Consider the following 72,089-nt stretch of genomic DNA (forward strand, 5'->3'; position numbering starts at 1 on the left):
AATGTTTTTAGTGCACCATTGTCCTAAAACTTGCATATTATTCATGCACCATTCAATCCTAGTTTACTTGTATCATTTGAGCATAAAGTTTTGTACTAGGAATTTGTGAAATTATTTGTATATCTTTGAGAGGAAGAATCTAAGTGTGAGGTATCACTTGAGGGGTATTTCAAGAGTGGGGTATCTCTTGAGAAGTGTAAAGGGTGCTTGGATCCAAAAGTCCAAAAGGGTGGATTGGAGCCATAATCCAATTATATTGCTTGAAGGCTTGGTTTCGAAGCCTTGAATTAGTGGAACCTCAAGCTTGGGATTGAAGTTAGAGGAGAGTGGATATAGGCCAGGTTGCATCGAACCCCTATAAAAATCTTGTGTTTGCATTCTCTCTTCCATATTCCTTTTACTTTATATGCAATTTCCTTTACATTGTCTTATTATATACTTGCATATATTTATCTCTTACATTCAAATAGTTTAAATTTGTTAAAAAGAGACCATCACCCTATTCACCCTCCCCCCCCCCCCTTTCTTATAGGGTGATTACCATAGGTTTGGATTAGCCTAATTTTTCTAACAACAAGGATTTAGCCAAGTGCATGATGACTCCTAGAAGAGTCCTCTACCCTTTTAGGTTTGGATTTTTCTTTTCTCGGGATAGGTGTCCTTGGACTTCTAAGAAGAGAAATTCCATTAAGGTTACTTTGCCTCTATAATGGGTAGCCTTATGTATGCAATGTTATGTGTTAGACTGTATATTTGCTTTATTATAGGCACGTCGCGTAGATATCAATTAAATCTAGGTCTAGAATATTGGATAACTATAAAGAATATACTCAAGTATCTTAAGAGAATGAAGGATTTGGTGTTTGTGTTCCAAAGTGTTGAGTTAGTACTTAGAAGGAACATTTAACTCATAAGATACTTTAGAGGTGTGACATGATAGTTAAAAAGATACCTTTTATAGAGAACCTGATAGATCCTTTCACCAAGACATTGATAGGAGTCAGATATATATATATATCCGGTATGTTTTGGTAGCATTATGCTTTGAGGGCTAGTGGAGGATTGTTAGGATAGAGCCTTAAAAGTATGATTTGATGTAATAGATTTGGAATTCATTATTTATTTAATGATATTCTAGTTTCACTTTTATCTATTCTTATTTCATGCATTATACTTTATTAACCTTCTTGTCTAGGATATTTTACATTGTATATCACTTGGGTGCATTAGGAGTTAAATGGAAGATCAAAGTCATAGGTTCCTTACAAGTAGATGATTTGTTCATAGCCGGTTTGTGGACTTAAGCAATCCATCTAAGACTATAGTGCAGCACTACCTAATTAGAGGGATGTTTGGTCTTGGCCATTGGGATGGAGTTTTCATAGTGACTTATATGGTTACACGTTGGACAAGACCTACAATGAGTCATGACGTAAGGCTATTGGATAGTCATGACTTCCCCAAGATGCTATACTATTTTGTGTCTCAACCTTGAGGGAATATTGAGGTTGTGTAGAAGTTAGCAGTGACTTTGACCTATGAGTGAGATCCTAAAGTGATCATATGTTTCCCTATGGATTAGTTCACAACTAATGGAAATCGATATCAATAGGTATTCTCAAGAGAAGCACCATGATATCATGGACTTTGAGATAGTATGTCCCTTTGGGTGATCCTAAGGATATGTAATCATGAAATCTATGGGCCTGTAGTAATTCTTTTAATGGAATTTGACATATGCTCTTAATGAGTTAAAGTATGTCATTTGATCACATAATAAGAGGATTTATTACTCAAAGATTGTAAAAGGAGTCTTGAAAAGCTAATAATAGTTTTCATGTTGTTAAACTACAAATGACCAATTCATGGAGAAACTGTATATAGTGGATAACAGGTCACAAGCTCGAGCATTTAGTAGCTTATGTTAGGAACCCTAGAGTACTTTGTTCTCATGTCCTATATCTCATAGCGTGCATGCAACTATCCTTAAGGCTCTTTAGATCTAATGCAATGGAAAATAATGGCTTCAAAAACCATTATAAAATCAAAATCAAGAGAAAAAGTGATCACACCTGGATCTGGATGTTCCCATATCAATTCCTTCCGGTGAAGAACATGCCTAGAAAAACTAGAGGATCTCTTCTCATGCTACTATCGATTACTACTCAAAAAGAGCATATTTTAGATAATAATTCTCATGAGTTTCACATATGTTGAGTGGTAATTATGCCTAAAACACTCAATTAACATATTGTTACCCTTGCAAGAGTTATTAACATGTTTTATGAAGTTTTGGAGTCATTTCAAGGTATAAATTTGATAAATTGGTGACAAAAGAGATGGATCAAATTGAAGAGAACAAATAATGTTGATGATGATCCAAATGCATAATGAAAGAAGTAATGTAATTGGTTTGAACCAGGATTTGAGCTGATTTGGAGGTAGTTGAAGTGGAAAAAGAAGAAGAAAATGGAATAAATGACAAAAGACAGCTTAAAAATTTAATATTTCCATTTCGCATGACTATGCAAAATGGATCAGGAGGTGGATTTGTGTTGCAAGCCAAGGAGAATTTCAAAGCTAATTTTGCATGATCATGTGAAAATTTCGCACAGTCATGCAAAATGCTCCAAGAAAATGTAAATTGTTGTTGCTGCATTTTTTATTTCACGCAATCATGTGAAATGACCATTTTATTACTAAACTCCAGATTGCTTGATGACAAAGCTTCCAGAAGACCTCTTAGATGATGTCAAATGTCCACTTGACCTTGGCATATAAATAGAAACTTGATTTTCTCATGAGTTTTTTTTTACATTTCTAATTATAGAATTTTCCATATTTTTTCTTTTACTAGAATTCTCTATTTTCCTTCATTTTCACTCATTTTCTCACTAGCCAAACATGCCTTGTGAGACCAACTCTCTAAGCATGAGTGGCTAAATCTTGTTTTTCTCGAAGGAATGAGGATCTAAAGGTAAGATCTATGGTGAATTAGAGAAATGAACTTGAATTACAAAGGTAATTTGATCCAATTGATTGATTAATTGAATTTTGGGGATTTTTCTCTTCAAATTGTCTTGAATGACTACTACAATGCAAACTAGGTAGATTCATTAAATTTTGAAGCTAGATTTGATGAGATTGAATAGTTGCATTGAGTGAATCATTGGAAGATAATTTAAGATGAATTGAATATATGATTTGAATTGATCTCTTGGATTAAATGACCTAATTTGAAGAAAAATTAGAACTAGACCTAAAGCTAAATCAAAAATCGATTTAGATGAAAATTTAGGTTTTCAATTTAACCTGGTGGAAATTAGATCTCAACATCTATTCACCATAGAATTTGTTTTCTAGAAAATTCTAACTCCGAGAATTTCATTTCCTATTAGTTTTCTTTTATTTCACATTTCTTTTGTTATTCTCAATTAGAAACCATTGTTAAATTGATTTTTCACTTTGAATTTTCAAATCAATTTCCCTTGATCACAATCATTTCTTTTCTTCTCATTCAAGCCTTAATTACCAAGAATAATCCATCCTAGTGGATGACACCTAAAAACCACTACACTACAATAGTTTGTACTAAAACCATTTTTTGATTGGGTACAAGCTACTCGAGAATAGTGAATTAGGTTATAAATTTTGTTTTGACCCAATAAATGATGAAAAATCAAGTTATCAAAAATGGCGCCGTTGTCGGGGATGGTGCCAAGGTGATTGAGGCAAAAAATTTTGGTGAGGATTAGCCCTTGTGATCCACATCACAAGATTGGTGAAGTTCTCTTTACCGATTCTCCATTTTTCTTTTTTCTTTTTTTAAATTCCATTTTTATCTTTTATTTCTCTTTTTTCTTCTTCTTGATTTGTTTGGTTTTTCTTGGCTTGTTTTGTAGGCTCTCCATTTGCATGTTGCATTGAGAATAAAATTTGAGGGAGAGATTGCAAAGGACTTACATTGCTAATCATCTTTGGTTTGCGATCCAATTGTTAAGGAAATGGAGAATCAAGAGGAAGACCAACAAAGTCATCATATACCAAACAAGGATAATTCTCACATGTCTAGATCAATGAGAGAATATATGCATCCTCAAAGTATAGGTGTAGGATCATGTATAGTTCTTCCTAATAAGCCTATTGTGATAAAAACTCACTTGGTACCACTTCTACCTTAATTTCATGGAATGGAGAATGAGAATCCTTATACTCATGTAAAGGATTTTGAAGAAATATGTCATACTTTTCAAGAAGGGATTGGATCCATAGAGCTTATGAGATTGAAGCTTTTTCCATTCACATTGAATGATAAGGCTAAGTTATGGTTCAACTCATTAAGGTCCCAAAGCATAAGGTCATGGTTGGAACTACAAACAACCTTCTTGAAAAAAAATTTCCCACACATCGCACAAGTGGCTTGAAAAGGCAAATTATCAACTTTGTGGCATTAGACAATGAAAAATTTTATGCTTGTTAGGAAAGATATATGGAAGTAGTCAATGCTTGTCCTCATCATGGTTTTCACACATGGATGTTGGTGAGTTACTTTTATAAGGGCATGTCGTCAACTATGAAGCAATTGCTAGAAACCATGTGTGGAGGTGAATTTATGAGCAAAAATCCCGATGAAGCCTTTGAATTTTTGAATTATGTGCCTGAAATATCAAGGTCATGGGATGAGCCACATGAAATGGATTTACACAACTCCAAGTCTCAAAGCAATTCAAATGGAGGAATGTATATGTTGAATGAAAATTTTGATCTACAAGCTAAAATTATAGCTTTGGAAAGAAGGCTACAGGAACTTGAAGCTAAGGGATTTCATGAGGTGAATGCAATATAGGATAATCCAATTTACATGGAGCAATGTTCTAGTTGTCAATCTATAGAACATCAAGTGAGTGATTGTCCTACAATACCAGCTATAGGGGAAAGACTTATTGAGAATCATTCGAACATGTCATGGAATTATGGACAAGAGCAATTTTCTTCAAGCCAATACTCACAAAGCCAACAATTCATGGAAGACTCTTCACAACAAATTTCTTTGGTTGAGCAAGCTATTATAAACTTGATTAAAATTTTGGGAGATTTTATCGGTGATAAAAAGAATATCAATACCCAAGTAAACCAAAGGATAGATCATGTGGAGATATCTTTCAACCAAAAATTTGATAACTTGCAAACCAATCTCACACAAAAGATTGATAATATGAATCTTGCTATTTCTAAACTCACAAGCATGCATACGGTGCAAGAAAAAGGAAAATTCTCTTCACAACCCCAACAAAATCCAAGTGGAGTCCATGAAATTGGAGAGACAAGTGAAAGTTCCACTAAGGAGGATGAAGTCAAAGCAACCATTACCTTAAGAGCTAGTAAGCAGGTTGATCAACCTATTCCAAAACCCCAAAAAAAAAAAGAATGAAGATGATGACAAGAGTAAAAGAACAAAAGCTGAAAGTTTTGAAAAAGAAAAGAAGGAGGAGAAGAGTGAAACTAAAATGAACAAGGATATGCTCTTAGCTCCACATTTTCCCATGGCTCTTCAATATAAGAAAGTGGTAAATAATGCTCCAAAATTTTTTGAAGTTTTGAAGCAAGTAAAAGTCAATATACCACTCCTTGACATGATAAGACAAGTTTCAACCTATGCCAAGTTTTTTAAAGATTTGTGTACCATAAAGAGAGGGATGCTTTTGAAAAGAAATCTTTCTTGACTAAACAAGTTAGTGCAATCATCCAATGTAAGACTCCAATCAAGTATAAGGATCCACTATGTCCTACTATCTCGGTGAATATTGGCAACACTTTTCTAAAGATATCATTTTTAGACTTAGGAACAAGCGTGAATCTTCTTCCCTATTCAGTATATATGCAATTGGGGCTTGGAGAACTAAAGTCTACTTCCATCACACTTTCATTGGTGAATAGATCAGTTAAATTTCCAAGAGGAATTATTGAAGATGTGTTGATTCAAATCGATAAATTCTATTATCCAGTTGATTTTGTGGTGCTTGTTACTGAGCAAGGAACTAATGGACTCAACCATGTTCCTATTATACTTGGATGACCTTTTCTTGCCACGGAAAATGCATTGATTAATTGTCTAAGTGGGTTCATGCAACTTACCTTTGGTAACATGACAATTGAGCTGAGTATTTTTCATTCATGTAAGAAGCATGGTGCCAAAGAGGAGGGGGAACTTATGGAGGCTTATTTGATTGAATTTCCTATGGAAGAGCTAGTGAAAGAAAAAGTTGAAGATAATTTTTGAAAACTTGGTGAAGCAATTTCCAATGAATGGATTGAAGTTTTGAAGATCAATGAAGAAATTCAACCTTTGAAGTTAATGAAATGGTCTTTAGGCTTGAAGAAAGTGAAAACCATGAAGCATGGTATGCACAATAATTCAAAGACCATGAAAAAGAAGCTCAATGAATGGCATGACCAACTTATTCAAAAGAATAAGTTCAAAGAAGGTTATTTCAAGCCACATATTTTTCTGGGAAAGCTTAAGTACCAAGGAGTTGGTCCATTCATTTTTTTCAAGCCATATCCAAATCGAGTATTGATGCAAAGGTTAATGGGCTTAGTCATGTCAATGGCTAGCTAGCCCAATGGTTTCTCATTTCTCTACTTTCCTTTGAAATTTGATTTTTTTTTATTGTACTTTTAGTTTCCATTAAATAAATCCATCTCAACTCTTTGATTTTTGTTTTCAAGGACTTTCTAGATGGATGGAATGCATGAAGTAAGGAAAAAGGAGTTTTAATGGCCCATTGCCTATTTGTACGTTCATGCAAAAATAGGGGAATTCATGCCAAAAACAAGGAAGTTTTCATAGTTTTGAAAATGTAAAAAAATGAGTATCTGTCTTATTTCGCATGACTGTGCGAAACTGATGTGGATGACTACAATGGTTTTAAGCCTTTGGACTAAGTCGCATCATCATGCGAATTTTTGCATGACCATGCAAAAATTCTATTGAATGTTACAATAAGATAGAGCTCTCTTAACCAATTCACATGTACATATGAATTTTCACATGATTGTGCTAAATTCTTTTAAAAGAAAAGAGTAGTTGCAACACACTTCACCTTCTTGTCTAGTTTGCACACTTGTGTGAAATTTTAACAACTCCATGTGAATCATTGATTTATCATTGAAATTATGTCTTCTTTGGACATTGTCATCATCTATACCTTGATTTTACTCCACACATTATGTCTCTAACATAGTTTTTTTGGTTTTTAATAGATTTGTTTTCATATTTTCTTCTCTTATGTTATTCATATCCAACAATTCTCATGTGCAATCTTATTTTTATTTTAGTTATTAAAGCTGAATTCATGAGAGATTAAGGTATCTTCCCTTCATTTCTTTGTATATTTTCATTACACATTGAGGACAATGTACAAGTTAGGTTAGGAGGAAGGTTAAAAATGAAGAGAAGGAAACATGTTGTTAGTTTTGTTAGTTTTTCTAGAATTTTTTTTTTCATAAATCACATTTGTGACTTATTTGATGATTTTTTTTTTTTTTTTTTGAGATGACTATAGCATTTGTGATTGATGAATGAGCAAATCTAACTTGAAAAAAAAAATGATTTAGAATACTAGCTTATTTGCTTGATCTTAGAAGATTTGTTATGTGAATTAAAGTTGATTTGACTTTAAAGTCTTCATTTTCCAAAGGGTTATTTATATTTGAGTCTTGACTCATACTGTGCACTTTAAACCCCGGGCATAAGATGAAAAACTAGTCTAACCTTAAGACTTGTTCTTAATTGTCTTGTAAAATTGATTACTCTTAAATTGAGTTGAGACACCTTAAAAAAGGCCAATGTGCCCAATTTGGAAAAAAAAAATGAAAAAAAAAAAGTTTAATGAATAAAAAGGTTGAGTTACACTTATTTTGAAACCCGAGCAAGGTCTGAGGAGTATATGGCCCAAAGGTCTTTGAAGCCCGGTGCCCTAAGCCATTTTGGTTGGGAGCCATCAACCTCAATGCTCTTTACATGGGTGGATAAGTGGAGTATGAGCTGAATTATAGGTGTTAAGGTATTAGATATTAATTTGAGAAGTTTGGGGTGAAGTCTGATGAGTTAATGGCTGGTTAAATAGTCCTATAAACTTGGTGCCCTATGCCTTATGGTTGGGAGTCATCAATGAATCCCCGCTACATAGACCATATACTTAGAGATACCTTTAGCATTGCACTCCTACAATAAGTCTTTTGAAAAAATAAAAATAATAAAATAAAGTTAGGTGCGTTCTTGACCTATGAGAGAGTGATTTTTGTTGTTTGAGATAAATTGAGCTAGGTTGAGGGAGGATTAGTTTTGAGTACTATATTCAGGGGCTAGCTTAATTACACTCTAAGACTTGTTTGGAAAGATTGTTTGGGGAATGAAGATGGATATTCTTTTGATACCTTGATTTGCATGATATTCTTTCTATTAAAGATAGTAAATAAGTTGGGATTTTGTTGATACCCATGGATAGTAGGGTATGTCTGTTTATCAACCATTTATGCTACGGAAATTTCAAAGACTTTTTTTTTTCAAATGATTTGCTTATGTGACTTATGATTTCTTTTGTTTGGTATTGTTTTTCTTTCCTTTTGTCATACCATTGCTAAGAGACTAGCAATGTGTTGGTTGGAGGGAATGATTACTACTCAAAAAGAGCATATTTTAGATAATAATTCTCACGAGTTTCACATCTTTTGAGTAGTAATTATGCCTAAAACACTCAATTAATATGTTATTGCCCTTGCAAGAGTTACTAACAGGTTTTATGAAGTTTTGGAGTCATTTCAAGATATAAATTTGATGATTTGGTGAGTAAAGAAATTGATCAAATTGAAGAGAACAAATAATATTGATGATGATCCAAATGCATAATGAAAGAAGTAATGCAATTGGTTTGGATAGGGATTTGAGCTGATTTGGAGGTAGTTGAAGTGGAAAAAGAATAAGGAAATGAAAGAAATGACAAAAGAAAGCTTAAAAATTTAATATTTCCATTTCGCATGACTATGTGAAATGGACCAGAAAGTGGATTTGTGCTGTAAGCCAATGAGATTTTCAAAGCTGATTTCGCATAATCATATGAAAATTTTGCACAATCATGCAAAAATTTCGCACAGTCATGCAAAACGCTCCAAGAAAATATAAATTGTTGCTATTGCAATTTTTATTTCACTCAATCATGCGAAAAAAATTGAGCTCTTGCGAAATGGTCATTTTATTATTAAACTCCAGATTGCTTGATGAAAAAGCTTCCAGAAAACCTTTTAGATGATGTCAAGTGTCCACTTGACCTTGGCTTATAAATAGAAACTTGATTTTCTCATGAAAAAGGTTCTTTTTTTAACATTTGTAATTGTAGAATTTTCCAGATTTTCTCTCTCAATAGAATTCTCTATTTTCCTTCATTTTCTCTCATTTTTCTCACTAGCCAAACATGCCTTGTGAGACCAAATCTCCAAGAATGAGTGGCTAAATCTCATTTCTCTCGAAGAAATGAGGATCTAGAGGCAAGATCTATGGTGAATTAGAGAAATGAACTTAAATTACAAAGGTAATTTGATCCAATTGATTGATTAATTGAATTTTGGGGATTTTTCTTTTCAAATTATCTTAGATGACTACTATAATGCAAACTAGGTAGATTCAATAAATTCTTAAAGCTAGATTTGATGAGATTGAATAGTTGCATTGTGTGAATCATTGGAAGATAATTTAAGATGAATTGAATATATGATTTGAATTGATTTCTTGGATTAAATGACATAATTTGAAGAGAAATTAGAATTAGACTTAAAGCTAAATCAAAAATCGGTTTAGATGAAAATTTAGGTTTTCAATCTAACCTGATGAAAATTAGATCTCAACATTTACTCATCATGGAATTTGTTTTCTAGAAAATTCTAACTCTAAGAATTTCATTTCCTATTAATTTTCTTATATTTCACATTTCTTTGTTCTTCTCAACTAGAAACCATTGTTAAATTGATTTTTCACCGTGAATTTTCAAATCTATTTCACTTTATCACAATCATTTCTTCTCCTCTCATTCAAGCCTTAATTACCGAGAACAATCCATCCTAGTGGACAACACCTAAAAATCACTATACTATAGTAGTTTGTATTAAAAACATTTTTTGATCAGGTACAAGCTACTCTAGAATAGTGAATTAGGTTATAAATTTTGTTTTGACCCAATAAAAGACGAAAAATCAATCGATCAACTACCCATGTGTGCATCCCATATGATTCCTGTGTACATGGCCAGTGCACATTGCGTGCAATTCTTGTACATGTGGCCTGTGTGGTTCTCGTGCATGCGACCTGTGTGATTCCAATGCACTTTTTGTACACCTAAGATCTTCTGCCCGATGACTTTTCCTTATGTCTAGGCACTAAGACAGTGGATATCTTAAAGGTGGTGGCTAGGGTTTTCTCTCTGGACTGAAAATGAAGAATGATAAGACCTTTAAACCCTAACCCCTAAAGGGGTATTTGTAGGCTTCCTATTAGGCTTAATTGACTTAAGCCCACCATAGGTTTGGATCACTTAATCTACCTTAAAAAGGTTTCTAATTGATTAATTAACCATACAAGGCCCTAATTAATCAATTAGCCCAGTCCAAAGATACCACTCACTTATCCCTACGCAACCTTGCTTAATTACCAAAATGCCCTTACGCACAAAAGTGAACTAAAACCCTATCCAACCCTCATAAACCATATCATAAAGGAATATGAGCTCAAAGTGGGGACCATTGGGACCCATAGGAATACTAGCTCCCTCAAGATCAAATTCTGAAATTGACTCAACAGTCTACTACAGAGAGTCAACTACACTCCAAAACCCTATGTATATTACAATGAAACACCAAGTGCTTGGGTCTGTGATATACTATCCATTGTATGCAATCTATTTATGAACTAGTATCCATAATCTAATAAGGTAGTGTTATCACCTATCAAGATTACCTCTCAAATCCTTGAGTTATAGATCTCACTTATTATGTGACAATTGACATACTCTAACTCCAAGGAGCACATGTCAAACTCCAGTAAAGGAATTATTGTAGCCACATATTTTATGATCACATGTCCTTTAGATCACCTAAGAGGAAACATTGACTCAATCTCATGAGATGTCATGATGCCTCTATTGAGAATACCTATTTCCATCAGCCTCTATCAACAGTGACTCAATCCATAGGGATATATAAACACTTTAGGGTCTCACCCATAGGTCAAAGTCTCTTATTGATTTTGACACGGGCTTAATATCCTCTCAAGGTTAAGAATCCATACAATATAGTAGCTTGATGAATCATGACAATTCATAGTCTTGCATCATGATTCACCGTAGGTCCTGTCCAGTGTGCATCACATACACTGTGCACTCACCATGGGAAACCTATCCCAATAACTAAGATAAGTCATCCTTCCAATTAGAAGGTGGTGCACTACAGTCTCTATCGGATTTCCCAAATCCATGAATTGACTATGGACAACTTATCTACTTATAAGGAATCCATGACTTGTATCTTTTATGTAACTCCTAACGCACCCAAGTCATGTACAATATAAGAGACATGGGTTAAATGCTCAAATCAATGTCAATATCCCAAATGGATAGTAGGAGGATAGTTAATTCTAACTTTGTTACATATTGTCTTGTTTTTTGGGGCTCAATCCCAACAGCTCGTTGTAATATACATAGGGTACTAGAGTGTAGTTAACTCTTTATAGCAAGACGGTGAGTTAACTTCAAAATTAGATTATGAGGGAGCCAGTATTATCCTATGGGTTCCAATGGTCTCGCTTGAACTCTTATACCTTGATGACATGGTTTTTAAAGATTGGATTAGCTCTTGGTTCACTTATGTGCAAAAGGGCGTTTTGATAATTTTGAAAGATTGCATAAGGATTAGTGAATGGTATCTCTAAATTGAGGTAATTGATTAATTAAATAGTCTTATTGGGTTAATTAATCAAGTAGGACTTTTTTCGAACTAGATTAAGTGAACCAAGCCTAAGGTGGGTTTAAGTCACTTAAGTCAAGCAGGAACCTTATAATTACCTCCTTAGGGTTTAGAGTTTTAGTTTCTTCCATTTATATTCTCTATGTTTCGAATAGAGATCTCTAACCTCCAACCCAAAAATTTCCACCATCTCAATGCCTAAACTCAAAGAAGAGTCGTAAGGTGAAAGACTATTGTGTTAACAAGATCTTCTATAGTTTTGGAGTTTTCTATACTAACAGGAATCGGTCTAGGAATATCCAGATTGTAGGTATGTGTTTATATATCTAGATTTAAGTTTATTATTAGTCTTTGAATACCAAGTTTGCATTATTCTTAGACCTAGAGAGCTTAAGATAGGATTTCATGCTCTCTAATGATCCAGGGCTTAGGAACATAGTAGTATGAGGTTCCTAACAATCCAAACATTGTTTGTAATAAAGATTTCTTGGTAATTTTATTTTTTATATGGGATTTGTATACTAGAAGGTTTTCTAGAACTAATGTGTGCATTGTGCTTAATTTAACTAGTTTTTGGATCTTATAAAGATTTATATGACCTAGGCTTAGATGCCATAAGTATGTTTGATTAGTGCTAGGTACTTTCCTCTTCAATGAGATATGATAATTTTCAACACAATGTATACCTAGGAGTAAAATAATATAAAAAGAAGTAAGTCCTCCCACTAGCATGCACCACTAACCTTGCAAGTTCAAGTAAGGTAGGTACATCCCCATCATTTAACCTTTTCTCTTCTTGAAAACCTTGCAATTAATTACAAATAATGGGTTTAAAATCAATCCACCATAATTGATGAAATCCACCACTATATATTCAACAACGAGAACATGAACAACCTTAAGCTTACTCTTTCATTCCTTTTTTTAAGCTTTCCTTATTTGGTGTAGTTCTTCTTCTCTTTGGTAGAAATGTTTGAAGAACCCTCGACTTCCATATAAGCATTCTTTGATCTTTGAGAATCTCCTCAACCATTCTAAAGGAATCCAATAAGGTCTCTAGGATCCTTATGTTCATAATAGTACTAAAGGGAACACGTCTTATTAACTTACCATTATCAACAAATAATTCTTTCAACCTTTAAGAGAATAGCATAGACTAACTCCCTTAGAATCCAATTTTGAAGTTGACTCAACACACTATTACAAAGAGTCAACTATGTTCCATTACCCTATGTAAATAACAATGAGATATAAGGTGCTCCCGTTTGTAACTTGCTTCAACGAGATAGGTCAGTGGTGGTCCAAGCCCTTATGTCTTTCGATAGAGAGATAATCATTATTTTTTCCTTTCTTTATGGTGGAAGGCTTAATGAACCAATCGATAGTTGATCACTCTTTCTACTATTCAACCCACTATCTCACTCTCTCGAATCAGTAGTAGGGTCGGGTTGGTAGATGAGCGACTAAAGCAAGGGTGGGGTATTGAATCAACTATTAGATTGGATAGGGCTCGAACAAGAGAACAAAGAAAAGAACTAGGCAAAGGTAAATGAAGGGATGAAGGCATTCATGACCCATATTTGCTTCATTCTTTTCAAAGTCGAAAATGGACATTTCAGCAGTTCCCATGCTAGGTGGAATAAAGGTTTTGATTCGCTACTATAAAGCTAGAGATAACTAGTCATCAGTGAACTAGGGTTATTCTGAACAAATGAGAATCTATCTAATGTTGAAAAGGGGGCCACTGACACATTCAATAGTAGATTCCCAACCCACAACAAAATCACAAGGTTTAGGCAAGTCAAGGGATCGATCTTTTATTTATTCTCTTGCTGCTGAGGAACACTCGATTGCTTTTTCATGGCTTCCTTTTCGGCTAATATCCATTGTATATAGTCTCCCCATAAACCAACATATATAATTTAAAATGGTGAATGTCATCAACCTCTTAAACTTACCTCTACCATCCTTAAGTTACAAATCATTTTACTGTGTGATCATCTAATAAGTCCTAACTCACAAAGAGCTTACATTAAATTTCACTTTAAGAACTATTATGGTCATTGAAAAAACCCAAAAGTTCAGTAAGGTAACACCCAAAGGGGGGGTATTAAAAAATTTAAACAAATATTTGTATGTTATAATTAGTTTTTCCCTTCAAGGAGTTAATGATTATCAATTCTTTCAATGGCAGGTTATGCAATCAAGATAATCAAATATAAGCAATGAGGCATAAAGAATTTTATGTGGAAAACACCCACGATAACTATGGAGATAAAAAACCATAAAGTCTAAGACCCCTAATCTAAATCCATTATATAAGATCAGGTTATAGAGATTTACCTGACTGCTTTACCTTAAAGACTTACACTCTAGCACCTACAACTTGATCCACGTCCATGACGCAGCAACCTCTAATTGCTCCATTGAATACACTTCAGTCTTGCTAAAGGGATGAAGGTCTTCAACCCAAGATTCAAAGCTTGAATCCTTTGAATGAGGGATCAAGAAGGGTGTGGCTCGTTAGGCTTTTTTTCTAGGACACTCTTTTGAAATCTCTCCAATCTATAACCTCAAGAGGGTTATAATGAAGTATTTATAGGCAAATAACCCAAAAGGTTTGGTATGAATAGGTTTCCAAATCCAATTTGTGTGAAATTCTAAAAAATATTCTTTTATTTTTGGCAAGAAATACATGAGCGTACAAGTGCACTTAACCACTACTTAAGCACCTCGAGCACTTGAATGGTGCTAAGCGCTTGAGCAATCCCAACGTTTGAGTGTTGCTACTTGCTTGAGCATCTCCTGTTTCTTCCTAAATTCATAAAAAAAATCAATTTTCTTTAATTGAAAAGATATCATTCCTCTTTATACCTCTTAGAAGCCTAACTTGCCACAAACAATCTTTTTAGATGTACCTATGACTTTCCCATTGGATGAACAACAATCTTTGATCTTCAATGGATAGTAAGTCACTATCTAAAAGGACTTTATGACCAAATATTAAAAGGGACAAAATTGCCAACATACAAACAAGACTCAATGTCCTAACAATCTCCTCCTTTAACCCACCTAAATTCTCATAAAGGAGTTTACATAACATAGAATAACACTCAATTAAAAATAACTTAAGAGAATGCATCACATCATCTTATAGTACTTATCTACAAAACCTGTAACCTGAACACATATAGAAAACTATACCAAAGGTAAAGAAATGTGTGGGATAAGATATAATCAAAACAACATAACAAGATAGTTAGAGATTTTACTTGATGCATTGTGAAAGCATGAAAGAGGAATAGATTCATGTAGTAACACCAATGTACAAAGCTAAGCTCAAGAGGAATATATATATATATATATATGGAAATCAACCAAACATAATAGAAGCTTGATAAAACACAAAAGTTCAACAATAAAGCTTAGAGGTCCATCTCTAATAATAATAAAAAAAAAAATGAAGATCATATGAAAAAGCTTTTATGACTTAGAATAGTTTTAGAGAGATAGGCAATTCAAATAAAAATATCTTGCAAGAAACATATGTGTCAAGTATCCCTCTTAAATTTCCAATTATGTTTTCAATAGTTGATTTGGTTTCCTCCAATGTCTCATATTTAATCTCCTCCAATATTTTAATTAATTTCCCTTAAGAATAAAAAATGAATTAAATAATTCAAAATTTACTTAACTTTCCCTAAAGAATATCTTCCCCCTTTTTGTTAAGAAAAAATTTAATTATTTTTTCTCAATTAGCTCTCGAAAGTAATATGCTTCCCCTATTTAAGTGAGTAAAACATGGTCATGATCTCTCTCTTTTTGTCACAAAAATGGCATAGCATATAAAATATGAATAGGAAACCATAGAAAAGAGAATGATAGAAACATCAACAACATATATATATATATATATATATCAAAAGATGATTCTTGATACAAGAGATGAGCAATAACAAAACTAATCCAGATCAATATAAATATAACTAAACATAAGAGATAACAAAAACTAGGCATCCAGAGAAAGCGAAAAAGGAGTAAAGCTTAAGGCACCCTAAGAGTGGATCCAAGATATGATATATGAGAGCTAACCCTAGATCTCATGAAGTTACGTGTCTTGTGAGTCCATCATCTCTCGGGAAGCTAGGTCACCTGAAGAAGATGCATCGTGTGAAGCTCATGAAGAAATAGCATGACCGTGATTGGAGCAAGTGTAAAGAGCTAGCTTAAGGAAGTCATCCTTAGGAATTGCATCCTGTTTTATAGCTTAGAGCTCATCATATTCTACAAGTGCATTTTGTTTTGCCTCGAGAGCTACATCCTGAGGGCCATGGTGAGTAGGAGGTGTCATAGGTCCATAGACGTGGCTAGAATACTTAGCTTAGGAGATCCCATCCAAGTAGGCATGGGAAGCCTGGACCCTCAATGTTGGGTCGATCTCAAACCAATGTCCTTCAAGATTCAAGAGATAAGGAAGGCGAAAGGAAGGTTGTCACCTCTATAGGAGGGATCAGGATAAAGAGTCATCGCATCCAAGATCACCTGACTAATATTGAATTACTAGTCGGTGAGTATAGCATGAATGAATTAGGCAAAAGATCGGTGTATCTGGGTCTGATGGATCGAGGAGTGGAAGTAGTAGGTGAAAAACGTAGCAAAAAGTCACACTAGCTTGGAGAAGCCAACCATGGAGATATAAGAAGGAAGAAGGTAAGGAGTGTCGTAAAGAGTGGACAAGATGGCATCAAGCTCCCTTCTAATGAGAGTCTATACCTTTGGTGAGAATGTAGAAATGCACGCCTTGAGTCGCAAGATGCCAAGTACACGCTGGATGGAACAAGAAAAGACTAGAAAAAACTAGTCATGCTTAGTCACTCTAAAAGTGACTTCAGCAACAACTAAGTGCATGTTCACATAGAACATTTGCACTAGATGTGGATAGTAGGGGCCTATTTGGGAAGTGTTTCCCAAAATAGTTTTCTATTCCCCGGAACAAAAAACGTTGGAAAACATGTTTGGGGACTTGGTATTGTTTTGTTCTTGGTATTCCCCGTGTTCTCAAAATCCCATTTTTAGAGAACATCTTAAACTTATTTCTCTTGTTTTTTTCACCATTTACATAACAAAATAAAAATAAAAAATAAAAAATAAAAAATTGGATTGTTCTTCGTGTTTTCATTGGCTTGTTCTTCATCTTCTTCGTCTTCTCAAGTGCATCCCTTTCCTTGTGAAGGTCTCCACCACCATCACCAACACCTTCATTGTAGAGAAAAACAACCAACTGCATCTTTTTTATTGCTTTCAAATCAAAATAATACAACCAAAAGAGAAAAAATTTTGAAAAAAGCAAATTTCTAAAAAAAAAAAAAAAAAAAAAAACTCTAAAAATACAAAGAAAAATCTCTAAAAAATTTATAAAAAATCTTTTAAAAACCAAAAATGCTCTCAAAAGGAAAAGTTATCAAGACCTGTGAGATGAAGATGAGAATGGAAGAAACCCAAAGGATTAACAAATTAAGTCAAATGTCTTGGTTCCAATGGTTTCGTTGTGGTACGAGACATTCGATTCCTCTCATTGGTCGTCAGGATTGATGATTTTCCTTTCTCTCTCTACTTTTGGCATGGGTGACTAGGTTTATTGTCTCCTCTTTGCAGCACGTCATGGGTATCTTTTTGCATCTGATGATGGGTATGCCCTTGTGGTGTTTGGGCATTGGAAATGAGAAGCAGATTTGACAATATTATTTTATATAATAATAGTTTATTATTTTATTTATGTAATAAGAATATTGAATCAAATCATCACATTATGTATTATTTATGGTAATGATAACATATATGGTATATCATATAAATTCTAATGAAATTGTATGATTTGAATAAGATTTGGTAATATATTATTTTATATGGTAATGATGTAGTATTTTGGTATAATATTACCAAATAATATGGATTTAATGATACTATATCATGAGGTAGATTTAATAATATGATATAAATTTAATGATTTAAACTTATTTAATTGTAAATATTTTTTAATACTTTTAGTGATATTTTTATAATTTTTTTTACCTTTTCAATTATCATATTTTGTGTTTCATCATGCTTGAGACATGAAAATTGATATACCTCAAAACCTTCTAACTTAATGACCAAGATTACAACTTTGAATAATTTGTAACACCTTGAGAATGTTCTCACCAATACATCTCGATCAAGACGTAGAATGTATTTTCATCATTTACAATTATTTAAAAATTGATATAATTGCGTTAAATTTTAATAAAGTGTAAATCTAAAAATTATTTTAATTGAAGAAAACACTCAATTTGAAAAAACAACTTCCAAACAAGTTTTTTCTTTTATAAAACTATTTTTATTAATTCAACCAAACGTTTTTTTGTTTTTAAGAACAAAAAACTGTTTTTTAGAATTCAACATCCAAATGCAATTTTTTTCTCTAAAAGTTGTTTTAAAAAATTATTCTGAAAATATGTTTTTTAGAACAATTTTTTAAAACACTTCCCAAACAGGCCTTAAGTCCCTTAAAGAGAAAACAAGGACTCCCATCCTTGCTCTTAAATGATAGTGGAGAGAGGAGTGTCTTGGAAAGCTAGAAGGTCGATTGGATGCCTTACCTCGATACGCCTACTACAAAAAGAGGCATAGAAATGATCTCATACCTCCTGATAGTGGAAACACTCCATTGGAAGATCTCCTAGGTCAAAAGGACCCTAAAGTGTGATGCCTTGAATGGGCTCAAGTGACTTAGGAGGGTTTACGCTACCATCAACAACTCGCCATATATAGCAATGGAATATGAAAGGAAACTAAAATCGAGAAAAATTAAGAAAACTATAAAAGAAAACTAATTAGCTAGAAATGCTAAAAATGAGGTATAGAATAATACTATATGAATAAAAACTCAAAACATAAAACAAATTGACCTCAAACAATGAAGAAAGAGAAACCTAAAGTGCTTGAAACAACTAGGAAAGGGGAAGTGCTGCAAATGGTGCACGAGATGGCTTTAAATAGCTTATAGGAGCACTCAATCATCTTGAGCGTTGGATATGACTTATAGCGCTTGAGCGATTTAACCACTCAAAGTGTTGCTAGATAGAACTTAAAGCACTTAGAGCATTGGAAAGAGTGCTTAAGCACTGGTAACAATGCTTGAGCACTGAAGGTAGAAATTCAACACTAAATGGGGAAAGAAATACAATTAAGAGCTTTGAAACTTTAATGAAATTCATAAGAATTGAAGGAAAAGTAAGAGAAACGCCCTAAGGCATAATCATGATGCTCTTAAACTCTCAAAATTAGATCAATCGGTAATATACCAAGTGAATTTCCTAGATAGTACACATCAATCCATCAAAAATGAAATTTCAAGTTCAAAGGTTAGAGTTAATCAAAATTTCAATTTCAAAACCCAAAGCATAACCATCAGTGTATAAGAAGACCAACATAGGTACATAAGTATTGATGTTTAAGGGAATATGACTTATTGTTTAGTTTTATATTTCAAAATTGATCACTTAGAAAAGATCTAATCATGCCTTTGGTTAAATTAAAGTACACATCCAATCAATTTGATCTAAGATCACCGGATTTGTATTTAACACAACCTCATTGGTCTACATACAACACAACATGACACCCCCTTAATTTGATAGCATATTTTTCTTTTTCCTTTTTTTTTTTTTTGATTCATTTTATTTTTCATCATGGTTGGTGTTTCCAAATGTTACAAGTGAGCAACTTATATTTAAGAGTATGAATTTTGGAAAGTGTATGAGAGTCATTCTTAACCAAGTATTCAATTTTTTTCTTACTAACTCACTTCGAGAAACAATTATATGGTCTTAGTCAAACAAGGCATGTGGATAATAAGATTTAAGCATGAAAAAAGATATTTCTAAAGTAAATAAAGTCTACTTTATGAGTTAAACTTAAGAAGTCTTCCTCTTGATCAAGCACTAGACGTAACTAAGGATGGAATTCTACTATATAAAGACATTTATTTATCAAGAATCATATACGTCAATAATGATTAACAAATATCTAAGAATCAATCCACATCAAGTCTTATAAATATAGTATATTTCTCTAGTTCACAAACTCGAGATATTATGAATCATGCTAATATATCAAGTAAATTGACAAAAATCATATGCCCAAAGCAAAATAGAAGAAAGTCAAAGGAAATCAAACAATGAAACAATTAAACTTAAATCCTTCTAAGACCTATAACTCTAGATGACTAGTCAATTAGGCATATGCCCAAGGATTTCCTAAAGAACTTAAACCTAAGAGAATTCAGGGGTTTTGTAAAGATGTCTGCCAATTGATGTTCAATGGGGACAAACTTTAGAGAGACAACCTTTTTTTTAACAAGATTCTTAATAAAATGATGACGAATTTCAATGTGTTTAGTATGGGAATGAAGAACAAAATCAAACATGAAAGTCCAATTCCCAATACAAAAAGAATACCAACTCATCACAAAGACTCACAAGCATATAATCCCTCGTTCTCCAATGATACTTGAGTATATGCTTGAGATTCGCCCGAAACTCTAATAAGGAAATGGACTAATATCCACTCATTATTCCAACAACAAAGCAAATATCTAGTCTTGCACATAACATCAGATATTTAAGACTATCCATTGCAAAGGCATTGGATACCACCTTAATGCAATCTCTCTCCATAAATGTCCAAGGACATTGATCCTAAGAAAGACAACTCCAAATCCAAAGAGTAAAAAACCCTTATTAGAGTTTTGCATCATGTACTTGACCAAATGCTCATCAATATAGGTGACATGGCACAATTTTCTTATTCTTGTAGTCCTAAAGGACCTTAATCCCAAGAACATATTGTGTCTTTCTCTAGATTTTCATATAGAACCGAGTAGACTACCAGATCTTAACTGATCACAATATCCCTACATCATATCTAATGAGTAGATTGTCATCTACCTGTAAGATCTTAGAGCATCTCCATGCTTTCATGTGCCTTCTTGTACACACAAAGCCCTTTGCTATGAAAATGTTTGGTTGTTGTATCTTATAAAAGATATACACTACAATCGATAAGAGTAATCTAATAGATTTGATTATAACCATTGTTGAAATGGTTTTCCATAATTGAAACAAAGTTTCAAATTGTAACCTTTAGTTACTATCTTAGCCACATAAAACTCGAGTTTTCCATATACTCTTGTGTTATTCTTGTAGACCAACTTACCCCTATGGATTTTATCCCTTTAGATATTTCTACAAGAACCCAAACAATGTTAGAATACAGAGATTCTAACTACTTCTCCATAACTCCTTACTTTGAGTGAGCATAAACACTACTCACCGCCTCATCATAATCTGTGTGATATAAACCTCTCATTATGATAAGGCACTAATGTACTGGGACTCATAGGAATGGTATGTCTTTAACCCCCTGGATCCATAATATCCTATGCAATATGGGACTATCTTCTAATATATCTTCCAATCTATATCACTTTTTGTCTTATTCCTTATCATATAGTCTTCATCGAAAAACTAACATTTATGTTAACAAATATCTTATGATGATCTTGACTATAAAGGTAATAACCCAAAAATCCTCTTAAATATCCTATAAACTAATATACCTCTTAAGAAAAAGAGGTATTACATAGTTTATAAGACATATCCCCAAAAGAATTTGGGAAAAGATGAGAAACCTATCCACAATTTCACTATGTCCATCCAAGTTTGATATCTTCTTTCCACTTCTCTATTTTGCAATAGAGACCATGGTGCACGTAACTGGGAAATAATCTTATGCTTCAATGGAAATAATCAAACTTACTAGACATATCACCTTGATCTAATCGAAGTGACTTGGTATGTATACCCAATAGGTTATCCGAGCCTACCTTAAATTCAATGAATGTATCCAAGACATCGAATTTCCTATGTACTTGTCCAAACCTAGAGTAATCATCACTAAAAGTGATGAAATACCCATACCCTCCCCATGCATGAACACTAAAAGTTCCATACATTTTAGTATGTGCTAACTCCAAACATTACTCGACTCTAGTCCTATTAGTCACCTTACCATCTATATAGGATTCATAAACTAAAAAGTCTTCGAGAATCAAAGAGTCTAGACTTTACCAGTCTTTGAATCTTATTTAGATTAATATGACCTAGGTTTAGATACCAAACATTTAATTAATGCTAGGTTCAATCCTAAGATTTGTCTATTCTCATCACTTAGCAAAGTTATAATGGAATACATATAAAAAAAATAAGATATTACCTCTCACTAACCAACATAACTAACCTTGCATTTGAAGCTAAGGTAAGTATAATCTCATCATTTAACCTTCTCACTTGTTGAATATCCTATATGGACTTACAAACAATGGGCATGGAATCTATCCACCATAAATGTTGAATTCCGCCACTAAATATTCAACAACAAGAAAATGATGCATACTTTCCTTTTCCCTTTAGGTAAACTGGGCATTCCTTTTCTAGTGTCCTAAAAAGTCGCAAAGGAATCATTTGCCCTTGATAATGCTTTCTTATTCCTTCTCTTTAACTTTCCTTATTTGGTGTTGTTCTTCTTCTTCTTGACAGAAGAACCTAAAGAACCTTTAACTTCCATATAAACACCATATAATCTTTGAGAATCCCCTTGGCCATTCTGAAAGAAAATGGAAAGGTCTCTAAGATCATATGAATATTGGTGTTCATAACAATCCTAAGAGGAGCTTATCAAAACTAGCCTACCTTTTTCACCAAATAACCATTGCAAACTAGAAAGAGAATATCAAAGTCTCTAGTGATAAACATGTGTTGCTATTGTAGCACATACATTATCCACAGATTTAAGTATTAGACACTTGGTCTTTTGATCCATTTGATACCATCTTGATATATCACTCTTTTCTTTTGTTAGGTTAGTTTGTAAGGAATAACTAGTTTTTCCTAAACTAGCTTCTATGCAATTAGTTACTATATCAAAAATAAAATTAAGTTCAAATGGTCAGTTGGGCTTAGTCCAAAGTGAGAAAGAGAATGATAATAAAATCAACATGATATTTGTAACTAAAAATATAACCAAGCATATGACATAATTAAGCATTCAAGGCATTTTGTAATTAATTTAGCAAAAATGTAGCGCTCTCAAACTACATGTCCTTTTGCAAGGTATCCTAGTATCATAAGAATCAAGCCTACATGGGGCAGGTCATGATCTTATAACTAGTTAGAGACCCTTTCATATTAATCTCTTTGCCTTAACCATAAAGATATCTAAAAGCAAGATCAACATACCTTTTATTTGGCCTATGGGCTATGCAAATGGGATCGCGTGGGGCAATTCTACCACTTCATATCCAATGTCAAATGTATAACCATTGTCCTTGAACTATCAATGTCACCAAGTAAAGAAACCTAACGTGGGGGTGGTCACTCCCACTACAGACATATCTAGTCTCGTCCATGTGGAGAGTTCATATCTATTGATTCTTAGAGCTAACCCATCGTGGGGTGGTAATGAACCCAAATCAAGATGAGCTTAACAATGAAGGTCGTGGGCTTGCCTAAGGCCCTCTCTCACTTAATCTTTGAGATAAATAAGAGCATTTTAAAACCATTAATAATTTCCATGATGAATAAATTATCTAATTTGAAAATTTTTTAAAATATTTATTTCCTAATTGGATACCTAGTGTAATAAGAGAATATGAACATGAAAATTTTAAATTTTCCATGAAAGTAATTTTCAAATAGAATTTTGATAGAATATCACTCTCAAAATTTTAAAACTATTTTCATACAATTCTCCTTCTATACACAATTCTAATTAATAAATATTTTATCTAAGAAATATTTCAAAGAAATTTATTTCCATCAATTTGTTAAGTCTTTTGGTAATAATCTTTTAATGATAAATTATCTTTGATGAAGATTTCCAAAATATTAATTTTCCAAATTGGAAACTCTTGTGTACTAAGGCAATTACAAATTTATGAGATTTTGAATAATCTTGAGAGCACCTTATCCAAGAAAGGAACTTTTGCTTCTAATATTAAAAAAATCCTCATAAGATTTACTTTCCTTATTCCTTATACTTTTCCAACTTAATAAATATTTCCATGGAAATTTCATAATAATTTATTCCATTAAATACTACAAAAAATATAACATTTTAGTAATTCCTTAATAGATAAAATATTCTCTATGAAAAACTCCAAAAAATGTTCATTTCCAAAAAGGAATTAAATAATTCATTTTGGAAAGTATTTTCAAAATATTTTATATCTCCATTAAATTACTAAAACTTTCCAAAGTCATTTTGGTAACCCTTCTTATCATAAATCATTTATCATAAACCGGGACTCATGTGCTAAACGCATTGTTCTCTTATTTCTTATCATTGAACTATCTAAATAGAATAATTTCTTCATTTTCTATGGAAGGAAAAGCCTGGAGGATCAACTATAGGCATAGTTTTCCTTCTCTCACCAAGAAAGAACAAAAAACCCTCCTAAAGTTTATTAAACAGATAGTTATAAAGAAATAACAATTTTCTTAGCAACAACTAGTTTAAATAAATAATCTTAGAAAATATATTCTCATGAAAATTTAGTAATAATACCAAAAAACTTTTCTTTGGGTTCTAATACTTATTTTGGTAACCATTCTTAATTATCAATTATCTATCATGAATTTCAATAATTAACTTATTTTCTTTAAATTGAAATCCTGTGCAAAATAGAAAAAATACTATTTCATAATGATTTGGAAAAATAAGAGTTTTTCCATAAAAGAAAGATTTTATTCTTAGATATCTCAAAGATATGAGAAGATTTTAAATAAAATAAAATCTCTAAAAATTAATTTTAAAAATGTGAGAAAGCTCTTGATCATTTTCGAACTTATCTTTTCTTTAAAATAAAATTTTCTAATATGCACATTCCAATTTAAATAAGTTTTCCAATTTTGAAAAATGCATGCAAATTTATTTCCAATTAAGAATACCAAAATATCTTGAGGCCACATATGTAAATAATCAAAAGCATATAATAAAAACAAGGGAAAAATTAAAATGAATATTTCCCATGGCCTTTAGGGATCTTATTGCATATTAGTAATTAAAATTTGGATAAAATCCAAATTACCAAAAATAGTCTTGCAAGCAAAGATAGGGTTAGTGAAAAATGAAAACCCAAAGGGCTCAATTGCCACCAAAAAGAGACTAAAAGGAGAGGCCCAAAATTCAATCCAAACAACCAAAAGGAATTGGACCTGTATGCAATCCCGTAACAACATGCTCTTTACACAGCATTGCTTCGATTGATCATATCTCCCTCGTTTCAACTCTGAATTGCAATCCGTTTGAAGCATTAGACTCCTGACTTCCTAAGCTTCAAAATAATATGTGATTTACCTAAATAAACTTAGTGGAAGTAGTCCTAATTTTGGCTCAAAGTTGACATCATTGTTCTATAATGCACTTTGTGCAACCTTGCTTCAATTAGCCATAATTCCCTCATTTCAACTCCAAATTGCAATCCTCTTAAAACATTGAATTTGTAAATTCCTAATATTCAAATCCATATGTGTCTTGCCCCAAGAAACTTACTAAAAGTATCCCCGAACTGTGTTACCATGGATCTCAAACTAAGAACTTCCAAGAATGCTCTTTTTTTTTCTTTAACTACCATAGAATCTTTCTTTTCTCTTGGATCACCATACATGGATATAAAAAACTAAACTTTGTGCAATAATAAAAATTCCTATGCGCCTAGAATGGAGCTTACAACCCATCTATTGAAAAGAAAAGATTTTTACATCCAAATAAAAATCTTATACCCCTTATGGGGTGTACAACTCAATCTAAAGAATCACAAGGCAAAGCTGATATCACAATTATAATCAATCAATCCAAATATATTAATATATTTAATGGAATGAATAAAAATATTTCTTTCATTCATCTCTTAGGTCATGGGATGAATAAAACAACCTTACAAAACAAAGTTAGCACACCTTAGAACATATCTAACAGGTTAGAACCTACCCTAGGGCTCTGATACCAATTGTTGAGAGCCCCCGGATCACTCCATTCCCATGCCTTGGATTTCATATGGTGCCTGAAAATCTATCCTAGGATTTTTAAATATATCACAAAGGAAAATAAGTATTCAAAAGCTAAAAATGATACCATAGAAATCATAGATCTAGAGATTAAATCCACATACCTTTCATTCGAATGTTCCCAAATCGATTCCAACCGATGTAGATAATTTTAAAGTCATAATGGATCTCGTAAACAACAAGATCTTTCGTCCAATGACTTTTCCTTGTGTCTAAGCACTAAGATGGTGGAGATTTCAAGGGTGGAGGCTAGGATTCTCTCTCTAGACTGTAGGAAGAAAATGACAAGACATGGAAACCCTAACCCTTAAATGAGTATTTATAGGCTTTCTATTGGGCTTACATGACTTAAGCCCACCATGACCATTTAGTTCAAAAATGTTGTTAATTGATTAATTACCATACAAGGCCTTAATTAATCAATTAGTCTAGTATAAAGATACTACTTACTTATCCCTGTGCAACCTTATATAATTACCAAAACACCCTTATGCATAAAAGTAAACTTAAAACTCATCCAATCCTCATAAACCGTGTCATCAAGGAGTTTCAGGTCAGAGCAAGGACTTCTAGGACCCATAAGAGTACTAGCTCTCTTAGAATCAAATTCTGAAATTGACTCAACATCCCACTACAAAGAGTCAACTATAGTTCAATACCCTATATATATTACAATGAGACACCAAGTGCTCGGGTCCATGATCTACTGTCCACTACATACAAACTCCTTATGAATTGGTGTTCGTAATCTAATAAGGTAATGTTATCACCTATCAAGATTACCTCTTAAGTCCTTGAGTTACATATCTCACTTTATGTGATCAAATGACATACTCTAACTCCAATGAGCATATGTCAAATTCTACTACAGGAATTATTGTGGTCATAGATTTCATGATCACATGTCCTTTGGATCATCCAAGAAGACACATTGTCTCAATTCCATGAGATATCATGGTGCCTCTATTAAGAATACCTATTGTCACCAACCTCCATCAATAGTAACCTAATCTATAAGGACATATGACCACTTTAGGGTCTCACCCATAGGTCAAACCCTCCTATTGATTTTGACATAGGCTCAATATCCTCTCAAGGTTGAAAGTCCATATAGTATAGTAGCTTGGTGAATCATGACAATTGATAGCCTTGCATCATGATTCACCGTAGGTCCTATCCAATGTGCATCACATACACTAGTGCACTTACCATGGAAAACTCATCTCGACGCCCAAGACAAGTCATCCTTCCAATTAGGAGGTGATGTACCACAATCTCTATTGGATTGCCCAAATCCATGACAACTTATCTACTTATAAGAACTCATGGCTTATATCTTCTGTGCAACTCCTAATGCACAGAAGTTATGTACAATATAAGAGATATGAGTTGAATGCTTAAATTAATGTCAATACACCAAAGAGATAACAAGGGAATAGTTAAGTCTAACTTTGTTACATCATGTGTTGCTTTCAGGGGCTTAATCCTAACCATTTAGACTCAAGAAATCTATTTTTTTTTTAAGTAGATTAATCCTTTTTTTAGCACATCAATCTTGGATTTGTGAGCTTCAAATGTATTATGATCTTTTAAATGATTCTTAATCAATTTTTTATGCTCAATAATAAGATTATTAAAAAAAACAGCCTTTTGGTTATTAATGAATTCATCATCACTATCACATTCACATTCACTATCATGTGTAGATTCCACAGATGCAATAAAAGCTAAAAAGTCATTAGGATCATACCTTGCATCTTTAGAAGTTGTGGAACCACTTCTTCAGAATCAGTATCACTCCAAGTAGTCTGCATAGAATTTTTGATATCTTTAAGGCTAGGTCAATCAGTAGCAAAGCATTCCAGACCATCTCAATTAAAACATTCTACTTTCTTACCTTTGGAGGAACCTTTATCCTTTTCTTTGGATGATTGTTCAAGTCTCTTTTCTTTTTTTGATTCTTAATTTTTGTAAAACTTTTTATTGAATTTCATGACCTTTTTAATTATTTTAGCCATATGAGTCCATTTATCCCTAGTTATGTTATATGACATTTCAATATCTTTTTCTTCATTCTACGAAGCCTTAAAGACAAAGTTTTTATGCTTTTGAGAACTAGGTAGGGTCATCTCATATGTTTGTATGAAGCCAACAAGTTCATCAACTCTCATGAAATCAATGCCCTTACTCTCCTCTATAGCAGTAACTTTAGGTTTAAATCTCTTTGGAAGATCTTAAAATTTTTCTTACTACCTTTGAATCTGGAATAAGTTCTCCAAGGTTAAAAGAAGAATTAACTATATTACTTAGTTCATAATAAAAGGAGGAAAAATTTCATGCATCCTAATGTTCTCAAACTTAGTAGTAAGCATTTGCAATTTAGAAACTTTAACAACAAATGTACCTTCATGAGTGACTTGAAGAATATCCCATGCTTCCTTAGCACAAGTGTAGTTTACTATCCTGTAAAACTCATCTGGACAAACTCCATTAAAGATACTAAATAAACCCCTAACATTGGCTTCACTCCCTTCGTTATCGACTTTGTCTTAATTTTGTTTAGGTTTTAGTTTTCTGATTAATCTCCCGTGGACATTAAGGAGCAATGAGGGTCCTTAGCTATCCATATTCCACTGATGTCTACACCCGTTCACCTTGCATTTTAAGAAAGAACTTCATCCAGGCTTTCTAGTTGGGATAGTTACTTTTATCGAAGTAAGGTGGACTATTCAAAGGAGCTCTAGTTTTTTATTGTTCATAATAGACTTATAGGATCTATAAAAATTCAATTTGTACTCTTATGTGATCAATAAAAACTTAATTTTTAATCTATATGATCAATAAAATTTTGATTTTTAATTAATAGAATTAAAAAAAATCAATTTTTATCATGCTCTAATATTAATTAAAAAAGCTCGAAAGTCCACTAGGGTAACATCCAGATGAGGGGTGAATAGGTGTATTAAAAATTTAAATAAATATTCCCTATGAGGAGTTAAGGATTATCAATTCTTTCAATGATAGGCTATGCAATCAAGATAATTGAATGTAAGCAATGAGGCATAAGGAATTTTACATGGAAAACCCTCACACTAACTGTAGAGATAAAAATCCACAAGATCTAAGACTGCTATTCTAAATCCACTATATGAGATCAAGTTACACAAATTTACTTAACCGCTTTACCCTAAAGACTTACTCTCTAGTACTTACAACTTGATTTAGGTCTACGATGTAGCAACCTCCGATTGCTTCAGTGAATACACTGCACCCTCATTGAAGGGATGAAGGTCTTCAACTCAAGATTCAAAGCTTGAATCCTTTGAATGAGAGAACGGGAATGGTGTGGCTCGTTAGGCTTTCTCTCTAGGAGACTCTTTTGAAATCTCTCCAATCTCTAACCTTAAGAAGGTTATAATGAGGTATTTATAGGCAAATAACCCAAAGAGGTTCATATGAATGGGTTTCCAAATCAAATTGCATGAAATTCTAAAAAATATTCTCTTATTTTCAGCAGGAAATACATGAGAGCTTGAGCATATTTAACCACCACTTGAGTACCTCAGGCATTTGAGTGGTGATAAGCACTTGAGTGGTGATAAGCACTTAAGCACTATTGCCTACTCAAGCGTCTCCTATTTCTTCCTAAATTCATAAAAGCTCAATTTTCTTTAATTGAAAAGATATCATTCCTCTTTATACCTCTTAAGAGCCTAACTTGTCACAAGTCAAACCTTTTTAGATGCACCCGTGACTTCTCAATTGGACGAACAACAACTCTTGATCTTCAATAGAGAGCAAGTCACTATCTAAAAAGACTTTTATGGTCAAATATTAGAAGGAACAAAATTTCCAACATACAAACATGACTCAATGACCTAACAGTCATAATTTACCTAAACACACTTCCTTAGGATCATCCAAGGAAACACACTGTCTCAAAATCCATGAGATATCATGGTCCTTGTATTGAGAATACCTGTTGCTATCAACTTCCATCAATAACGACCTAATCCATAGGGAATATATGCTCATTTTAGGATCTCACTCATTGTTTAAAGCCACTACAAATTTTGGCATAAGCTCAATTTTCTATCAAGGTTGAGAGAGAATACAGTATCATAACTTGGTGAAGTCATGACTACTCAAAGTTCTATATAATATGTAATCGTACACACTAGCGCATTCACCATGAGATCCTTTTCCTGATGGTCAAGACTAACCATCATTTCCATTAGGAGTTAGTGCATTATAACTTTAAATGGATGACTTAAGTTCATGAACAAATCATATATTTACAAGGAATTCATGACTTGGATCTTTTGTGCAACTTTTAATATACCTAAGTCATGTACAATGTAAAAGATGTCAAACTAGAATTTTCATAATGTATAATCCATTGAATAGGATAGATAAAAGTGAAGTTGGAATCATATAAAATAAATAATAAATTCTAAATCTGTTACATCATGTTATGTTTTTAAGGGCTCTGTTTCAAGAATTTCATGAACCAACTATGAACAAATCATCAATTTCTAAGGAACCTATAACTTGGATCTTTTGTGCAACTTCTAATGCAATCAAGTCATGTATAATGTACATGATGTCAATCCAGAATGCTCATAAAGTATAATTCATGGAATAAGATAAATAAAACTGAAACGGGAATCATATTAAATAAATAATCAATCCCCATTTGTCACATCATGTCATATTTTTAAGGGCTCTATCCTAACAAAAATTTATATTAAAAGGTTGCTTCTAATTCATTCCATGATCTTATGCTTCTTGGTCTCAAGGAATTGAAGCAAGTCTTCACTTTCTCCTTTTAGGTTAACGAAAACAACTTCATCTTCATCAAATCTATTAATAATTTTGATCTTAAAAGGTGGAACGTATCTCTTCCATCTCTTCTAGGAGTATACACAAACTTTTTCCTTCGCAACCTCTAAAAATAAAAAACAATGGAATCGGTTGAGATTTGATGCAAATGTGCTTTGTCTAAGAAACAAAACACGAGGAGATGACATCTTAGGAGGATTAAGTTGGTCCCTCATTGATCGAAATTAACAACTTTAACACAATATTTTTTATTTATAAATTTCAAATATTTTAATCTTAAATATTATTTATAAAAAATAAAATATTACTTAGTACATTATAGATTAGAAAACAATCCCCAATAATACGAGAGATTTCATATATTTTGTAAGATATAGTATAATTTTTATTTTAAATACATGAAAAAAATATTGTTTTTACTTTATTTTTAAATTTTTTCACAACGAAAATGTAAACAAGATATTACATATCTTGAGATATTATATCCATTAAATATAATATTATTATATAAAAAATAATTGTAAATTTTGAGAAAAGTATGTAATTATATTAACCTCCGCATTGGCCATGCAATGTGAAAATAAGAAAAAGGAAATGTCTGGGGCCAATTGAGGGCAATTACGGAAAACAGAAAATGATTCTGCATATATGTAATTATAATATGGAAAGCATGGAGGCAGAGGAGGAGAGAGAGGAAAAGGCGTATGAGCTTCCCTCAATCTCCCTCAATCAACCTCTTTAAGTGAAAGCCTTCATACCTCTCAACCATTCGACTCTCACTCTCATTCTAAATATTTACAGATTAAATTGAATTACAATAATCCAAGGAGATTGAATCGATCTCGAAGATCCGCAGAAATCCAAATCGATCAGCCATTTCTCAGAATGGCGTCGGCGAATCGGGAAATGGCGGTGTATTGTTTCGACACCCTGGTCGCTCACTACAACAGCCAACAGCCCCTCCTCCTGCCTTCGACGAGGCTCAACAGTATTCTCCCTAGCCACTTTTATTTTTATTTATTTTATTTATCATTTTTGGTGTTTTATTATTATTATTATTATTATTGTCATTTTTATCTTTCAGGTTTATTTCCGATTTCGAGAATTTGGCGGTTTTTCATTTTTTTTTTTTTTTTGTTTTTTTCTTCTTTTGTGATGAGTGGTTTGATCGCTGAGACTAACACTATATTCCCTACCCACTTAATTGCTTTATATATTTATCCCAATATTTGATGTTTGATTGTTGGAGATGCATGTTGCAGCTTGTTGTTTCTATCTTTTTCTTGGGTCATGTTGTTTATGTTGAGAATTTTATTAGGTTTGCATATTTATGATGCAATCACAAGTTTGGTTGCATCTCTCTTTGTAATGAGCGATTTGCCTCAGTATGACGTTCTCTGCACCCACTTACAGACTTATGTAAATATTTGGTTTTATTTTTTAGTTGCATATTGCAGATTGTCATTGGTTTTAATTTTCTGGATTAATCTTAATCTCAATTTATAACTGATGTGATGGTAATTTGGTTTTTCTTGTTTTTTTTTTCCTTTTTTTGATAATGAGTGGCTTCTTCTCTCTGCCTTAGCCTTTTTTTCAAACTTTTTGTTTATTTTTTAATTGAGATATTTTTGGGGGTGTGTATTTCTGGATATTTATATGTGATCAGTTATTGGTTTTATTTTATTTTATTTTCTTTTTTATTTTAGTTTTTTTTTTTACATGTTAATGTTGTTTGGTTTTCCAGAAATTGTTGGAGGAGAGTGGAATCTGAGTTTTTATTTTATTTATTTTGTTTCTTTTTTCACTTTCTCTTTTGATTTCTCAGAGCCTAATGGAATTTTAATGGTCATGTTCCTACTTCTCTCTCTCTCTGCTTATGTATTGTGTGCTTGACTTTTATTAATTATCTTTTTGGAAGGAAACATAATTTTGTGTACTGGTTGGTGCAGAGAAAAGGTATGATGATTAAAGACAAGAAAATCAAGTTTTGAATGTTGGATATTTTTTGGTTCTCTTGGACTCAAGAAAGACAAACCTTCATTTAATTTAGCATAATATGGATAGTTAGCTTATTTACGAATCTAGATAATATTTTCCCTTTTTAAATGTAAGAATGGGATTTTCATTTTTGGAACTCATAATCCCACTCAACTGTTGTTAAAGCTCATTTCTTTTTATATATAATCTATGTGTAGATGTGTATTAACCAGAGTTATGACTTCAAATTTTGATCAAGCAAAAGCATCCAAAATTCAAACAAGTCCAAAAAATATTGCTAATATAGTGAAAAGAAAAACTCAATTTTGTTTCATTTCTGGACCTTATCTTGGATTCACATATTTCTATTATCTATTTGTTTCTTGTTTCAGCACTTGCCAAATTATTAACTTTGTTTGCACTTTGGACGGTGAAGCTATTCTTAATCCCATTGCTGCATTTGGTTGAGAGCAATTTCATGTATTGTTGGGTGAAAGAAACAAACATGAATAATAAAGAAAAATTATGGTTTTTCCTGCAAGTGTGATTTCGAATAAAGTTCAAAACAAAACATGGCATCAACTCTTCCACAATTCATTGTCTTGTGAAAAATTCGAGAAGAATTTGAGAAAAATAAATTCTTATAGAAAAACAATTATTTGTTAAATTCATTCTCTATTGTGGCAACTACAAATATAGAAGGTACAAGAAAATTTGTTCAACTTTGTATTTGTCATTTTTTAAGGTGTATGGTGTAATGTATATTTTGGTTATTTTTGGGGAACCAAAAATTTGAGGGAAAATGTGAGAGAGAAAATAGAGAGGAAAAGTAGAACGAAAGAACAAGTGAAGGAAATTAAAAAATAGATTCAAAGTCAATAAATTATTTTTATATGCTATTTCAAACTCATTTCACTTTTTTTAACTCTTCAATGTAAAGGTTAAATCATTTTAAAATGCATAAGTTTCTAACTAATTTTAATTGTACTTGATTTTCCTCATTATTTTCGATAGTAAAACCAAACATGAGAAAATAATTTTCCTTAAGGCTATGTTTGGTTACCGGAAAATTTTTTAGGAAAGAAAATAGGGAGGAAAAGTAGAAGAAAAAAAAGAGTGAAGGAAAATAAAAAATAGATTTAAAGTCAATAAATTATTTTTATACCATACTTCAAACTCATTTCACTTATAACTCTTATATAAAGATTAAATAACTTAAAAATATATAAGTTTTTTACTAATTTTAATTATATTTGACTTTCTTTTATATTTTTTTTATGGTACAACCTATTTTTTTTTATGGTAAAACCAAATATAAAAATTTCATTTTCCTTAGCATTTTGTTCCTTTCCTTAGTACTTTGCGAGAACCAAACATGGCCTAGCATTTATTTCCTTTTCTTAGTACTTTCGAAGAACCAAACATAGCCTTCGGGAAGCATGCGCCATAGAATCAGGTTCCTAGCATTGAAAAAGCAAAAAAGAAGAAAGAAAAGATCCTGTCCTCTGGGTTGAACTGATACTCTGTTGGAAAAGGGAAATTTTGAAAAATATATTTTTTTTTGAGTATTTAGAGAGCAGACTCTGTCTCTGTTTCAGTTCAGTTGTATAAATAAAGAGAATAAAATTAAGGTAATTGAATCAATCTTTGAGATCTCCAGAAACTATTCTCGTTCCTTAAAATGGTGGCGGCTGACATGGAAGTGGTGGTCTATTTCTTTGACACCCTGATTTCTCACTACAATGAACAGTGACCACTCACTCCTACTTTTGAGGCTCAACAGTACTCTCACTTTTGCTTTCTACAAATTTCTCTCTTCTCTGCCTATTACATATCTATTTGAAATTTTTTACATTTATTTATTTATTTTTTTGTTGCATGTTTCAGATCATTATTGTTTTAACTTTGTGGTGCCTTTTTCATAGGCAGAGATAAGATCTTCATTGTTGGAGTTCAAAAACCCTCTCTTGACCTCTCCTAGTGTTGCATCAGCTTTTGTGTGTGTGTGTGTGTGTACATATGATATAGTTCTAGAAACATAATGGGTATTCATATAATTACATTCTGGTGTAATGAGCTAAAGAAAGGTGATCATAGATCTAAATTAGCTAAAATTTGGACCAGATAAAACTCATTCAAAATTCAAATGAAAACAGTTATTTTACCCTTAGTGAATAAAATTAGGCCCCTGCCACTAAAGGAAGAGTCCAATTCTGTTTCCTGTTTATGCCCTTGTCTTGGGCATGCAAATTGCCCAACATGTCTTTTTGGTTCAGCAATGGTCAGTTGTTAATTTTACTTATAGGTAGATGGTGATGTTGATGGTCAATCTCATTGATAGATTGACAACTTAACTAAGCTTTACTCTCTAACATGATGACATTTCAGATTTGCACTCTGTAAAAATATATTTGTAATGCATTGGCTGGGTTTAGTTAAGATTTAAGGTTAAATTCATGCAGGAAAGTGGACCGTATGGAAGAAAAATGAAAATAAAGGAGCTTACCTTTATCTGAAACGTTTGAATTACAAGCAAAGTTCAAATAAAAAAGGGAAAAACATAGCTTCAAAGGATCTCTTACCTCCATCTGAAAATGTTTGAATTATGAACAGAGTTTAAAAAAATTAAAAATGCATAGCATTAAGTTTTCTCTGATGTATTGTCTCGTGGAAAATGCAAGAAGTATTTAAAAAAAAATTAATTTCTTGTAGAAAAATAATTATCTTTGAGATTCACTCTTATATGAGTTGTGGCAAACTATTTTTTAAAGAAACTTTGTTTCTTTTTATTTCTTTCTTTCTTTATTTTTTATTTTTTAACTCTAGTTTACTTTTCCTTTCATCGACTCTTAATACTTGGTTTTGCTCATTTCGTTAGGTTTATCATGTGACAACATTTCAAATGGTATAAATAACACACAATTCAGTACCTAACACACACAGAGACACAAAAGAAAGGAAAATCTGGTCTCCAGAGGTGAATTGATTTTTATTTTATTTTTCATTCCTGAGAATTGAACTTGGAACCTTCAACATTCCCACAGCAAAGGAAAGCAAAGTGCAATTAAGGAAATTAAGAACTAAGCTTTTAACTGAACTATCTTGAGGTCCATAGAAATTGATACCATGTCCCTGAATGTGGTTGACTAATTTGGGCATAGTGAGCTATTGATTTGCCACACAGATTTCTCACTAGAAAATAATCAGCAAATCCCCACACCTTTCAATAGGATCAATATTATTCTCTCAAGCTAAAACATTTTCTTTTTACTTACACACACACACACACACACACACACACACACACACACAGATATATATATATATTTATTTATCAATTTTATATATTTGACATTTTTTACCTTTAGGTTCCTTGGTTGAATTGAAGATTGTTGTTGTTCGATTTTTTTGGCTTTAATTGCATTTAATGGAACTGTGGTCTGCCTGACTTCTGATATGACTTTATTAATAAACATGACTTTATTAATTTTTTGTGTGGCTGTTTGTTTTACAAGAAAAGTTCAAAAGAAAATATAGCTGTACCTTAACAACTGTACATTGTCTAGTGAAAAATGCAAGAAAGGATTTGAAGATGTTAACCTTTCCAAGCAAATATTTTTTTCTGTCAAAATCACACTACTATAACAAATAGCCAAAAAAAAAAAAAAAAAAAGTAAATAAATACAACAGCAATTTTATTTTTCCTTTAATCCTTAGTTTTAGTCGGTTGATATGGTGTATGATTTAACTAATATTTCAAAAATTATAATAAACACAAAATCAAGTCACTAGTTTAAAAAGAAAAATAAGAAAAAGAAAATCTACAGTTACTTCTATTGAATTGGTATTAACTGGAAAAGCAAGGGCACTTGTGGGAAATAAAAGTTAAAGTTTATATATATATATATATATGCTTGTGTGGAGAGAGAGAGAGAGAGGGAGATAGAACCATCAAAACTGATCCCATTTCTCAGAATGGTACCAGCTAATCGGGAAATGGTGGTCTATTGTTTTGACATCCTCGTGGCTCACTATAACAGCCAGAAATCCCCTCCTCCTGCTTTTGAAGATGCTTATTTGTATTTTGTCCCCCCTAATCTCTCTTTACCTGGTTACATCTTTGCTATAGACATTTAATGGTTTTGGTGTTTGTTTTTTAGGTTTTATCATGCAGATTATTGTTAATTTACCTTTTTTTTTTGCTTAATTTTGTTTAAAATTTTGTTTGTTTTGAAGATTTAGGATGTGATTAATGATCCAAGTGGTTTTTTATTTTTATTCTTCTTAAAATATTTTATGGCCTGTTTGGTTGCTTAGAAATTCTTGGAGAAGAATGTATCCGATTTTGCATTCTTTTTCCTGTGAATTCAGAGAAACAAATGAGTAGTTAATGTATTTTCTTCCTTTTCTCTGGGCTTTAGTTGCATTTAGCAGATGTGGTGTGCTTGATTTTCTTTTATTTGATTGATTGGGAATTTGCCCTTTGTTTTTAAGGAAAAAAAATGGACAACGTTTCTTGCTGAGAAATGGTAGTAAAAAGGAAAGAAATTAGAGTTTTTAGTAATCAATTTTTTCTTACTTGGAATCAAGGAAAAATAAGCCTCCTCTCAATTGAATCGAAGGTGGCTAGTTTCCTTGGTTAAGATGACAGTTTCCTTTTCTGGATGTCAAAAACAAAATGACACATGATATTTAGAAGTTTTTATTTTCTTTTCTAATTGCCTTGGTTCCCTGAGTAGCCAAAGGAAGGGTTATGAAGTCGAGGACATGAATTCTGTATATAAGAGCAGCTTAGTACTTTAGAGAGAGTTAATTTTGGACTGATGCTCATAAAGGTTTGAGTTTAGAGCGTATGTGCTCATATCTTTGGTGGATTGGTTTATATAAGGAGAGATCAAGATGAGACATTGAAATGTTGAAGTTTTAATATTATAAATATATTAATCCAGTCTAGATTGTTTTAAGCTTTGTAACTCACCTGAACTTAGCTTGTCTGCTTACCATTTTAACTTTCTTATAGAAGAAATGATCGCTGCATCAGTAAATCTTTTCTTATAAAGGGGAATCATATTTTCTTTTCTTGTCTTGATGAAAGAAGAAGCTTAATAAATTAATTTATCTGCTTGAATTTTTAGTTGAAATGATTCCCTAATTGGGTACTCTCTTTCTCTCTCCCTCCTTCCTAAAGAGAAGTTATTGTCAGTCATCTGTCATCTTAGAAAATTCAATTTTGTGAGCATTCAATTTTGATCTCTACCAGTTGTCTTTCTTAAAAAATGCTTATATTGATATATATATATTTTTTTTCAAATGCTGCAGTTTTAATTCATTGCATGCTTTGTTCTTTGATGTTTAATGATGTGGTACCTATATTACCTGTATTAATGATTCTGGTTCAAGAACTTTGCACTTACAATCTGTTTATATTGTTGTCTATGATAAGTTTATGTGAATGTGAATTGTAGAATCTTGTGAATCCTTGAGCTTTTAAATGCAAATTGTACCTGAAGCCATTGGCTCACGTGTTTGCCTAGGTTTCATGCACTCATAAATTTTTTTAACCTATCTAAAAGAAAAGGGGAAGAGAGGGAGAGGGTTGGTTGAAAAAGAAAGAAACAAGTGAATGTGTGTATTTCATATTTCAAGAGTTAGGAGTGTAATGTGGTGTTGGCACCTGCATGGCTGTGACTTTGTATTGCATCTCTTGATGTTTGCCAGCCCCATGCGTAGACAGTGTTGTTGTGGAGACTCAATACTTGGCATATGAGGTATCACTTATTAAAACTCAAAAGTTTTATGCATACTGGAAGCACTGTTTTTCAAAGTGCATTATTCACATGTGTTGTGGGGCGTATATTTGATCTAATTACTTATCAAAAAAATTATTTGCATGTGTTGTGGGGGTATATGAATAAGAAAAAAGTTTAAAGAAAAAAAAAAACCTAGCGATCCAAAAATACTAACCTAAATGATATAAAAACAACATAAAAATATTTTGTTAAGGGATCAAGTTGGTTCAAGTTAGTTATGTTAGACAACCCCCTACCCTAAACAAAATTGAACCTAAATAGTTAGTCAAAAATCCTAATTGAATCAAACCAAACAAGGGTCTCTACCCAAAGGTTTAGGTTAATGGGATCGGTCGGTTTTTTCAAAAACAAAAATGTTCACCTTTATGTGTGTGCGCTCATTGTGACCATTAGGTTTGAATGCATTCAAGCTTTATGTTTACAAGTTCTCAAGAACAAGGTATATGTTTACAAGCTTTATGTTTACAAGGGTCTCTACCCAAACCAATCCATGTGGATTGGTTTAGGTTAATGGGATCGGTCGGTTTTTTCAAAAACAAAAATGTTCACCTTTATGTGTGTGCGCGCTCATTGTGACCATTAGGTTTGAATGCATACAAGCTTTATGTTTACAAGTTCTCAAGAACAAGGTATATGATTAGTGGTCTTCATGAGGATGATGAGCAGGGGTGTGTGTCAGTGTTTGTGTGTTAGTATATGTGTATTTTGTACCATTTGGGTTTAGTTGTTGATGGTGGTGTATGATAGTTAAGTTTAAGTGCCATACAAGCCTCTATCTTTGAGTCTATGAGTTCTCTAGAACAAGACAAATGACTAGCGGTGGGTTGTGGATTAAGGTATTGGTGAGTGTCATGACCATTAGGTCTAAATGCCATACATACTCTGTATCTATGAGGTTTTAGGAATAAGATAGATGACTGGTGGTTTGAAAAATGGTAAAGAATAAGGAGACAAGGAGGTGCTATTCTATTCAGTGAGAAACCTGCTTATATGTGTGTGCTAGTGGTTAGGGTTATTAAGGGTTGGGTTGTTGGTTGGTAGTATGATTGTTAGGTTTGACAGTGATAAAATCTGTGTGTGTATGTCTGTGTTATGGGTGAATGGGGAGAGGAGGGGAGGGGAGAGAAGGAGAGAAGTGTGGGTGTGTCGGGGGTTTGGTGTTGGTGGATAGTGTGACCATAAGGCTTGCATATCATACAAGCTTTATATTTGAGGGTTCTAAGGGACAAGATCAGGAGGAATCCACAAGAAAGGGGTTCTTTTTGTCTGCTTAACTTGCTAGAGAGGCATGTGGATGGGGCAAAGAAGATTCCTATTTATTTTTGTGGACATGCACAACAAAAGGAACCCCACATATGCCTTGATGACATGAGGTGATTGGCTTGTCTAGTGAGGCTAAACTTGAACTCAAGCCAGATGAGGTGATGAATTCCGTGACATGATCCTTTATATAACAATTTGTTAGAGTCAAATTTGATGTGGGGCAAGGTTGTGCCAACATTATTGTATTGCCATTTAGACGATGTGAACTCATTTTAAGAATGGGATTTAGAAGGGCCACCATAGATATTTCAATTCCCTTTTTCAACAAAATGTATATGATGGATGATGACCTATGTCTTATTCCTTCCAATCCTACAACAACTAAAGCCAAAAACCGAAAAAATTTGTTGTTAGTTTAGTTGAAGATGAGCCTCAAGTGAGGTGAGACTACTTAGAGATAAAATCTATAGGAGGTAGGGTAATGACTCATTGTACAACAAGTGCATAATGTGTTTAAAAAGTGGGAGAGGCCATGCTGCCTAAAGCTGTGGATCATGCAATTAAACTTGTTATAGGGGTTTAAGCCACCAAAAAGAAACCTCAAAGTTTGGAACCTCCAAAGCAAGTGTTGAAGCAAATCATTGAGAGAGGTACATGACTCAGGTTTTGCTAGACCCTTGAAAGAACCTTAACGAGTAGTATTTATTGTTTCAAGGGAAATATGATAGCAATAAGAGGAAGGTTATTAAGGCTTTAATTAGGGCTTGAAGGGTGGATTTGGTTTGTTTACAGGAGACTAAAATCCAGGAAATGTCCATCGCGATGCTACAAAGTCTTGGTGTGGGGAGATTTTTGGAGTAGGGGGTAGTAAATGCGAGGGGAGTAGTTGGTTAGGTGGTTGTTTCTTGGGATAATATAGTGCTAGAGTTGGTTGGCATGGAGGTGGGCCAGTTTTCGATTTCTTGTTGTTTTTAAAATTGTGAGGATGGTTTTAGTTGGGTTTTTACGAGGGTTTATGATCCTACTTTGAAGAGAACTAGAGAGTTGTTCTGGGAGGAATTATGGGCCATTCGTGGATTGTGGATTGACCCTTAGTGCATTGGAGGGGACTTTAATGTGATAAGATTTCCTAGTGAGCGTAGTAGAGGTGGGAGGATGGCTGTAGCTATGAGGAGATTCTCGAAGGTGATTGATGAGGTGGACTTGAGAGACCTTCCCTTGCAGGGGGGCATGTTTACCTAGAATTGAGGGTTCAACGAACAATCTATGTGAAGACTAGATCGTTTTTTGATTTTTGAAGATTGGGAGGGCCATTTTAGTGGGGTGGTGCAAAGCATTTTCCCTAGACTGGTGTCTGATCACTACCCCATTTTATTAAATGGGGGAGGGGTGAGGAGAGGCCCTACCCTTTTTCGTTTTGAGAATATGTGGTTGAAGGAGGAGGGGTTTAAGGACCTGTTGAAAAGTTGGTGGCAGGGGTTTAATTTTAGTGGCTCCTCCAGTTTTATACCGGCAGCTAAGTTGAAGGCTCTAAAGAACAATTTGAAAACCTAGAATAAGGATGTGTATGGGAAGGTGGAGGTTAAAAAGAGTTTGGCACTACAACAAGCAAAATTTTGGGATAATTTGAAGAGGTCTAGAGTTTTGTTGGTGGAGGAGATGGAGGCGAGAAATGAGGCAAAGGAGGAGTACAAGAAATGGGTCTTAATGGAGGAAACCTCCTGGAGACAAAAATCTAGAGAAGTATGGCTTAGGGAAGGTGATAGGAACACGAGTTTTTTCCATAGGATGGCTAATTGCCATAGAAGGAGGAATTGTCTGACCAAGATCAAAATTAATGGAACCTGGTTAGTTGAAGAGCATGAGATTTAGGGGGGCGTAATCATACCTTTTTAGAACCTGTTGACGGATTCTAGTGATTTGTGCCCAAGCTTGAACGGGCTAGTGTTTGAAAGAATTGAAGAGGAGGATGCTGCAAGGCTGGAGGAGGCTTTATCTATCAAAGAGATAGTCTTTGCTCTCTTTGATTTGAGTGGTGACACAACTCCAGGGTTGGATGGTTACCCCTTTGTTTTTTGGTAGGCCAACTGGGAGTTTGTGAAGGAGGAGGTAATGAGTTTTTTCCGAGAATTTTACGAGCACGGTGGGTTTGTAAGAAGCCTCAATACTACTTCCTTGGTTTTGATCCCAAAAAGGGAGGGGCTAAAGACCTGAGAGACTTAAGACCTATCAGTTTGGTGGGTGGGCTGTAAAGTTGTTGACGAAGGTGTTAGCTAATAGGTTAAAGAAGGTGGTGGGTAAGGTGGTATCTTCGGTCCAAAATGCTTTCATTGAGGGGAGGCAAATCCTAGATGCTACGTTGATTACGAATGAGGCTATAGATTCTTTATTGAAAAACAATGAGAGTGGGGTGCTGTGTAAACTAGATATAGAGAAGACATATGATCACTTAAATTGGGATTTTCTGTTCCAGGTAATGCAAAAAATGGGGTTTAGTGAGAAATGGACAAGTTGGATAAAGTGGTGCATTTCTATTGCGACGTTCTCGACTTTGATTAATGGCACTCCGACAGGGTTCTTTCATAGCTTTAGGGGATTGTGGCAAGGGGACCCCCTATCCCCCTATCTTTTCGTGATTGGAATGGAAGCTTTAAGTTGCCTCATCAAGAGAGCAGAGATTGAGGGATTTTTAACAGGTTGTAGGGTTAAAGGGAGCTTGCTGTATGCCGATGATACGTTGATTTTTTGTGAAGCTACTAGGGACTAGTTGACTTGTTTGAGTTGGTTGTTAATGTGGTTTGAAGCTATCTCTGGTTTGAGAATTAATTTGGACAAAAGTGAGATTCTACCAGTAGGGAGGGTGGAGAATTTGGAGGAGTTGACCCTTGAGCTTGGGTGCAAGATGGGGGCGCTTCCTTCCTCTTATTTAGGGTTTCCCTTGGGTGTGCTGCACAAATTAGTGGCAGTTTGGGATGGGGTGGAGGAGAGGTTTCGGTAGAGATTAGCCTTGTGGAAGAGTTAATTTATTTCTAAGGGAGGGAGACTCACTCCCATTCGGAGTACTTTTTCCAACATGCCTATCTACTACATGTCTCTTTTTCGTATGCCTAGAGTGGTTAGATTGAGACTTGAGCAAATCCAAAGGGACTTCCTTTGGAGAGGAGGGGCTTTGGAGCAAAAGACTCATCTTGTCAAGTGGGAGGTTGTTTCAAAGAAAAATAAGGGAGGTTTGGGAGTTAGATGCCTTTCAACGCTTAATAGGGCCCTCTTGTGTAAATGGAGTTGGTGCTTCATGGAAGAAAGGGAGGCTCTTTGGAAGGAAGTTATTAGTAGAAAGTATGGAGTTGAAGGAGGATGACATACTTGGGAAGGGGGAGAGGGGTTTGGAGTGGGATTGTAGAAGGAGATTAGGAAGGAAGGTTCTTTGTTGAGCAACGACATTGTGTTCTTTGTGGGTAGTGGTAGAAGAGTTAGATTTTGGAAAGATAAATGGTGCGGGGATGAGGTTTTGTGTTACTCTTTCCCTTCTTTGTATGCTTTGGTAGTATCCAAAGAGGAGTGGGTGGTGGAGGTTTGGGACCCTTTGGTGGAGGGGGGGAGTTGGAGTCTGTTTTCTAGGCCTTTCAATGATCGGGAGGTGGACTTGGTGGAACAACTCCTCTTCACAATTCAAAGGAAAAGGGTAAGTGCAAATTTGGAGAATAGGGTGGTTTGGAAACTATCAAAAGATGGGATTTTTTTCGGTTTAAGTCTATACAATGGAGTGGAGCTTGGAAATGCAGTCCTTTTTTCGAAGAGTATCGTTTGGAGTCTGTATGTGCCTCCCAAAGTGGGTTTTTTTTTTTTGCATGGGAATCCGCATGTGGAAATCTTAACGTTGGATTTGCTAAAGAGGAGGGGGTGAACCCTAGCTAACATATGTTTCCTTTGTCTTGCCGAGGAAGAGTTGCACAAAGACTAGGGTTTTGTGGGAGTTATTATTTGCTCTCTTTGGGGTTACATGGGTTGTTCCATTCTTGGTTAGGGAAGCTCTACTTGGTTGGCATGGGTCCTTTGAGGTAAGAAGGGTAAAAAGGCTTGGATGCTGGCTCCGTTATGCCTTTTTTGAGTGGTGTGGAAGGAAAGAAATAGGATAATTTTTGACAATGAAGAACTTTCAATACATAGGATGAAGAATTCTTGTGTGTAGTTTTTGGTATTGGACTAAGTTGTATATAGTTGATGGACCTTTACCTTTAATCGACTTTTGTGATTGGTTGGGTTCTAGGTGAGGGTGGGTGAGATTTTTTGTATCCCCTCTTATTTTTTTATTGCTTTTGCCTTTTAGTGCTTGTTGTATACTTTCTGTATGCTTTGGGTTGACCTTTGGGCAACCTTTTCTCTTCATTTATAAAATTTTCTGTTGCTTTTACCTATCAAAAAGGGAAATATGATAGATTATATATATATTACATTGTGTCAATAGGGTCATTATGGGTAATACCTTATATCTCTTATTAGAGACTTATTTTGACAAGCATAGTGTTATGAAATACTTCACTTGGAGCAGCCCCCTTAGGGAGGTCTTTTCACTTGGAGCGGTGGCTTAAATAATTGATCTAAGTCGAGAATTGATCGCTTCTTGCTTTTTGAAGATTGGGAAGATCATTTTCCTAGGACTATTTAGACTGTTCTTGCTAGGTCGGTGTCAGACTATTTCTCGATTCTTCTTGATGGGGGATGGTTAAGGAGAGGTCCCACACCATTTAGATTTGAAAACATGTGGTTGAAAGAGGAGGGCTTCAAGAACGTCTTGAGGACATGGTGGGAGGGGCTTAATTTTAGTGGGTTTGCTAGTTTCATCCTAGTTGAAAAGTTGAAAACTTTGAAACCTATACTGAGAAGTTGGAACAATGAAGTTTTTGACTAGGTTGAAATTCAAAAGGAGCTAGCTTTGAACCTAGTGGATTGTTAGGATAAGAAGAAGAGTGCTCACTAGCTATCTTTGGAAGAGGAGGAATCTAGGAAGGAAGCTAGAGAGAATTATAAAAAGTGGGTTCTTTTTGAAGAAATGTCTTGGAGACAAAAATCAAGAAAAGTATGGTTGAAGGAGGGGGATAGAAACACGAGTTTCTTTCATAGAATGACCAATGCTCATAGAAGGAGGTACTAGATGGTTAGAGTCAAAATTAATGGGACATGGATCATTGATGACAGTGAAATAAAAGAGGAAGTGAGTAGAGCTTTCTAGCTTCTGCTCTCTACCAATGGTGATTGGAGGCCTTGTATAAGTGAGCTATTTTTTGAGAGGCCGGAAAATCTTGAGGTGGAAGGGCTAGAGAAGCCTTTTACGAAGGAGGAGGTGTTTGGTGCATTGTCAGATTTTAGCAAGGATAAAGCTCCAGGTCTAGATGGGTTCTCCATAACTTTCTGGCAATTTTTGTGGGATTTCGTGAAGAATGAGGTGATGGATTTCTTTAGGGAATTTCATGAATTTGGACGTTTTGTGCAGAGTTTGAATGCAACCTTTTTAGTGTTGATCCCGAAGAAGGGGGAAATATGGGGAGGACCGAGGTGGGTGGTGTTCTCGTGAGGTAAGGGAGGGGTATGGTGTAGGGTTGTGGAAAGTAATTAGGAAGTTTGGGTACCTCGTTAGCTCTAGACTTTATTGGCCTTGGCTACTCCCAAAGAGGCTTGGGTGAAAGATGTTTGGATTGTTTTAGAAAGTGGGGAAAGGGGGAGGGAGTTAGAGCCCTCATTTCTCTAGGCCTTTCAATGATTGGGAGTTGGATGAGGTGGAAAGCCTGGTATTATGTTTGTATGGGAAGAGAGTGAATTTGGATTAGGAGGATAAGGTGCGGTGGTTGGAATCAAAGGATGGAAACTTCTTGGTAAAGTCTCTTTACAAAGCCTTAGAGCTGGACTCATCAGTTTATTTCCCAATGAAGACAATCTGGAATCCTTGTGTGCAGCCAAAAGTAAGTTTCTTTGCTTGGGAAGCTTCATGAGGAAAAGTTCTAACATTGGATCAAATTCAAAAGAGGAGTTAGGCTTTAGCAAATAGATGTTATTTTTGCCAAGCGCATGAGGAGTCTATTGACCATCTTCTTCTCCATTGTGAAAAGACAAGGGATGTGTGGAAGTTGTTCTTTACTTTCTTTGGAGTGTCTTGGGTGTTTCCTTCCTCAGTTAGGGAAACCCTCTTGGGATGGAAGGGGGCTTTTGTGGGTAAAAAGCACAGGCCAGTTTGGAAAGCGGGCCTTTATGCTTGTTTTGGTTAGTTTGGAAGGCAAGGAATATAATTGCCTTTGAAGATGGTGTGCTATCCATTCAAAGGCTGAAAGCTTCTTTTGTTCATTTACTTTGATCGGAGACTAAATTATTGATAAAAATGGTCCTTCGACATTAATTAATTTCATTGATTGGGTGGGTTCCCACTAAGGGAGGGGTTGTTTTTTTGCATATCTTGTTAGACTTTTTTTTTTTTGTTTTAGTTGTTAGGGGTTGAGTGTCTTTTTCCTGTACATCTTGGGTCACTATTTTAGCGCCTCTTTGTAATACAATACTTTTACTTATCAAAAAAAAAAAAAATGAAGCACGTCACTTAGCTTCCCTAAAGATGAAGATACCACAAGCTATCTATCCTGTAAGGGGATGGCCAAAAGATTGTTTACACAATATGAGGGAATTTATTTATTTTACATTGCTTATAGGCAAAGCTATGCAAGAACAACCTTCTATTCAATTATGAATGTAGTCTTTGGTGACTACGTATAAGTTTCTGCCCTCTTCTATCTAAATGATATTATCCATAATTCCATGACTTTAACTACAAATTAAGCTTATGAGGCTTGTGGTAACTATCTCTAAGTCCTTTTTCACTAGTGAAGAGCATGTGGGGCTTCCGATACTTGTGTTTCAAATATTTTAGGTGAATCACCTCTCTATGGGGTTAAGAAATTGGACTTGGTACCAAATTATATTTGATTTCTTGTGATATTGAGGAACACAAGCATCTTCTATGAATATGAAAGTGTTCAATTCCTACAAATTTAGTAAGCTATCTTTCCTCTTGTTGGAATAGACATTTTGAGGGATTTTTTTGAGATGTGATTCTATTGACAGATTTACTAAAGAAGATTAAGGTGTGGACTTGGAATAGAAAATGCTAGGAAACCTGAAGGATCTCTTTTTTTTTTTATAGGCAAATAGGGAAATATGAATTAAAAGCTCCTAAAAGGAGGCGAAGCACTGTACACACAAAGTATACAAAAAATGCCTAATGGCGGTAGAAGAAAGAAACAAAAAGACCCCTCCCCTTACTTTAAGCTCAACCAATCTACAAAATCTAATATAAGCATTGTATGGTCCTTTATGTACACCCTAGCATAATTTCCAAAAGTATACAAAAAAGTAGATTTGATTGCTTGGTCGGATTGCTCAACGTCATTAAAAGTCCTTTTGTTCCTCTCCTTCCAAAGAGTCAACAACAAATATAAGGGAGCAACCATCCACGGTTTTTCCCCCCACAAAAGAGTCATGCTAGGCCAACAAGTTCTCTCTAATTGAAGAATGCATAATCCACTCTACTCCGAAGAGAGAAAAAAATCAAGTCTCACACCATTCTTGCTTTGGGACAATGTAGAAGCAAGTGGTTTGTGGTTTCCTTGGCATCTTTGCATAAGTAACATCTACTCAAGAGAGTCTAACCACTCCTTGTAAGCTTGTCAAGAGTAAGGATTCTACCCCATGATGCTTCCTAGGCAAAAAAATTGACCTTCACTAGTGCCCAAGATCTCCACATATTATTGGCTGAAAACAATTCTCTATTATCCCCTAGATAAGGAAGAATTGAGAGATCTAACTAAAAACTTGTTGCTTTTAGATTCTTTCCACCTTAGATTGTCCTCCACTTCCCTTTTAACTACCAAGAATTGTAATTTCCGAAAGAGACTCTCCACTTCATCCAACTCCCAGTTGTTAAACTACCTTGAAAAACGGTGGCTCCAACCACCCCCTTCCCTATCCACCTCCCTAGCCTCACCCATCCCTCCTTATTATAAATGAATGAAAATACATTTGGAAAGACTTCTTCCAAAGTTTGATCCTCACACCACAAGTCTTTCCAGAATTGAACCTTTCTCCCATTCCCAAGTAAGAAGCGAGATCTACCTTTAATAATCTCCCATTTGTGTTTGATGGATTTCCACATCCCCACTCCATGTCCACTTCTCACCCCTCTCGAACACCAACCCTCGTCCTCGTCTCCAGACTTCCCTATTATGATTTGTTTCCATAAGGATTCTGTTTTTGTAGCAAATCTCCAATTCCATTTACCAAGCAAAGCTTTGTTAAGGGCATAAAGGTTACGGATTTTGAGGCCCCTATCCTTCTTGCCTAAGAGGCCTACATTCCAATTATTAACCAAATGAGGCCTTTTCTTTGATGCTCCACCTTCCCATAAAAAGTCTCTTTGGATCTTCTCAACGCTCTCCTGTTCTCAGAAAGGAATTGCCTCTTCCACATTGCCAATCTTTTCCTAAATCTCTCATCCAATGCATCCCACTCCTTGGAAGATTTGAAAGAGACTCCTAAAGGAAGACCCAAGTAGGAGGTGGGTAGCTTCCCTATTCTACAATAGGAAGACCAAGACTAATTCTTCCACATCAGCTACTCCAATAGGAATAATATTGCTCTTATCCAGATTAATTTTTAGGCCAAAGATTGCCTCAAACCACATAAACACCCAACTCAAATATTTCAACTGATTATGATTGGCATTGCAGAAATCGAACCATATATGGAGACACATGTGTTCATATATGGAGACACAATCTGTTGTGTTATAAATTTCAGTTAAAGTTGACAATGTGATTGGTAATCATTGATTGGCAATACTGAAACTGCATCTGTTAAGTTGTTAGTAAACCCTACCTGTTAACATGGTTGCCACCCTTGTGCAAATTTTGTTATGTTCTTCATATGAGTAATACATCAGTTGTCGCTATCATTACCTTTAATTATCTTCTGATTTTGTGTTTGTTTATGAGGTTGTTCCTTTGCTTGCTTGCTACTAGGCCTACTTGTAGACACTGAAGGAACTAGTGGTTGTGGTTACAAGGACATGTGCCAATGAAAGATGGAACCTTGATGACTAAGTAATTCATGGAATTTATTTGTATGGTCCACACCTCATGCTGTTGGTTCACAACACACTTTGATTTGGATTTGTGGCAAGAGAGAAATGCTAGGATCTTTGAGGATAAATGGAGGATGTTATAAATGTTGTGGGATTTACTTCATTTCTTTGCTTCTTTTTGGGCCTTGTGTGCTGACAATTTTAAAGGCATTCCTTTGAATTTCATTCTGTTCAGTTGGCATTTAGTATGCACACCATTAGGGTTTGGCCAACAATGAGAGGAGCCTTGCTGGGCTTAATGAGATGAAATCCTTGTACATTCTTTTGTGATCTATCTTTTTTTATAAATCTTTGTATAGCAAAGATTTCTTTGTGTTTTAATCAGGTGTGTATTTGTGGCAAAGATTCCTTATCCTTGTCATGAACTCTTTTATGTAATTAACACATCTCTTGTTTTTGGTTAAAAAAAATAAAAAAACAATATGAGAACTAATAGATAATTGAGCAGATGGAGAAGTGCACAAAACAGTTCTTCCTATAATATTCAAGTGATCATGATTTAATTATGAACTTTGGGCATTTTTAAATTTTAGCTTATTTTCTCTTTTATCATTCGATAAAGGAGGGTTTCTAATGAGAAAATAGGAAAGAACTGGGAATTAGGAATTGAATCTCATTAGGGTCGTTTTGCTTTTCATAGATATTTATTGGTCTTGGATGGTTTACTTTCATCATTTCCTATCAACTTAGATATCAAATATAATGGCCACATTCCATCTCTTATCCCATTTAATACCAGTTTTTAACAACATCAAATGAACAGCTTTATGCTCTCCACATTGGCATGTTATCATTATTTGACACATAATTTTCTGGTTTCAGCCCTCTGTTTGTGACCTGGAAGAAAGTAGTGAATGGTGGGGAACCTCGTTTGCGTGGATGTATTGGAACTCTTGAAGCTCGTTGCTTGATCAATGGCTTTAAGGACTATGCTTTAACCAGGTATTATTGCAACACATATGCTAGGCATTTATTTACTTATTCTATGTCTTGCTGTGGTTTTGAATCTCTCTCTCCCTCCCCATCTGTCCCCTACGCCAAATCACTTACCCTCTTAGGATCTAATTTCAAAATATTTGGGTACTTAAGTTGCTTACTTCAACTGTCGAGTGTCCAGCTAAAATTCTTCTCACAACCCAGCTCCATACCCTTAAAGAATCTAGTTTCAAATTATTTGGGTTGTTGAGTTGCCCTTTTCATTCGCTTTACTTTTGCCATTCAAATGTTATCCTCTCCATTTTGAAAATTTCTTTTGATCGCATTACTTTCCATTTTAATCCCTCATATTATACATTCATCCACCAATACCTAATTTTTTGCTAGAGCTTGATAATTTCTGGTTGACGATATAACACGGATTCACAAAATATTTAGTTGGATGCATTCAAGAAATCAGCTTCAACTTTGCTAACAATGAAGGATGAGTATTCTGCAATAATAGATTTATGAAGTTTGTTTTATTCATCAAAGAACAAACTAGATGCATGTTTAATGACATCCTCATAACTTATCTCTCTCTCTCTCTCTCTCTCTCTTTGCCTTTCAGTGTTGTGTCTGTGACCTTAAACCTGTGTGTTTTTGTGACCTTGTATCTATGTTTATGTACATAAGAGAGACCTTATGGCTCCATTTGGATCATGGAAAATACTTGGAGAAAAAGAAGTAGGAGGCAGTCACACATTCCTTTTTATTTATTTATTTATTTATCATGGAAAATCTTAAGGGAAAGAATTGTAGATATGACTGCATTTGGATCATGGAAATTACTAGGGAAAAGAAGAAAAATAAAGTAGGTAGCAATCACACATATTATATATATATATATATATATATATATATATATATATATATATATATATTATCATGTAAAATCTTAAGGAAAGTCAAATGTAGTGAAAATTATTTAAAAATTTTAAACATGTTCAAATTCCTCACTTTCTATATGAACACAGAAAGAAGAGAGAAAATTTAGACTAGCATGTCTGAAAGTTTTTAATTAAATTTGAACCTTTTTTTTTTAATTTTCTTTCACTTCTTTTTTCCTTTTATTTTTCCTCTTATTTTCTTTCCTTCATGTTTTTTCTTAAACTTTTTCAAGATCTAAACAAAGCCGTAATATTTTCCTCTATGGTTGTGTGTGCATGTTTAATGAAAACAACTTATATCTATGCATGTGTGCCTGTGTGCCTATGTGCAAGTGGATGTACATATGTACGTGTCTGAGCTTCACAATATCATAGCTGTTAAACCATTTGCTAAACTTAAGCAACTAAGTAGTCTATTAACACTCTCCTACTATAACTTCAGCTCTAAATATAATTCTCCTACTATAACTCCAGTTAATAGTACAAGCAAATTTAAAGGCTAGCAGTACTCTAAGCAAATTGATAATCATGTCTAATTTAACATAGAAATAACACTTGCTGGTGTCCTCTGCAACCAATGTGTCAAGTGTTGCTACTCTTCCTTGACCTCTACATTAATTGTTGCTCACAAGCAGTTCTGGTAATCCTCTTGTATAAATATGTGTATTATTTATGTGACCCCTAAATTCTCCTATAATTTAAATACAATTGTCCTACCATATGTAGAGGTCCAATTCTTTGATCATATATTCATTGGCTCCTGAATCAATGATTTAGGAATTACAATTTAAATACAATTGTAAAATATGTGAGCAACAATTAATGTAGGGGTCAAAATCTGCTAATCCTCTTGTATAAATATGTGCATTATTTCTCTATTAAAAAAGAATTGGTTTTTTATCCAACATGGTATCAGAATCATCTGGGCTCGTTTTCTTTCTTTTCTTAAGTGCCTTTGCCCCTTCTTTTCTGTAACTTTTTCATCAGCTATGTTGTGTTAATCAACCACTCTAGTTTCATATGACTGAACAATCTTTCAATAACAAAATCCCTAAGAACAGCAAAGGTTTTCAATCAAAAGCATTGCAAGCTGCAAATTCTGCCACTACAGACAATGCAACAACTTCTCTAAGTGCTGAGAACCTGCCTTTTACAAAAGAGTAGCCTGACCTTTAGTATAAGCTCATAGGACAATCAGAGGTTCCCCCATTTTTCACTTCTCATGCATTTGCACAATCAGGTACAGTTGGAAAAGCCTTTAATACCTCTACATTCTCTAATTGTAATTCCTAAATCATTGATTCAGGAGCCAATGAATATATGATCAAAGAATTGGATCTTTTCTCATATTATGTACCATGTTTTGTAAAACAAAAATAGATCTTTCACCCTTGTAAGTGGTAAAGGAAATGTGTCCATTTCACCAAAAATTACTCTCTTCTGTATTACATGTTTCTAACATGTCTTACAATTTATTGTCCATCAAAACTGACTAAAACCTGCAATTGCTCTGGAACTCTTTCCCAAATCATCGTATTTTTTGGGACCTCACTTCATGGAAGATGATTGGTGGCACTAAAAAGAAAATGGCCTTTACTACCTAGATGTCTAGGAAGGAAGAGAAATTCAAACTTATCAAATAAAGGGAAATGTGGTTAAGTGAGCCAAAGAAGAATATTGGCTAATGCATGGGAGATTAGGACACCTGACACTCAAGTTAATTTTACTTACAACATTTATATACTAAACTATGCATCAGCTTAGTTCATTCTAAATTCAACTGTGAAGTATGTGAGTTAGCGAAAAGTCATCATGTTCCCTATCCTTTAAGTAATGAAAAAGTGAAAGTCCTTTCTCTATCATCCATATTGATGTTTGGGGACCTTCACAGGTAAATTGTCTCTTTGGAGTGAGATGGTTTACTGGTTTCATTGATGACTACAAAAGGATTACATGGGTATACCTCTTCAAAGAAAAATCTGAAATTACACAGTGATCCAAAATCAATTTTGCACACAGGTGAAGCTGATTAGATCTGATAATGGAGGAGAGTATTTCAATGAGAACCTCTTCTTTACACAAAGGTATTATTCATCAATCTCTGTGTTGATACTCGCCAACAAAATGGGGTGGCATAACGGAAGACTAAATATTTGTTAGAGGTTGCTTGGCCACTTATGTTAGCTAGGAATGTTCTGAAACAATTTTCAGAAGATTCTACACTTGTGGCAGCCTACTAAATAAACAGAATGCCTTTAAAAGTCATTACCTCAAAAACTCCTGTTGGAACCTTGAAACTATATCTTTCTCATATACCTTGTCTTGGATCATTTCCTCTAAAAGGTTTTGACTGTACTACTTCTGTTCATAGCTCAAGCAAAGACCATTCTAAACTTAACTGTAGAGCCATTAAATGTATTTTCTTAGGCTACTCTCCCCTAAAAAAAGGCTATAAATGCAATCACCCACCTTTTTGAAAAATGTTTGTTACAACGGATGTCAGTTGCTTTGAAAAAACAGATTTACTATAAAAAAAGAAAGGGGAGGATCAACAGAATCTAGGAGATGCTGAAGCTGCTGAAAATAATATTGGTGTCAACCATCAACCTACCAAAGGAAATTTAGACTTGTCTACTCATGAAGACCTCGGAAAACTAGGTTAGATTAGGACCTTATCTCTCTGGTACACGGTCAATTATCGACTCTAGAAAGAGATGTCTTCTATTTCTCCTAATTCTACTCTCTTGAATCTTTCCAATACCTAGTGTTTGATACTAACCTGGACATTCTTATAACCATTTGAAAATGTGAGTTGTACCAATTGTCCTCTGTCCAATTTTTTGTCTTATCATAGTATAAGCAACTATAAGGCCTTCACCACTCGTTTGACCTTAGGTTCAGTTCCCAAAATATGCAAGAAGCATGTGCTGATCCTAAGTGGAAGGAAGCTATAAATGGAAAAATGAAAACCTTGTACAAAAATGAGACATGGGACATAGTTGATTTTCCTAAGAGGAAGGATTTAGTTCAATGTAAGTTGGTGTTTACCATCAAATACAAGGCTACTAATTTGCAGAATGATATAAAGCAAGATTAGTTGCTAAGAGATATACACAAACCTATGAGATTGAATACGAGGAAACCTTTGACCTATTTTAAAGATTAACTCCAACAAAATCCTACTATCTTGTTGCAAATTGAGACTGACAACTTCAACAATTTGATGTTAAGAATGATTTCTTACATAGAAATCCGGAAGAAAAGGTTTTGAGGGTAATAGTTCAACAAGGAAAAGTGTGTAAGCTGAAAAAATTCATTGTAAGTTTGAAAGATTTGCTCAATCTCTTGTCAAATTTAGATACCGACAGAGCCAAGAAGGCCATATAGTGTTCATTAGTCAATCACTTGAAAAGAGGATGACTATTCTTATTGTCTATGTTGACGATAACTGGAGATGACTTAGAGATACAAAAATTGAAAGTGAATTGGTGTAGGAATTTGAGATAAAAAAATTTGGGAAATCTCAAATATTTTTTTGGTATTGATAGCAAGATCAAAGAAGGGAATATATGTATCTCAAAGAAAGTGTATTCTTGATTTATTGAATAAAATTGGAATGATAGCATGTAAACCTATTGATTCGCCTACAGATTAGAATCATAAGTTGGGAGCAACAATGAAAGGAGTACTAGTTGATGAGGAAAGATATCAAAGACTTGGCAGTAAGTTAATTTGGTTTTAAATTAATTTATTTGTCTCACACAAGGCCAAACATTGCATATGCTATAAGCATGGCATGCCAATTTATGCATGCTCCTTTATAAGGCCACATGGAAGCCACGATGAGGATCTTAGATATCTTAAAGCTACTCCAGGCAAAGGGTTGTTATTCTCTAAAAACAGATCATATGCGTGTCAAGGCTTATACCGATATTGACGGGGGAGGATCAATGACTAATGGAAGGTCTACTCCTGGATACTGCACCTTTGTGGGAGGCAATCTGGTGACTTGGAGGTGTAAAAGACATGTAGTTGCTAGGTCATGTGCTGAGGCTGAGTTTAAAACTATGGCCTTAGATATTTGTGAAATCATGTGGATTAAAACTTTAGTCAAGAATTGCAGGTAGAGATTGAAAGATCTATGCAGTTGTATTGTGACAACAAAGCAGTAATAAGCATTGCTCATAATCTTGTTCAACATGATAGAATGGATTATATTGGAATAGATAGACATTTCATCAAAGAGAAAATTGATAATGAACTAATTTGTACTCCTTTGATTTCTTCTAAGTTGTAGCTAGTTGATATTTTCATTAAAGGAGTTCGTAGTCCAAGTTTCAATTCAATAGCGAGCAAGCTGGGTATGGAAACCATTTTCAAACTAGCTTAAGTGGGAGTGTTGGAAATTGGCAGAATTACCAAAGTTTAGGAATTTGATTGTATTATAATTGGCTGATTTTATATCTTTTTGGTAAGTGATGCCTGGTAAAAGGAATCAACTATTGTATAGAGTAGGACTACTTTATAAGGGCTCACATATGGTAGGCAATTTTATAAGGGCTGAATTATAGGTGTAATCAGGGGTCAGAATGAGTAATTTAGGTGTCAAAATCTGCTAAGTGTCTTGTATAAATGTGTATTATTTCTCCAATAAAAGAAAAATTGTTTTTATCCAACATCCTTAACCTCCTTCGGCTTGCTTGAAACTATGAACGAAGCAAGCGTGCATTATCATAGCCTCTCTACTGTTGGTTTTTCTTCTTCAACTTGCTTAAAAGTTTGTGCATATGTTGTCATAGCTTCTTTAATGTTGGTTTTTTTAAAAAGTCACTCCTTTCACAAGTTCGAGCTTCTCCTTACCTTTTCTTAGCTCTTGAACAGGTGAATATGAGCTTTGTTGGTTGAGATGCTAAAAACCGTTGTCATGAGGGCGTGTTGCTAACTCTTAAAAGGTTCTAGCTTTATTCCTTGAAGAATATTGTAAAACCCCAATGGACCCTTTTGTACATTTCATTATTAAAGCTTAGGATAACTTCATCCTTGTAATCAAGGTTTAAGATCCTCAATCGGTTAACATAGTTGATCATAGTTAAATCTTTTCACTTGTAAGAAATGGAAAGATTGACCATTCTGACAGCACAACACAGTTTGTTTGAATGGTTGCGGAATTCTTGCTTCAATTGATCCCAACTACTTATCAAGTTTGGTTTAAGATTGGTATCTAGTCGCATGTTTTTTTTTTTCCTTTTCTGAATAGATTACTCGTTTCACCAACAGACCCCATCATTGGATTCATTATTACACATTCTCTCAAAATGAGCAACTTCTTGTCTTGAGTTTCGCTTGCGAGTGAATTGCTGGAATTTGGTTGTTGGTGACCTGGAGGCATATTATATTGGAGAGTTCAATCTTTTGTGATTAGAGCTTGGCATAAACATGGGAAGATTGAGTACTACCTTTATTCATGAGTAATGCTTGAAGGTGATGATTTCTTACTATAGTTACTTCAAATGGACCGAATGGACTTCCTGAAAACTTGAATCTATCATTTGGATGCCAAAAATAATCCCAAATGATGAAACCTTTCACATTTGAAACAAATCTTCAGTCCTTTATAACCTCAATCTCATTTGAACAAGAATGTCTTTGTTTCCTTCTATCGCTTCTCATAGTTTTTCTAAGTTCTTGAATCTGTTCATATCATCTATCTGGAGGTAGTCTGCATGGGAAAAACATAGTTTTAAAAGGCAGAAAGCACACTTAAGGCTCAAAAGTCTCTTACAGCTTCAGCGCAATGTGCAACACAAGGCATGCTTGAGCGAAGTGAAATGTGACCTAGGATGGATATCAATTTTATAAGATACAATCCAAAATCTAATACAATCATTTAAAAAAAATTCTGATTCCAAACATTTAAAAGAATCATTTAACAAAAAAGAAATGAAATTATATAAATTTCAGTATTCAATTAGAAATTTCAAGAATAAAATTGTTTAAGAAGGTAAAGTAGATGAGGCATGTCTATCCAACAAGGCGCATTACTTGGTAAGCAACGCGCTACAACTAGGGAGTGGTTGCGCTTTGGGCCTAGGTGTGCTTTAAGCACACCTTTTAAAACTATTGGCAAAACTGAGTCTCTTATGATCAGAAATTCGGAAATGATTGATTGTTCGGTTCTCTCACCTTGTGGCAGATTAGTAGCAGGATGAAAAGGAAAAGATGATGACTCTGAAGTTAATGGACTCAAGGGACAATAAGTTAATGAACTGATTCAATGAGCTTTCCTAGTTGTTGATCCTGCACAACTTTGATGAACTGATTCATGGAGGTTTCCAAAGTGTAGTCCCATGTGTAACTTGGTTGATTTGATGATGCAATACCAAAAGATTCAGAATGCTTACTAGTTCAAGGGAAAAACAGGGGGAAAAGCTTTTTGCATTGTCTAGCAATTTGATGCTTTGATTAGTAGTGAATTATTGTTTTTCTTTTCAATGTGCATTCTAGTTATTTTGATTAGTTGTTTTTATTTTGATTCGTTGTTTGTGATTGCTACTCATTACATGGATTTGCCATAAGATTGGCTTAATTGAAAAATGTTTATTCTGCTAGGTTTAATGTTTTGACTCATTTTTTTTCCTATTTTCATGCCATCTAAAGCACCCGCTTATGTGTTCATTTGTAATATCTTGCAGTGCTCTGAGGGACCGTCGATTCCCTCCTATACAGGCTAAAGAATTGCCTTACCTGGAATGTACAGTTTCCATTCTGACTGATTATGAAACTGGGCTCAACTACCTTGATTGGGAGGTATGGGTTTGTTCCTTGTTTTAATATTTGGAACTCGCAATGCACGTAGGTTCCATCTATTATACTGTGTTGATCAGCTGCCTGATGAATTATCTCAGCCTCAAATATTCAACAGCTTGATCCTAATAATTGGTGCATTAACATGGTGTGTTCCTAGGACAGGCTCATTACAACAGTGAGTTTGCTTGAAATTATTGAACTTGTAACATGATGGAGAAGTTGTTTTAAAAGTTTTGAAAGAAAATGATTCCCTAGAAGTTGCTTTCAAATGCACGATAATAATGTTTGGATGGTCAGGGTTATCAGGGTGGGCTGATGGCTTTGAATCTTGGTGGGAATTAGATCAGTAAGCTCTTCTACATTGTGCACCATGGAATCGGAGATATAGTTTTTGTTTCTTTCTTCTTTCTCTTGCCTGTTTCTTTGGTTAAGTGCAGTCATTATGTTTATCCACCCGCAATTATGGAATTGGCCAGTCAGATGCTGAATGGAATATCATCTATGGGATAAATTGTCTTCTTGCACATTGGAAAATAGCTCCTAAATTTAGCATGAATGAATTCTGGATAGTGGATTTTTTACTGCTCTTCTTTCCCACTGTCATAATTTATTAATTTCTTTTTGCAGATTGGAAAGCATGGTATAATTATTGAGTTTACTGATCCTGACTATAATACAAGGCGAAGTGCCACATATTTGCCCGAGGTGGCTGCCCATGAAGGTTAGCTTTGTTCCATATCCTTTATACTTTTACTTTTCTATACTGCAAACCTTAATAGCATGCTCTCATCTAGGAGAGTGGAATTGCTCTTTGCTCTCTTCTTTTTTATTGGTAGTTCTTTTATCCTTTATACTTCAACCTTCTTACTGCGATCCATACCAAATAAAATGCTATGTGAAATTGAAGAGTGGGATTGCCTTCTCTTTTCTTTCTTTTTATTTGAAGTTCATCGTGTGTATAATGGGGTCAGTTCTTGGTCTTAGGAATGCTTAGTGGTTTTGGTTGGTTATGTTTGTGGATAAGGGGCTGAGTGGGCAAATACCCTTTTTAAATTAATTTCATTATGTATAATTGAAACATGAAAAGTATAAATTTGGGCATCAGCAGAGTTTAGAACTTACTTTATTTGTATATTGTAATGTGAAAATATGAGGAGTACCAAGTTTAAAGAATCTGCCAAGTAAAAGTTGCTCTAGTTTCTGGGCACTTTCATGGAGTTGGGAGGGATTTGTTGTCCTTAAGGATGGACTTTGAAATGTGTAAAGCTTTTGCGGTAGTAAAATCATTTAACTGCTTCTGTGTAGGCATGCTGTTTTGTCTGATCAAACTAAGTTCCAATGTGGGCATACTTTGGATTCAGGTTGGACAAAGATGGAGGCAATTGACTCACTGATGCGGAAGGCAGGTTATAATGGCACCATCACTGAGACCCAACGCAAGCGTATACGACTGACCCGTTACCAGAGTACATTATTTACCATGCACTACAGTGAGTATGCCTCCTATGTCAAAACTACCAGAGGCGCGGCTCCTACAATTGCAGGGGTCAAACCCGGGAACTAATTGATAGTTCCAAACAGCTTTCATTCAGGCCAAAAAACTAGCTTGGTCTAAAACTAAAAGAACTACATTAAAAAGCAACTGGTTTGGAATGGGTTTGCTAATCTTCAAACCCAGATTGCTTCATTAATCATTGTGACCTGTCTCTAAATTATTCTTCAAATTCCTTTGATTTTGAAGAGAACCCCGAAACATTCCTGTTGTGAATCTAAGTTAATGTTCCGGTGTTGTTCCTAAGTTGGCAGCTTCTCTGGAAAAGCTGTACTGGTGTAAAACTTCTATCCTATAATCTATACTTATCATGCTGTGTGCTTATTTAGCTTTGCTTTCTTCACCCCTTTTTTTCTGCCCTATAAATGTTTGATTTGTGATCTCTATGTTTGGCATGGGCAATATAAATGGGAAAGGGGACGGGAACGGGAACAAGAATGCAAATGGGGTGAGTCACGGTACCATGTATGGGAGAGATTAAATTCAGATCTTAGAAAGAGTGAGTTTTGATTTTCATAAGAATATATATATTTTTTAATTATTTTCATATTTATCAAGTCATTCAAAGATGGCAATGAATGACTCCTATGTCCTTGTAAACGTTCCAAATGTGATCTTTGAATGGTCAAGGAAATGACTCCAGAATTTCAACTTGGGTTTCTCAACTACTTAATGTGGTTTGTTTTTGCTATTTTGGTTGCTTGATTGCTATTTTTCCATCCCTCCCTTGTTATGAACTCAAAAAGCATATTTGAGTTTAACAAAACTTTCCAAAAAGGTAAGTTGACTACATGTTTCATAAAAGTATTTTCAAAAACATCCATTTAGGATTTGATTTCAGGCCTTCTAACAACAATGATTGTTACATGAGAGTTATTTTGACATGGATGATTGCCATGTAGGGGTGGTATTTCAAAACTGTTTTTAAAAAATCAAAAGCATTTTCTCTACCAATCTTTTAAATTACCTAACATGCACTCAAATAATATGTGAAGTACCATGTTAACCCTTTTATATATTTGAAATGCCCCTCAAATAATTTATGAAATATTAGTTTTGTACTCAATATGAATGTCATATTAGTGATGGTTTAAGATCATAAGAACCGACTAATTTGAAGGGTAAAGCATACATTATATATGCCTATTGGAACATTTTTATAATTGACGTTTACTTGAATTTATTTATAATATTAAAATAATATTATTATTAATGATTAGTGTAGATGATAAAACAATTTATTTAATTAAAGATTGTTTTTGTATCAAAATAGAAATATAGTTAAAAATTAAGTAATACCAAATACCTTACAACACTTGGAAACCACAGTTGACATTTCCCTTTCAACTCTTAGCTTTTACTTCTTTAACTCATGTGTAACAACCGACACCTATTGTGATAATGTCATCATGTTGATTATAATCATGTGGGACCAAGGCCTCATGTAATGATACCTTGCATTGAATAGTGTCTATGGCATGCAACACATGTTCAACACAAGGTGATAAAGGGAGATACATGTGAGACAAAGTAGCATGGCAGTGCAAGGGGATGAGCGTTATGGGTGCTAGGTGGTGACTTGATAGTGGTTTGAGGATGGCAACATGTAGGCATACACACACAAGGTGCCACATGAATGGCTTGGCTCAATGAAAATTCAAGCGTGAGATTTATTGAGATTTTTCCTTCAAAGGAGATGTCTTAAAGAGGAGTTGCTAAGCAAAGAATATATATATATATATATTATATATATATATATATATATATATATATATATATTCCTTTGCTTAGAAACTCCTCTTTATAATTATGGAAAATTCATCCTACCTAAGGAAGCACTTATGATGTCCTATCTCGTTAGAATGGGAAATTCTTAAAAAGCTCTTTAGGAAAAGGGCTCTCCTAGGGTGGTTGTAGAACGTGGGTAACAAAGTCACACTAAGAGCACAACATGGGACCTCGTATATGAGCAAGGTGTGACATGGTAAACCTTGCTAGCATGCACACTATGAACCTGCATTTTTAGTGCGTCTAATTGATGATGAACCATTTTATTTGATTGTTTATTTTGAAAATAATTTTTTGTGACTTCGATGATGTTGCTTATTTTATTTTATTTTTTAAGGTATAACAAAATAAGAAAAAAAATTCTAAGTAACTCTCGAAAATGGAAAGACAAAGTCTACAAACAATGATAGATTTGGGTATCGGATTATCTAGTGGAAAGGTGTTATGCACTTTATTGAGTTTGAAGATACATAGACTTCTATTAAGTGAATTAAGGGAACTTTGACATTTCATTAATTAATTTACGGATATAAAGACAAAATAAAGTAATAATACAACAATGAAACATATACTCAAGACAGACCATGGTGGATTACAACTTTACAAAAAAGCCACATGAATTTCAAGGTGATATTAGAATTTCGATTTAGGCATTAAGAAATTGATCCCAAATCATAACATGAACTATGCATTTCAAGATGGTTTCAGAATTATGATATGGAATTTTGATAACCAATACCAAATTCAATATCAATTTATGCCTCAGACACTTCCAAATTTGATATCAATGATGCTTAAAGGATACCACTACCAAGAAAGAACTCCTTGTTGTGGTATATGCATGGACAAATTTAGATCCTATCAATTGGAAACTTAGAGGGTGTTGGTAAATCAACTTAATGACTTAAAATGACTTAATGACTTAGTGACTTGGTTTATATCGATCTCAATTTTTTTTTTTGTAAACATAATTTTAGATTTAATTAAGAATAATTAACTATTTTGACTTAACACTTAAAGTTAGTTTTGACTTTAAGTTGTGATATTATGTTATTTTAATAAAGATGCTTAATTTATTTAATAACTTAAATTAAGTCATTAAGTTACTTTGTGTCATTAAGTCGATTTACCAAACACTTTCTTACATAGTGATTTTCAATGGCTACTCAACTCTTAAATATTTTCTTTGGAAGATGGACAAAGTTGAGACTTATAACATGGATTTTCTTTTGCAAGAGTTTAATATTGAGATTAGAGCCAAGAAAGGAGTTAAGAATGCAATAGATTATCTCCTGTTTAGAATTGTCACTGAACTTAAAGAGGAAGAGCAGATAAATGATAAGTTTCCATAACCATCCTTGATGGTTGAGGGAAAAGCTCCATAGTATGCACATACAGTCAATTGCCTTCCTACTAGTCAAATGCCTTCAGAATGGAAGATAGAAGATAGAATTTTTTTTTTCTTGTTAAAGGTGAAGCACTACATATGGGATGATTTGTACACTATAGTGATTAGATTATCAAAAAAAAATATTCAAGAAAAAGATATTGAAGATGTCCTTAAAATGTGATGATGCGTGTGGTGACCATTTTGCTTGAAAGAAAACTACTACGAAAATAATTCATTCTAGGCTGTATTGGAATTCTCTAATGAAGGACACTTCGAAATATACAAATAGTTGTGAAAAATGCCAGAATTTAGGGAAATAACAAACTTCATCTTTTCCTTAGAAGGTTAAGCTCTAAATGGATTGATCCACATGTAGTAAAGGCAATGCACCATTCTAAAGTAATAACAATTATGGGTCAAAGATCAAGGAATGAATTTAAGGTGAGTATGATGTGATTGGAAGAGTTTATTGATAGGATTCCAACTCAAGGAGAGGTGATTCCATTGTTTGCTATTGTTGAGGAAGAATGAGAAGGTGAGTACGTTTCTTGTACATTAGTAGAGTAGCATTATTTTCTTTGTAGTTTTTGATAAGACAATGAGTTTACAATATATGTTGGTAATTTTGTTCTAATTATTTATTGGCTTAGAAAATTTTTTAGATAGTGACTTGCTTTTCATCGAAGATTCAAGGTTGTTGTTTACTCAATCAGAAAGTTGCACGGAAGTCTAAAAATGATTGAGTAAAGATAAGTTAGTTTTTTTGATAAGGTAGGGTTGAATTGGAAGTTTTAATCGAGTTAAAATGTCTTAACTAATTTCAAAAGAAAAATCTTTCCAAATAATAAAAATAATTTGAAAAGGAATTTTAAATCAAGAATTTTAATTTGGAAAGGAATTTTAAATTGAGAATTAAAAAAAAAATCTTTCCAAATAATAAAAGAAGTTTGGAAATGACTTTTAAATTGAGAATTTAAAATTAAGAATTTTAAAAAGATTTTTTTTTTCAAATATTTTTAAATTTAAAGTACGAAATCTTTTCAAATTCTTTTAAACCTCTTATGTTTCTAAATTGCTTTTAGTAAAATATGATTTCTAAATTGATTCCAATTCCACTAATTTTTTTTTTTCTTATACATACCCTACCTAAATGTGTTTTTGGGGGAACACATTGAGAGATACTGAACATAACTTACCCTATCATTCCCAATCTATCAAGAAGAATTCAAAGTGTTGAATCTTGGGTTGTTTGAAAACTTGCATCCTTTTAGCAAGGTTGAGGAGTATTCATTGGAGCACATGGAGATTATTGTGTCGTAGACATGAATCAAGTTATAAGTTTTAAAGAGTAAGTCTTTAAAGCTTAGAAGTAGGGTAATTTTTTGTAACTTGATCTCATACAGTGAATTTAGATTTGAGGTCTTAGACCCCGTGTTTTTTTTATCTCCATAGTTAGTGTGGGGGTTTTTCACATAAAAATCCTTGTGTCCTTCGCATATTTGTTTGATTTTGGATATTCTATTTATCTTTGATATCTCATAGGTTAAAATTTGTTTATAATATTTAAAGCTTATATTGTAATCTTTTTAAATACACTTATTCACCCTCTTTCGGGTGTTATCCTATTGAACATTGGTTTTTCAATTTGTATAAGAGAGGGATAAAAACCAAATTTTTATTGATCTTGCAACTTTAATATGAAACAACCAAGATTTGGGGCTCCTCTAAATAGTCCACCATACTTTGATGGGAGTAACTATCCCCATTGGAATGTTCGAATGAATTTTTTTATTAAAATGCAAGTTGAAAGGGTTTGGAATTTAGTGGAATATGGATAGGGATCCCCATTGAAACTGGATGTGAATGGCACATCAACTGTTGAGTTAAAACCCAAACAAGAATGGGATGAATTATATAATGATGGAAGTGAAGCTAATGCTAGGGCTCTCTTTAGCATATTTAATAGGGTAAGTCCTAATGAGTTTCAAAAGATAGCTAATTGTACTTGTGCTAAAGAAGTCGAGGATATTCTCAAGGTCACTCATGAAGGAACTTCTATTGTGAAAGTGCCAAAGTTACAAATGCTCACTTCTAAATTTGAAAGTCTTAGAAAGCAAGAGAATTATAACTTTTCTTCTTTTTATTCTGAATTGAGTGATATTGTGAACTCTTTTTTTAACCTTGAAGAACGAATTCCTAATTCTAAAGTAGTTAGAAAAATCCCAAGATCCCTTCCAGAAAGAATTAGGCCTAAGGTCACTGCTATAGAGGAAAGTAAGGACATTTATCTAGCTATTCCTTATGAACTAACCTAGCAAATGGAATGAGTGGTATATCAAGGTGGTATTAGACGAATCAAAAGACCAAGTGTCTAATACTTGAATCTTTGGATAATGTGTTGCAATAGCAACATATGTCTATGACTAAAGACTTTGATATTTTCTTTCTAGTTTGCAATGGTTATTTGGTGATAAGGGTAGGTCATCTTTGACAAGCTACTCTTAGGCCTGTTATGAACACCAGAATTCATATGATCTTAGAGACCTTTCCATTTTCTTTCGAGATGGCTAAGAGGATTCTCAAAGATGATAGGGTGTTCATATGGAAGTCAAAGGTTCTTCAGGTTTTTCTACTAAGAAGAAGAAGAATAACACCAAATAAGGAAAGTTAAAGAAAAGGAATAAGAGAGCAAACTCAGGGGCAAGTGATTCCTTTGTGACCTTTTAGAGCACTAGAAAAGGAATGCCCATTGTACCTAAAGAAAAAAAGGAAAGTATACATCATTTTCTCATTATTGAATATTTAGTGGTGGATTTCACTATTTATGGTGAATAGATTCCAAGCTCACTATCTATAAGTCCTTATAGGATATTCAACAAGTAAGAAGGTTAAATGATGGAATTATACTTAGCTTCAAATGCAAGGTTAGTTATGGAGGTTAGTGGAAGGTAATATGTTTTTTTTATTTTATATGTATTCCATTATCACTTTGCCAAGTGATGAGAATAGTCAGACTCAGGATTAAACCTAGCACTAATTAAACATTTTGTTTCTAAATCTAGGTCATATTAATCTAAATAGGATCCAAAGACTAGAAAATTTTGGACTCTTTGATTCCAAAAGATCTTCCAGTTTATGAATCCTATATAGATGGTAAAATGACCAAGAGAACTAGAGCCAAACAATGTTTGGAGTTAGTGTATATTGAAATGTATGGAACTTTTAATGTCCATGCATAGGGAGGGTATGGGTATTTCATCACTTTTAGTGATGATTACTCTAAGTTTGGATACATACATAAGAAATTTGATGCCTTGGATACATTCATTGAATTTAAGGTGAGATCGGATAACTTATTGGGTATACATACCAAGTCACTTCATTTATATCAAGGTGATATGTCTAATAAGTTTGATTCTTTCCATTAGAGCACAAGATTATTTCCCAGTTATGTGCACCAGGGTTTCCATTGCAATATGGAGAGATGGAAAAAAGATATCAAACTTGAATGGACATAGTGAGATCATGGACAAGTCTCTTATCTTTTACTAGATTATTTTAAGGATATGCCTTGTAGACTGTGTAATACCTTTTTTTCTTAAGAGGTATATTCGTTTATAGGATATTTAAGAGGATTTTTATGTTATTACCTTTATAGTTAGGATCATCAGAAGATATTTGTTGACACAAATGTCAGATTTTTTATTGAAACTATATGATAAGGAATATGGCAAAAAGTGATATACATTGGGGGATATAATAGAAGATAATCCCATATTGCATAGGATACTATGGATCCGAAAGGTTAAAGACATTCCTATGACTTCTAGTACACCAGTGCCTCATCGTAGTGGGAGGTTTATATCCCACATATTATGATGAAGCAATGAGCAATGTTTTTTCTCACTTAAAGCAAGGAGTTACAAAGAGTAGTTAGAATCTTTGCATTCTAACATAGTTTGGGTTCCTGTAGAAGCACCTAAAGGGATAAAACCCATAGGTGTAAGTTAGTCTACATGAGGAACGTAGGAGTAGATGGAAAACTTGAGTTTTATGAGCTAAAGGTTATAGTTTGAAACTTTGTTTCAACTATGGAAAACCTTTTAAACAGTGGTCATGCTCAAATCCATTAGATTAATCCTATTTATTGCAGTGTGTCTCATTTATTAGATAAAACAACCAAACATTTTCATAGCAAAGGGCCTTGTGTGTATAAGAAGGCACAGGAAAGTGTGGTGATGCTCTTAGATCTTATAGGTAGATGACAATATACTTATTAGATATGATGTAGGGATATTGTCATCAATCAAGATCTAATAGTCTATTCAATTATAGATGAAAATATAGGGGAATGCGCAATATATTCTTGGGGTTAAAGTCCTTTAGGACTGCAAGAATGGGAAAATTGTGTCATGTCACCTACATTGTTGAGCATTTGATCAAGTACATGATGTAAAACTCCAAGAGGGGTTTGTTACTCTTTGGATTTGGAGTTGTCTTTCTTATGATCATTGTCCTTGGACATCTATGGAGAAAGACCGCATTAAGGTGGTATCCAATGTCTTTACAATGGATAACCTTAAGTATGCGATGCTATATGCTAGACTAGATATTTGCTTTGTTGTAGGAATAATGAGTAGATATTAGTTCATTTCCTTATTAGAGCTTTGGGCAGATGTCAAACATATACTCAAGTATCCTTGGAAAATAAAAGATTATATGTTTGCGAGTCTTTGTGTTGAATTGGTACTCCTTTCATACTAGGAAATTAGACTTTTAGTTTGATGAGGACTCTCGCAGGTCTACCTCTAGGTATGTGTACACTCTAAGTTGTTTTTATTGCTTCTATAGCAACAAAGGAAGCCTTTTGCCTTATGGGTAGTTCCATTGGCTATATCGTCTAAGATCCTATTATGTGATAGCAATAGGATGGTGGCATGATCTAAAGAACAAAAGTGCCTGATTACTACTCAAACAGTGCTATTTTATAGCTTGTAATTAACTCTTTTAAACACTTTTGAGTATTAGTTATTACCTTTTAACTCAATTGGCATGTTAAGGACCCTTGCAATCGTTCCTAATCATATTGTGTTAAGTTTTGGTGTTTTTGATAGCTTTTTGATCACCAAAGCAATCTAAGATGAGGGAGAGCTTTATATAATCCATGACAAAGCAAATGAAAGCTCATTTAAATGAAGAATTCAAGCTTTGGAGCTTCGTAGTTCTTTTTCAAAGCCAATCAAGAATGTAAGGAGGAAAAAGAGAGAAATCTAACATGAAGAATTCAAGAGGACAGAAACTGTTGGACACATTTCGAGTACTTCCTGGAGTCCATTTCATGCATACTATATCTTGTTTCGAAGCTTGGGAAGTCAGGAGTCTAACGCTTCAAACGATGCACAAATTGGAGTTGAAACAAAGAAGTTATGGCCATTTGAAGACAACCGCGCAAAGTTGAGCGGAAATTTCGCAACCCAAAGCCCATTTCGCAGCTGCGAAATGAGCTGCGAAACCCACCTTTGGCACACGAGTGCCATTTCGCAGCCCATGCCTCCATCTTTGCAGCTGCGAACCACGTTGCGAAATCACCTCCAAGCTACGAATCAAGTTGCAAATCATCTTCAAGTTGCGGAATCACCTCCAAGTTGCAAAACCAAAGTTCAAACTTGCAAAATGGATAATTCAAAATGTGAATCAACGCGCGCAATCCACTTGTGCAATCTCAGATATTTGCCACCAACTAAGTTAGATTTTTTTCTCTCAAGATATTTTGTGTAAATTTCTATTTTCTCCTTGTAATCAGTCAAAGATATTATTGGGATATTTCTTAGAAAATATCTTCTCTATATATATCTTTGAACCAATGTAAAGAAAAAAGGAGATATCATAGATGTAATCCGACGAGAGGAAGAAATATATTTTACAGAGCACTTGCTCTATTTTTCCTTCATATTTTCTCGTTATTTTTATTTCTAGCAAATCAAACTCTGAGGATGTTTCTTAAGAGGATGAGTGGCTAGGCTCTTTGTCTCTTGGAGTGAAGAAAGTCGGGTAAGTTTCCACATGCATAAATTGGAAGTTTTGTTGTTTTAGTTTTTAATGAAGAGAAAGTGTAACCCGTTAATGGTTTTTATCTTTTTAGTTAACTTAAAACGCCTTTAAATCACCTGGGCCAACACTTGGTAAGACAAGTGATCTTCGTCCATTGAGATGCACTAGTTTACCTCTTGCGAGCCTTTGGGAGGTGATTTAAAGGTAGGATTTTCTAGAATAGCCAACACTTGGTAAGCTTTTGGACTCCAAGGAGACATCCATTAGTTATCTCTTGCGAGCTTGAGAAGGGAAATCCAAGGTTAAGGATCACCTTGAATGACAAATGCTAGGTGAGAGGCACGAGCCATTGCAAGGTGCATCAATGAGAGGATTTAGTGTTTGAACCCATTAAGGGAAGCATCTGTACCACACCGGTTCGGGAAATAACTATATGTTAAATCCCCAATGTGAGGAAAAGAAATAAGTGACCGGAACTCTCTTTTTGTATTAGGAAACTGAGCCTAGTAATCTGAAACTCCAAGAAATGCTTTTCTTTCTAAGTAATTCCCATTACTTTATTTTAGTTAGCTTAAAACCAACCTTTTCAAACATCTTTATGTTTTCTTTTAAAGCTAACCTTGAAATGAAAAAACACCAATTCATCTTTGAATTAATATCAATTGTGAAGTGAAAACTCATCCCAGTGAACAATCCTAGAGCCACTATGTTATGCTAGCTGAGGCTATCCTAGTACATGGTGTAATAGGTTATAAATTTTGTTGATTACTCCCGTCTAAGGACCACAATCAAGGAACACCAGCTAGGCACGAATCAAATGTCACCTTTGTCGGGGACCATTGAGAGGACATGAATCAGTTGATACACCAATTGGGAACGAATCAGTGCCACTAGAAGAGAAAACACATAAGGAAGAAGTGTTTACCTTATTATGAAATAGTATAAGGTGATAAAACTATGAAACAAAATTTTTATGCAGTGCCCAATTTGCTTTTAGGGCTAGTGGGAGTTTGTTGGGATTGAGCCCCTAAAAGTAAGACATAATGTAACAAAGATAGACCTAATTGTCCTCTTGCTATCCCTTTGGTGTATTAACATTGATTTGAGCATTCGGCTCATGTCTTACATTGTACATGACTTGGGTGCATTAAGAGTTGTATAGAAGATATAAGTCATGGGTTCCTTGTAAGTATATAAGTTGTTCACAGTTGGTTCATGGATTTGGGCAATCTAATAGTGACTGTAGTGCACCACCTCCTAATTGGAGGGATGACTTATCTTGGTTTTCGGGAGAGGTTTCCCATGGTGAGTGCACTAGTGTATGTGATGCACACTGGATAGAACCCACGATGAATTTGATGCAAGGTTAACAAATGTCATGATTTACCAAGCTACTATATTGCATGGACTCTCAACCTTGAGAGGATATTGAGTTTGTGCTAAAATCAACAGGAGGCTTTGACCTATGAGTGAATCCTTAAAGTGGTCATATATCCCTATGGATTGGGTCATTATTGATAGAGGCTAGTAGCAATAGGTATTCTCAATAGAGGCACCATGATATCTTATGAGATTGAGACAGTGTATCTCCTTAGGTGATCGAAAGGACATATGATCATGAAATCTTTGGCCATAGTGATTCCTTTAATGGAATTTGACATATGCTCATTGGAGCTAGAGTATGTCAGTTGATCACATAATAAGTGAGATTTGTAACTCAAGGATTTAAGAGGTAATCTTGATAGGTGACAGTACTACCTTGTTAGATTACAAACATCAGTTCATGGGAGTTTGCATGCAGTGGATAGTAGGTCACAAACCTGAGCACTTGGTGCCTTGTTATAATATACATAGTGTACTGAAGTGTAGTTGACTCTCTATAGTAGAATGTTAAGTCAATTTCAGAATTTGATTATGAGGAAGCTAGTACTCCTATGGTTCTAGTGGTCCCTACTCTGAGCTCATATTCCTTGTGGAATGGTTTTTGAGGGTTGGATGGGTTTTTATTTCACTTTTGTGCATAAGGGAATTTTGAAATTTGACCAGGAACTTTATCGTAAAGAAGTTGCTAGGATGATTATTATTGATGAATTGCCATTTAATTTTGTGGAGAATGAGGGCCTCAGGAGATTTTGTAGTGTGTTGTAACCAAAATTTCAATTGGTATCCTGAACTACAATAACCAAAGATTGTGTTAAGATATATTTAAATGAGAAACAAAAGTTGAATGAGATTTCTAAGACAAGTTGCTAGGATGATTATTGTTAATGAATTTCCATTTAATTTTGTGGAGAATGAGGGCTTTAGGAGATTTTGTAGTGTGTTGTAATCAAAATTTCAATTGGTATCCCGAACTATAGTAACCAAAGATTGTGTTGAGATATATTTAAATGAGAAACAAAAGTTGAATGAGATTGTTAGGAACTTAGTTTCACGAGTATCACTCACCATTGATTTGTGGACTTCTATCCAAAATCTTGGATATATGTGTCTCACATCACAGTTTATTGATAAGGATTGGAAACTACAAAAAAAGATCATTAACTTTTGTGTTGTTCTAACTCCTCATCGTGGTGAAGTTATTGCTCAAGCCATAGAGACATGATTGTTAGGATGAGGCATTGACAAACTTTGCATATTGACAATAGATAATGCAAGTTCTAATGATATGACAATCACAAGTTTGATTAGAAGGTTTAATAAGAGGAATGAATTATTATTAGATGGAAACTTTTTCCATATGACGTATTTTGCACATGTTGAATCTTATAGTGAAGGAAGGAATCAATGAGATTAAAGAATCATAAGTTAGCCTTCATGAATATGTGAAATATGTGGGAAGTTCTCCTTCCTAATTACAAGTATTGAAGAAATGTGTTGGTGAAGAAAGAATTGTCTCTAAGAATTCTTTGTGTTTGGATGTGGCAATAAGATGGAGCTCCACTTACTTAATGCTAAGTGCCACCCTTGATTATAAAAAATCATTTGAATGAATGGAGGAACAAGATACAAACTTTATGCTAAAACTTAATGAAGGGTTGATGAGTGAAGAAGATTGGCTAACAATGGGAAGCTTACATGACTTCTTAGAAAATTTTTATATCATTATGTTGCATATTTCTGGGTCAAAATATGTCACGTCCAACACCTACTTTCATGAGGTGAATTGTATCCAAACTCTTCTTTTGCAATGGTCAAAAAGTGAAAATACTTTTTTACTCAATATGAGTATAAAGATGAGTGCCAAATTTGAAAAATATTGTAACATTGACAAGGTAAATGTGGTATTGATTGCGGCGATGGTGTTGGATCCTTGTTATAAGTTGAAATATGTGAAATTTTGTTATTCAAAGCTTTATCCCAGTGCTAAGGTTTATGAGATCATAGGA

The 72,089-nt window shown here is 34.0% G+C and overlaps 1 protein-coding gene across 1 annotated transcript; it reads left to right on the forward strand.

Moving 5' to 3' along the window:
- The first annotated feature begins 31,696 nt into the window (after nucleotides 1-31,696).
- LOC117929078 (uncharacterized protein At2g38710-like) lies at nucleotides 31,697-59,803 on the forward strand. The gene is given in 6 exon segments (XM_034849272.1): nucleotides 31,697-31,971; nucleotides 31,974-32,007; nucleotides 50,070-50,189; nucleotides 57,805-57,919; nucleotides 58,547-58,640; nucleotides 59,281-59,803. Coding segments are annotated over 6 exon segments (633 nt in total). The 5' UTR covers nucleotides 31,697-31,904; the 3' UTR covers nucleotides 59,484-59,803.
- Nucleotides 59,804-72,089: the final 12,286 nt, after the last annotated feature.

The sequence above is a fragment of the Vitis riparia genome, chromosome 13 (assembly GCF_004353265.1).
Source record: "Vitis riparia cultivar Riparia Gloire de Montpellier isolate 1030 chromosome 13, EGFV_Vit.rip_1.0, whole genome shotgun sequence".
Lineage (NCBI taxonomy): Eukaryota > Viridiplantae > Streptophyta > Magnoliopsida > Vitales > Vitaceae > Vitis > Vitis riparia.